General features: G+C 61.5%; 7 protein-coding genes across 13 annotated transcripts; 5 read left to right on the forward strand and 2 right to left on the reverse strand.

Annotated features, from left to right (window-relative positions):
- Positions 1 to 1905: 1905 nt before the first annotated feature.
- Positions 1906 to 11003, forward strand: NR1I3 (nuclear receptor subfamily 1 group I member 3). Of its 2 annotated transcripts, XM_006274472.4 has the most exons (9): positions 1906 to 2009; positions 3345 to 3540; positions 4889 to 5019; positions 6352 to 6521; positions 7635 to 7870; positions 8079 to 8224; positions 8766 to 8882; positions 9163 to 9268; positions 10106 to 11003. In XM_006274472.4, the coding sequence occupies exons 1-9, from the start codon at positions 1949 to 1951 to the stop codon at positions 10233 to 10235; spliced, it is 1293 nt and encodes a 430-aa protein (XP_006274534.2). In that variant the 5' UTR covers positions 1906 to 1948; the 3' UTR covers positions 10236 to 11003. The 2 variants fall into 2 exon arrangements, with proteins under 2 accessions (XP_006274534.2, XP_014457149.1); XM_014601663.3 differs by lacking the exon at positions 3345 to 3540 and having other exon boundaries at positions 1926 to 2009.
- A 2693-nt stretch (positions 11004 to 13696) lies between these two features.
- On the reverse strand, positions 13697 to 20379 carry TOMM40L (translocase of outer mitochondrial membrane 40 like). 2 transcript variants are annotated; one of them, XM_019479150.2, is made up of 9 exons: positions 20191 to 20377; positions 20025 to 20092; positions 19839 to 19931; positions 16726 to 16827; positions 16058 to 16163; positions 15400 to 15522; positions 14990 to 15066; positions 14812 to 14914; positions 13697 to 14263 (listed from the first exon to the last, which is right to left on the reverse strand). In XM_019479150.2, the coding sequence occupies exons 1-9, from the start codon at positions 20285 to 20287 to the stop codon at positions 14124 to 14126; spliced, it is 909 nt and encodes a 302-aa protein (XP_019334695.2). In that variant the 5' UTR covers positions 20288 to 20377; the 3' UTR covers positions 13697 to 14123. The 2 variants fall into 2 exon arrangements, with proteins under 2 accessions (XP_019334695.2, XP_059574783.1); XM_059718800.1 differs by lacking the exon at positions 15400 to 15522 and having other exon boundaries at positions 20191 to 20379.
- A 1189-nt stretch (positions 20380 to 21568) lies between these two features.
- On the forward strand, positions 21569 to 23443 carry LOC102573760 (apolipoprotein A-II). The gene is made up of 4 exons (XM_059718802.1): positions 21569 to 21672; positions 22170 to 22246; positions 22626 to 22767; positions 23219 to 23443. Exons 2-4 carry the CDS (start codon positions 22195 to 22197, stop codon positions 23334 to 23336), a joined length of 312 nt encoding a protein of 103 aa, XP_059574785.1. The 5' UTR covers positions 21569 to 21672; positions 22170 to 22194; the 3' UTR covers positions 23337 to 23443.
- Positions 23444 to 24418: 975 nt separating this feature from the next.
- Positions 24419 to 26516, forward strand: UFC1 (ubiquitin-fold modifier conjugating enzyme 1). Its single transcript, XM_006274462.4, has 6 exons — positions 24419 to 24571; positions 24718 to 24785; positions 24938 to 25001; positions 25510 to 25586; positions 26072 to 26162; positions 26251 to 26516. Exons 1-6 carry the CDS (start codon positions 24449 to 24451, stop codon positions 26320 to 26322), a joined length of 495 nt encoding a protein of 164 aa, XP_006274524.1. The 5' UTR covers positions 24419 to 24448; the 3' UTR covers positions 26323 to 26516.
- A 2396-nt stretch (positions 26517 to 28912) lies between these two features.
- Positions 28913 to 41903, forward strand: USP21 (ubiquitin specific peptidase 21). The gene is made up of 14 exons (XM_014596237.3): positions 28913 to 29090; positions 30210 to 30303; positions 31048 to 31864; positions 34112 to 34171; positions 35191 to 35314; positions 36075 to 36186; positions 36702 to 36839; positions 37534 to 37598; positions 37798 to 37901; positions 38213 to 38299; positions 38730 to 38808; positions 39326 to 39433; positions 40495 to 40609; positions 41435 to 41903. The coding sequence occupies exons 3-14, from the start codon at positions 31073 to 31075 to the stop codon at positions 41523 to 41525; spliced, it is 1875 nt and encodes a 624-aa protein (XP_014451723.1). The 5' UTR covers positions 28913 to 29090; positions 30210 to 30303; positions 31048 to 31072; the 3' UTR covers positions 41526 to 41903.
- Positions 41904 to 43291: 1388 nt separating this feature from the next.
- PPOX (protoporphyrinogen oxidase) lies at positions 43292 to 47739 on the forward strand. Its single transcript, XM_059719119.1, has 12 exons — positions 43292 to 43410; positions 43508 to 43642; positions 43752 to 43867; positions 43949 to 44081; positions 44285 to 44429; positions 44595 to 44785; positions 45173 to 45233; positions 45563 to 45681; positions 46032 to 46145; positions 46424 to 46573; positions 46652 to 46694; positions 46902 to 47739. The coding sequence occupies exons 1-12, from the start codon at positions 43324 to 43326 to the stop codon at positions 47036 to 47038; spliced, it is 1431 nt and encodes a 476-aa protein (XP_059575102.1). The 5' UTR covers positions 43292 to 43323; the 3' UTR covers positions 47039 to 47739.
- Positions 47654 to 57957, reverse strand: B4GALT3 (beta-1,4-galactosyltransferase 3). Of its 5 annotated transcripts, none has more exons than XM_014597813.3 (8): positions 57853 to 57956; positions 55441 to 55575; positions 54541 to 54841; positions 52193 to 52428; positions 51900 to 52090; positions 51507 to 51629; positions 49996 to 50100; positions 47654 to 49762 (listed from the first exon to the last, which is right to left on the reverse strand). In XM_014597813.3, exons 3-8 carry the CDS (start codon positions 54785 to 54787, stop codon positions 49090 to 49092), a joined length of 1575 nt encoding a protein of 524 aa, XP_014453299.1. In that variant the 5' UTR covers positions 54788 to 54841; positions 55441 to 55575; positions 57853 to 57956; the 3' UTR covers positions 47654 to 49089. The 5 variants fall into 5 exon arrangements, with proteins under 5 accessions (XP_014453299.1, XP_014453287.1, XP_019347942.1 ...); XM_014597801.3 differs by having other exon boundaries at positions 55423 to 55575; XM_019492397.2 differs by having other exon boundaries at positions 54541 to 54863; positions 55423 to 55575.
- Positions 57958 to 64757: the final 6800 nt, after the last annotated feature.

Raw genomic sequence — 64757 nt, forward strand, 5'->3', positions numbered from 1 at the left:
TGCTGGGTCAGGGCTCGGGGAGCTGGGTCAAGGCTGGGGGATCTAGCTCGGTCTGTGCTGCCTCCTCCTGGCAGAAATGCCCCCCATGCACCCCATCCGGGAGAGGAGCAGTCCAGCATCCCCCCACACTGTGCAGCCAGTGCCAGAAGCGCTGTGCAGACCCTGCCCCAGACCACCCGGCTGCAGCCTGATGAATGCTGCGATCCCCGGGCGACCGCAGCCGATTTCCTGCTAACGACACTTTGAAGAGGCTCATTAATCTGTGCGGCACGGCGCAGCGCCGGAGCCGTCACACTGGCCTCCCCCGCACGGCGGGCTGCGGCACGGCCTAGTGGCTGGAGCAGCATGTCTCTATTTTTCAAGACAGCCTGGCTCAGCCCTGCCCCCAGGCCCCTGGGACTCAAGGAAAGGCCACATTGCTGGATCTCTGCCATGGCAGGGAGCCACAGGCTGGCTTCACTCAGAAACAGCCTGTGCCATGCTGCAGCTTTGGCTGACAGATGCCTCCCCATGCCAATGCAGCATGATACATGGGAGCCACAGGGTGGGCACAGGCCATGTGGTTGCCCCAGGCTGGGCCCAGAACATCGTCCCCGCTGCACAGGGGAAACAGAGGCACAGAGGGTCCCCAGGGAGTCAGTGAGAAAGTCACAGGGCTAGGCAGTTCATTGTCCACTAGGCCCGGCACAGCCAGTGTGCAGGGAGGTGTTGCATTACAGCTCAGGAGGGCAGGTACAGGGGGGAACACAACAGGAGCGATGTGATGGGGGTTGTTCCCTGCAGCACATATGAGAATTGATACATTTCCCCTCTTTTTCTGTGTGACTGTGCATACAAGTGTGCCCTTGCCAGCATGCGTATGAGCTCCAGGATGTAGAGCATGTGTGTGCATGTGTGTGACTGTGCACCAGAGCATTCAGCGCATGTGCTTGGACATCCACATGCACACCATGCTGGGTAGGCATGCACTGGGGGATAGAGTATGCTTGTATGTGTGCACAGCACTGGTGCACAAGGTGTGTGCACAACTGTCTGTGGCAGGAAGGGTGTGTGTGTATGCCCGCACACATATGTGTGCTGACAAGGTTCTTTGGGTAGATGTGATATCTTTTATTAGACCAGCTACATTTGGTCTAACATATATGTGTGCTGGCACTGCGTATGTAGGCCGGGCCAGGATGGAGCATATGTGCGTGTTTGCACATGTGTGTGTGTGTGCTGGCCTTGCAGTCTGTTTAGACCAGGGGTGGGCAAAATGCAGCCCGGGGGCCGGATGCAGCCCACCAGGCCATTCTCTCTGGCCCACGGGGCCCCTAAAAAATGTAGAAAATTAATACTTCTCTGCCCTGGGCTGCCTTTCATGCGGCCCTCGATGGCTTGCCAAAACTCAGTAAGCGGCCCTTTGCCCAAAATAATTGCCCGCCCCGGTGTAGGCTGTGCCATGGCATAGTGTGTGTGCACATGCAGATGTATGTGTGTGCTGGCTCTGCAGTGTATGTAGACTGTGCAAGGGTATAGTGAGTGTGTGAATGTGGCAGGGTGTGTGTGTAGTGCATGCGCACGTATATGTATGTGTGTGCTGGGATTGCTATGCATCCAGGCAGCGGCAAGGTGAGGATGGCCAGGTAGGGAGTAAGTGGCTGTGCTGGGGCTGGGTCCCCCTCTCCCTAGCCAGTGCCTGCTCTCCGGGGCAGGTCGACCTCTGTCCTCTTCTCTGTGGGCAGCAGACCAGGAATAGCTCGCCTGGCCCAGGGGCTGCAGCCTGGCTCCACAGGGACTCGCCTGATCCTGCTGCTCCTCCGGCCTCTGGCCCCATCCAGAACACACCCTGTGGTGGCTCCCCTCCCCCCGCCCCCATGCCCCTGAACCCTCCCTGTGGCTTCAGCTTCTCCAGTGCAAAGTTCAGGTGCTACCAGCTCCCGTAAGCCAAGCCCAGGCGTCTGCGTGAATGCAGCAGGGAGGGAGCGGGGTCCGGCCGCCATGTGGGGTCCATCCCCCCCACAGTCCCGGTGAGCAGGCAGCGGGCATGGGTCGGGTGCAGGGGGCTACGGGGCTGGAGCCGACCCTGTGGGCACCGGAGCCAGGGCTGGGGCTAGGACTCAGGCTCCCTCTCCGGGGTCAGGACCCTGTGTCAGCACAGCGGAGCGCCAGCACCAGCAGCACTGCTTAGCCCAAGCCCCCTCCTCTCTCCTCCCAGCACCCCATAGCCTGTCTCATTCCCCCTTTGCTCTCCCAGCAGGTCCCTGCCAGGCGCCCCAGGCCTGGTCCTGCCCTGCTGCTTGTGTCGAGTGGATTTTGCCCCCCACCAAACTGGCTCGGCCTCCCTACACGGGGGCTGTCCCTGGGCCCAGCTCCTGGCTCAAGCCTCACATGCTGGGGAGAGCCTTGGCACCAGAAGATGGGGAAAGAGTTCCCACTGCCCGCAGCAGGATCAGCTATTCACAGGCGGGCGAAGGACCCTGTGGAGTTGGGGTGGGGGGCACAGCCCTGGGAAGGGTCAGGCCTCCTGGCACAGGCTGAGCACTGCACATGGAGCAGAGCTTTCTGGGTGGCAGGGAGCTCAACACATGGGACACAATCGCCATCATGCATGTACCTGTGGAATGGCACAGCCACGCGACAGTGACACACGTGTGCATGCGGCACCTGCAGAATCCACACGTGACTTGTGGGACCTCAGGAATATCTGGAGGGTCCTGGCTACGGCAGTCAGAGGCAGGACAGCAGCCCCAGGAGGCAGACCTGCTGGCTGGGGTCTCGGGCAGGTGGAGCTGCAGCACTCCTGCTACCGGCACTGGAGTGAGCTGGGTTGGAGCTGGCGTCCCAGGAGCCAGCAGACCTAGGGCTGGGGACCACAGCTCCTGGTTGTAGCCACTGCTGAGCCTCCCCTGTATCTTGGAGCTGGGGGCACTAATGCCCTCAGTGCTGTGGGGGCTGGACCCAGGGGCAATGGGGCCACTGCTCCAGCCTCCGGGCAGCAGGGCGCTGGGGGCAAGAGGCTGCTTTGTCCTCACAAGCCCATAGGGTCAAAGCTCCTCCTGTCTCAGGATGGTGGGTGGGTGTCTGTGGCCAGCTGGGCATCTGCTGGTCCCACCACATGGCCCTGCCCCTGCCAGCCCTTGGCAGGGGCCATTGACACCAGGCAGACAGATCTGCCAGCCCTGCCCCATCCTGCTCTCACTTGCTGCCTCTCTCCTGCCAGCTCCCGCAGAGCTAGGGGGAGCCAACCCACGGTATGTGTGCCTGGAGCTAGCTGAGCTGAGCTGTGGGGCACAGGGAGTGGGGCAAGGAGGCTGCAGGGGGCCTGAGCTGGAGTCTGAGTTTCTGTCCCCCCTGCCCAGCAGGCAAGGCCATGCCCAGCCCTTTGGATGGGGACAGCAGCCCCTGCAGCAGCAGCTCCTGCATGCTGAGCCTCGGGGCGGGCAAGTGGGAGCCGGAGGACCCGGAGGCTGAGCAGAAAGTCTGTGTCGTGTGTGGGGACCGGGCCACTGGCTTCCACTTTCATGCCATGACCTGTGAGGGCTGCAAGGGCTTCTTCAGGTGAGAGCAGGGGGGCCACGGCACCCACCCTGACCCCAGGGCCAGCCTGCAGGTGTACCAGGTCCAGTGCTGCCCACTGCTGCTGAAGCAGGGACAAGCACTGCCCAGGTGCCCCCCGGGCACCTGTCCTGCACAGCCAGCTGAGCTGGGTGTGTGCATGGAAAGTGGGGGCATGTGATGATGCACATGCATGTGTGGGTGTGCACAGTGAGGCACGTGAGTACACATGGGAAGGGGGGCATCTGCACATGCATGTTTCGATGCTCTGTGGTGCAGCTCCCCTATGGCTCAGTGTGAGGCTGGGGTTAGTGCATGTGTGCTGGGTCCAGCTCCCAGTGGCTGGGCCTCACTGCCCTGTGGGCCTGAGCTTCCAGACCAGCACTGTGGCCACCACCACCCTTGACTGCAGGCTCAGCTGAACCCAGCTTCCAGTGGACTGCAGCCCTCCCCTGCAGCTGGGCTGGTGCTAGCACTGGCGTGCCGCAGTGCTCAGCCCACTGCTGCTCTGGCCGATAGCTGGCAGGGTTATGTTGCACCATCCGTGGAGCTGCCAGGGCTGCTGGCTGCCCCCAGGGCAACACCCCGGGATGGAGTGGCGTCTGCAGAGCAACTCCTCCTAGACGGGGTGGAGATCCCAGACACAGCCCGACCCACCAGGACTTGCAGCTGGTGCCAACTGCGAGGGGAGTGCATGCTCAACCATCCCCTTCCTGCTTGCAGCCACTCCTGCCCCTTGCTGAGCAGGGCCCTTGAGCCCTAGGCCCCCTGTGTGCCCTGGGAGGACCTCAGCCCCTGGCCAGGGCAGTGAGTCAGTCAAGACAGGGTGTTCTAGAGGCTGTTGGGCACCCACACTGCATTATAGGAAGGATGTGGGGAGACTGCCTGACTGGGACCCAAACAGCCCCCCTGGAAGCAGCAGTCAGGCAGCCCTGCTCCAGCCCCCTGCATGGTGAAACGCTGCACCTGGACCAGCATCAGCCATGCCCGAGGTGCCCTGGGGCTGCCACCACTGTCCTTGCGCTGCCTCCTGCCTGGTGTACAGGCACAGGTATGCATGGCAGCTCCCATGTGCACGTGTGTGTGCACGCGTGTGCAAGTCATGCAAGTGCACATCTTCTGTTTCTTTAGTGCACGTGTGTGTCTGCACAATGGGGGTGTTGGGCTCCCCAGTGCACATATGTATGTGTGCAAGGTGGGAACCAGCTGCAGGAGAACTTAAAGATCCCCAGGTGTGAGTTGAGTGCAGGGCCACCCACCCATCTCTGAGCCCCGCACCCAGTGCTGCTGGGATCCCTCAGGGGCTGCATGGTGCCCAGTTCCAGATCCAGCCCTGCCCTCTCTCTTGCAGGCGATCGATGAGTAAGGGTGTCCACTTCACCTGTCCCTTCACCCGCAGCTGCACCATCACCAAGGCCAAGCGCCGGCAGTGCCAGGCCTGCCGCCTCCAGAAGTGCTTGGCCGCCGGCATGCGGAAAGACAGTAAGGCAGAGCCCCAAACCTGCCCTCCTGGGGCTGGACCTCACCCCCTCTTTCAACCCACACCCCACGGCGGGAGGCACTAGGCCCCGGTGCTGGTCTCAGCTGATGTGGGGGATGGCCAGGTATCGGACCAGGATGCCCCAGCATCACAGTGCATGTTGTGGCTATGCCTGGCCACCACCCTCTGGCCCTCAGCACCCCTGCTGGTGGGGGTGGGAGGAGGGTCTTGTGGCAGGAGGAGTAGCCCGGGTGCCCATGCACCCATGTCGGGGCGGCACTAGCCGGCTGGGGCTCCCCACAGTGCAGCCAAGGTCTCCAACTGGCAGGAAAAACAGACATCCTGGCAGCTCTGTAATGGCCTCCCAATAGACTGCATCTAGGCCTGGAGCCCAGCCCAGCCATGGCCTAGAGCCAGCAGGGGCTGGCACATGCCCAGCACCTGGGCCTGGGTTCCCCCACCCCCAGTTACGGAGGAGGTGGCAGTGTGAGGATGGAGAGCACAGGCTCCTTATATGGAGCAGCCCAGTGCTGACCCAGTGCTCCCAGCGAGGCGGGCCACAGTGCCAGGCAGCACTGGGGCCCCCAGCTCCAACACCTCTCCCTGGCACCACCTGTGCCCTGGAAACCCAGCACGCCAGGCCAGCTCCCACTCCTGCCCCCTGGAAATGCAGAGGGCCCAGAGGCCCTGCACCTCCCTGGGGACTCTTGGCACTGCCCATGTGCTGCCATGCAGCGGGCAGCCCCATGGCAGGATGTCAGCGCTGGGAAGAAAACCCAGGAGTCCTAGGCCCCAGCTCTAACCACTAGACCCACTTTCTGGCCTCAGGACTGACCAGGAGCTGGGACTCATACCAGCCAGCTGTGGGACACAGTAGGCCGAGGGGGTAGCGTGCAGGAGGCTGAGAACCAGAACGGCTGGGTTCAGATCCTGGCATTAGGATGTGGGGTACGGGGAGCATTGCGAGGGTTGGCAGGGAGTCAGGACACCTGAGCTTTCCTCCTGACGAGCCCAGATGTCCTGGTTCTTGGCCTTTCCTGTCCTACCCGTGAGACCCCACACGTCTCCTGGAGCTGGGACCACGTGCGAGATTTGGGTGATCCCCGGATTTCAGGAGACCTGGTGCAAGTTCCAGCTTGGTCACGGAGCTGGGACCAGACCCCAGGAGGCCCCTGCATGCCTCTGGGCAGAGCGGCTGCTCAAGCGTGGGTGGGCAGGGCGTCCTGCTGGGCATCTGGGCTTTGGGGGCTCCAGCTGATGAGGGCAGGGGTGCAGGGGTCATGGGGGCTGTGCCGGGGCTGCCCCCTCAGCCTGGGCTCTGGTCTGGCTGGCAGTGATCCTGTCGGAGGAGGCCCTGCAGGCGCGCCGGGCCCTGCGGTGGCAGCGGCGGCAGGAGCGGGAGCCGGCAGGGCTCACAGCAGAGCAGGAGCAGCTCATTGCTATCCTCATCGAGGCGCACACCTGCAACTTTGACTCCAGCTTCTCCCAGTTTCAGCACTACCAGGTGGGCCCCCCCACAAGGAATCAGCAATGAGGGGGCAGGCAGGCCAGAGTGTCTGCTGGGCAGTGATTGGCTGCCAGTGTCACACACCCAGATCTCTGCTCCCTAATTGCACAAGCGCTGCCTGGTGTGACATGTGCTGCACAATGTGAAGTCGATGCCAGCGCAGCCCCATGACTTTCCCTGTCCCTGCCTGCCCTGACTTCCCCTCCGCCCTTGACACCACAGACACCTCCCTGCCCCACATCCACTGGCTCCTGTCCTGTGCTCTGCTGCTGCGCCCCAGGGGCTCACTGCCCCCATTTTACAGGTAGGGAAACCAAGGCACCAGCCAGGAAGGGCCTTGCCCACTGTTGCCAGACCAGTTCCTGGCAGAGCCAGGAATACAGCCCATGAGTCCCAGAGCCAGGCTTCACCGCAGGCATCGCTGCCCACACCAGGCCCCTTGCCCCAAGCCGGAGTGAGGCTGCCCCAAGCCAGGCCATGCTGTGTGCTCACAAGCCTTGGCTCACCCCGGGCTGTCTCCCACTGAGGCTCTGTGCTCAAGGACGCTGTTCTCTGAGGCTGCTTGGCCACCCCTCATAGCCAGAGCCACGCTGCGCCATCCATGCCAGCTCCCCCCACCCATGCCTCTTGCAGGTGCCTCTTTTTACCCATTGCGGGGAGCCAGAAGGTGGCTGCCTGGGCTCAGTCCTGCCCAGCCCAAGCCAGTCCCTCAGGAAGGGGCACTGAGGGGAAGGGGATAGAGAATTGTGCCCCCTGAGCCCTGGGGCCGATCCCCACAGGGCCAGAAGTGGCAGCTCCATATCATGAGCCAGGGCTGGGATGCTGTGTGTCTGCATGTCTGGCACCTGTCTTGAGGGAGGTCTCCCCCCAGGTCAGCCAAGGAGGAGGACTCCCCACCACACTCCAGACCAGAGGCATGTGGCTAGTGGCTGCAGTACTGTCCCATTCGGGTTGCAGGGCTCTTGCGTGCATGAGCATGGTGGGCTCATCTGCACCCCTAGGCAATGTGCTTGTGGCGGCACACACAAAGGTGCCTTGCTCCAGCCCAGAGCCAGCTGCCCAAAGCTGCCTGTAGCACCAGGGCTTGAACTTGAGTCTCTCCCTTGCCAGCCTGCCGTGCGGTTGTACATCCACAGCCCGAGCCCTCGCAGCACCCCAGAGCCAGGGGCTCCTCACCATGCGCAGGGGCTGCCCGCTATGGAGAATGGGGCCACGCTGCCATCCCTGGAGAGTCTGTCGGATGACGTGCTGCCCGATGTCTTCTCCATGCTGCCCCACTACGCTGACCTCAGCACCTTCATGATCCAGCAAGTGATCAAATTTGCCAAGGCGATCCCGGCCTTCAGGTCAGCACAGGCCCTGCACCACCCGACCGCTTGGCCACAGCCAGAGCATGGTGCCTGGCTCAGTTCTCCCATGCCCCTGTCCCCCGCTCCACCCAGGCCTTTCCTCCACTCTGCCACCTCCAGGGGCCCTGATGTCCCCAACCCCACTTGGAGCAGCCACCTGCCTTGGCCCCTTCATGCTCCATCCCCGTCTCTCTCTTCTGGGCAGGAATCTGCCGATCTACGACCAGATCTCACTGCTCAAAGATGCCACCTTAGACATCTGCCAGATCCAGTTCAACACCGTCTTCAATGAGAAGGACAAGGCCTGGGAGTGCGGACACCACTGCTACACCATCCAGGACGGGGCCCTGGGTGAGCCGGGCACCCCCAAGGTGGGAAGAGATGGGGCTGGGCAGCATGGACACTGCGGGGTTCTCCTCCCACCCACGGCGGTGCCAGAGACCTGGGTCAGGCCAGTGAACATGGAGAGCCCTGCTGTCTCCTGCTCTGGCAGAAGCCCCCAGTCCCCGTCAACTGGGCCCTGATACAGTGATGGGCCTGTCCAGGGGCATGGACACAGGATGGGCAGGGAGACCCTGGGCAGGAACCACCTCCCAGGGGTGGAGGCAGTGCGTAGCGATGGGCCTTTCACCTGGCATGGGGCTCAGCCCAGCAGGTCCCTGCACTGCTGCATACGTGCTGTCAGTGGGATTTGGTTCACAGTGAGACCTGTGTTGGTCGATGCCCTTGCCCCCTCTCCTAGAACAGGTGCTGCACTTGCCCCTTGCCACTCAGCTCCACGGGACCCCTGCTCGGAGCATGCAGCCTCTGTCACCCTGGGGGCATGGGGGGCCTAGGCACACCCAGAGCCCCTGGATGCTGCAGCCCCATCACCCGCCACCTCTGCCCCCAGCCGGGTTCCAGCAGATCTACCTGGAGCCACTGCTCAAGTTTCACATCAGCCTGAAGAAACTGAAACTCCACGAGGCAGAGTACGTGCTGCTGCAGGCCATGGTCCTGTTCTCGCCTGGTGAGAGGTCTCATTTCCCCTCCCTCCCTCCCTCCATAGCCTGGCCCAGGTGGGACAAGGAGCTGAGCACCCCACTCAGCCCTGCTGCCTCCCACTACCCCATGTGGCTATGGGCTCAGGCGTGGGCCGCCATGGGGGGTGTTTTCACGGCCACCCACCCCCCTGTGCCCTCCTGCTGCTGGCATTAGCACCCTAGCTCCAGGGCTTGGTCCCTGCCCCAGAGCACGGGGCTCCCCAGCCCTATCCTGGCCCTTACAGAGGTGCGGTCCTCTGCTTCCAGACCACACCAGTGTCACGCAGCACGACTTCATCGACCAGGTCCAGGAGAAAGTGGCCCTCACCCTGAAGAGCTACATTGACCACCGGCACCCGCTGCCCGAGGGCCGGTGAGTTGGGGCTGCCCTGGGGCTCACCCACGATCACCCTTGCTCCCGGGGTCCAGACATCAGCGGCATGTGGCTGACGAGGCCGCAGGGCATGTGCCTCCAGGGTGGTTGGACTGACACCCTGTCACTGCCTGGGGCAGGGATGGTGCGGGGGACTTGCCCTGCAGCTCCTCACCCCGTCAGGCCCAGCCAGCTCCCAATCCAGGGATGGCCGCTCAGCAGGGGGATTTCTGGCCCCACCAGGAAGTGTTAGCCTTACACCCCTACTGGGAAGCAGCCATGTCCAATGGGCAGAGCTGGGCAGCTGGAAGCCAAGACCACTGCGCTCCACTCTCAGTGGGGAGTAGCATCTAGTGGGGAGAGCTGGCAGGCTTGGAGCCTGGGCTCGGGTGTGCGGCACCATGGGGGTGGGAGTCGTGAGAGTGGGATCTGCCCTGATTGCTCTTGTCCCACTGTCCTGGGCAGCCCCCACTCCTTCCTGTGCTGCAGCTTGCCCCTCTGCCCCCGCCCAGGCCCGGGGTGGCTGGAGCAGAGGGTGCTCAGGCCTGCTTCATGCTCCCAGGGCCACAGGAGAGCTGGAATCCACACATGCGGCACCAACACCTGGCAGGCATCGCTCTGGCCCTGCCTGCCCAGGGGGCACCCCCTGGCCAATGGGGCAGGGGCCGCTGGGCACCTGCGTGCCCCCCAGGAGCACACGTCACTGCATCCTGCATGGAGGGGAGCTCTGCTGCACAGGCCAGACAGATGGGTGGGGAGGCTGGGCAGTGCCTGGGGTCCTTGCCTGGGAGCAGCAGGGGCTGTGGCAGGGCAAGCTCACCCCAGGCCTTTCCCCAGGTTCCTCTATGCCAAGCTGCTGCTGCTGCTGACAGAGCTGCGGTCCCTGAAGGCAGAGCTCACGCGGCAGATCCTGCACATACAAGACCTGTCATCCATGACACCGCTGCTCTCCGAGATCATCAGCTAGAGCCAGGGCTGGGACCAGCTGTTGACCTCCATCCACCCAGCCGGGACCCTGGGGGCAGGATCCCCCACTGTGACTTCCAGGACCACACGCTTCCCCCAGGAGCTCGCTGGGGCACAGCCAGGACCCTGAAGCGCTGAGTCTCATCACCCAGCCAACTGCATTCCCTGAGCTCTGCAGTGCCCTCCTGGCCACTCTGCCAATCCCACACCCCTGGCTGGCAGGGGAAATACTATGACCAAGGTGGTTTTCCTACTGGGAGGGGAAAACCACTTTCTTGGCAGGGGGTAGTACCTTGACCGAGGTAAGGCATAGTCTCCCACTTCCCACTCCCAGTGGGAAGATCCTGGCTATACACTAACCTTATGGGAGACTGCTCCCTAGCTTACTCCTGCGGCCATATGACTGAGGGCGAGCGAAACTCAGGGGCATCTGAGCCCCAAGCCTCCAGGCTTGGGCCAGCACATAGGATACCCTTGAAAGGATTTGGAAGCATCTGAAGCCTCAGGCAGGGGTGGTGGATGCTTGCCGGTAGTAGGGCTACATTTGGTTCTTGAATGACTCACGGATCTGGAATTGATTTGGCTGATTTGACTTGGAACACAAAAAGTTTTCCTTAAAAAAAAAAATCCCACCCTTGGCTCAGTCCCTGGGGACTAAGCCAAACTAGGGACGTGGCCTCAGGGGGTACAGCCAGCCCGTGACTGGGCAAGACCCCCTCTGCCCTGCCCACCCTGGTGGGGCCTGAGGCACAGCCTGTGCCAGGAGTGGGAGGCACAGCCTGAGGCACAGCCTGTGCCAGGAGTGCCTAGGGCACTGTGCAGGACTCACCGGTCAGCTGCTGCAGGGACAGGGGCAGCAGGCTTCCTTGTCCTGTCTGTCACTGTTGCATTTTAGGAGCAAAATAAAGTCCCATTTATTTTTGCATTTTCTGCCTGCATCTGGCTGGCCTCAGCCTGGCCCTGCCCATCCCTAGAGCCCCCGCAGCCTGGCCCTGCCTGCCCCTAGAGCCCCCCAGCCTAGCCCTGCCCATCCCTGGCTCTTTCATGTCAGGCCTTGTCTATCCCTACCCCCCCCTTTCCCACCCCCTGTACCTTCATCCCAGTCCTGCCCATCCCTATGCCGCCCTGGCCTGACCTTGTCCACCCTTCCCCTTCTATCCCAGCCCAGGTGCACTACACCTGCTGCAGGGCATGGGCAAGCAGCAAGCCTGGGGGTAGGGGCAGGATACCCCCCCCAGGAACCTGCCTCACCCCCTCACCCAAGGCTGGTAGTCATCACCCCATGCTGAGGCAGGATACCCCCCAACCCCTGCCAGAGCTGCACGGCTGGGAACGGCCTGGGGCCACCTCAGGGCATCCATGCCTCTGCCCTACTGCCTGTCCCCCTCCCCACCCCACATCCCACCCCCAGAACCTCCGTCTGCCTTCCCAACTACTCCATACCCCAAGCCATGTCCAGGGAGGGCAAGGGGCAAAGCACTTCCTTGGAGGGTCCCTGGGCATCACATTGCCCCACAGGGAGTGTGGAGGCAGAGGAAGGGAGCCTATGCTGCAGGGGTGCAGCCGCACAATGGACAAGGACAGTTGTGTGGTGGCACGGCTGCTCATGTCTACAGCTGTGTGCACATCAGGCACTAGCCCCAGGGGAGTTGTGCCATGGCCCACAGGGGCTAGGCTCCCAGGTCCAGGCAGCTCCTGTGCAGGATCCACCGGTTCAGCCCTGTGGGCCAAACAAGACCCCCACTGGGAGCTGGCACCCTGCCCAGAAACAGGCATGTCCCTGGGGCCTGTGGAGAACACAGGAGATGGCACACATGAGAGCCGAGCCATGGCAGGGGGTGACAGCACAGCCTGAAGCCAAGGAAAGAACATAGCAGGTGCATCAGTAATAGCACGTGTGAGCATGCAGAGCAGCTGCGGGGTGTAGCATGGCCAGGAGCTGCACAGTGCCTGCATATGTCATTTCGCAACCAGCTGTGGGGAGCAGCCCTCAGGCAGTAGCAGGTCCATGCTTCCTGCAGCTCCACAGGGCTGAGAACAGAGATGACATGTGCCCTGACAGGCCTAGGCCTGGCCCCACCTTGTCATGGTTCCTGCTGTGGTCCACAGGGGTAAAGTCCCAGCACCAGGTGACATCATGGACCTACAGTGGCATCTGTACACAAGTTGGAGGCATGGATGTGCATGCATACATTACAGGTGCACATACACCTGCACGTACAGAAGTCTATGTGACATACATGTGTACAAACTGCGCATACACACCCACACACATCAGCCGTGAGTAAACATGCATGTGATAGCAATGGAGCACGTGTTCTTGATGCAGTTTGTGGGCACCAAAATCTGTGTGCAGGTGCGAACAGGAGTTTATATGCACATGTACAAAAGTATGCGCTCCCAAATACAAATATACATGAACATGCATGCATCAGTACCCATGTACAAGGATGGACATGTGGGAGTGCTTGGACACATGCATATCCATGTCTGTACAAATGAGCATGTCTGCAAACATGTACGAGTACAAAAGGGTATGTGCATGTGCTAGCATATGTACTAGGTGCTAAACATGCCAACTGCGCAAGCATACATGGATTTATATGTATGTGGGCAAGTGTGGATAACCAGGCATGCTTTTTCATGTATGGTTGGGGATGTTGGAATGCATGTGTGGATGCAGCCTGGTGCATGCTCACAAGAGGGGTGGCGTGCATGCTAGTATACAAGCAGGTTTATGAGTGCACAGGGCCCTTCCTTGGACAGGTGCACGCCTCCAGCTCCCGAGACAGTACTCCCTGCACAACAGTGCTGCAGGTGAGGGGAGAGGCCAAATTACCAAATTCTGTGCCTGCCCCAGGCTCATACCTGGAATCTGCCCCCACAGACCTGCAAGGAGCCAACAGTCCCCCACGCTGCTGCCCACAGGCCAGGAGGGATTCCCTTTCCTTCCTGCCCCTGTGGGGACAGGGCTGGGTGCAGGGAGCGGGGATGGGGAACAGCTGTGTGCCTGCTGCCCCACACCCTGCCAGACACACAAGGAAAGGGCCCCCAGCCTCCCACACCTGCAGAATGCTGTGAACACACCACCAGCCAGCCCCTTGGGCACGGCTCACCTACAGCATGGAAACATGAGTGCGTGGCCAGATGCCCTCAGTGCAAAAGGAATGAAAAGGGAGTACAGCAGAGCCAGCCAATGACCGCAGAACAGGCCCCAAGCTGGGAGCCCCTGGCAGGGCTAGCACAGCACATCTGGGTCTCCATACTGCTCACCACTGAGGAGCCTCTTTTAAAGCTGACTGAGAGCTTCTGCCATTATCCGGGAAGAATGGCTGCACTTCCCTTGCTGGGTTCCTGGATGCAGCCCTGCCAGCGGCTGCCCCACCACCAGGCCCAGAGGCAGCCAGAGCTCCCCATGCACCCGAGGCAGCCAGACAGCCTGCCCCCACCAACACTAGCCCCCAGCAGCCCAAGTGCTTTAATGGGGTTCCAAGCCATCGTACAGCAAAAACATCACACCCAGCAGCAGCCCCTATACCGCCTACTCCCACCACCACTGCGCGGTCCCGTGGCACTCACTGCGCTGGGCTGGGCAACCCCAGCACAGCCTATGTCCACACCCACACTGTGGTCACAGAGATCTGGGCTGACTGCAGAAAGAGTGACTCCCCCAAGCAGCACCAGGTGTCAGATGTCTCTTGGACCCCAGAAGCAGCTGCCATGAAGGCAGTAGGTCACTCCATGGGGCAGTACATCTCATGGCACAAAGGCTCCCTGAGACAGGAAGGCAGTGGGAGGCTGCCAGTCCTCAGTCTGTGGCATGCAGACCCAGCCAGGACCTGCTCCTGCTGTAGCATCACAGCAGTCAGAGCCCAGGGGCACGGCTCTATCAGCCCACGATGATGCTGAAGCCGCAGTGGAAGCGGTTCTTCCAGTGGTTGAGGAAGGCGCCCAGGGCCAGGGTGACAGGCAGGGGTGGCAGCTTCTTCTCCAGGACACCCCCCACGCACCAGTTGCTGTCCACGAGACCTGCAAGAGGGATGAGGGACCATAAGTCTGAGAGCCAGCAGGGCTATGCCCCCACCCCAACTGCTGCCAGATGCACAGCACACACTGAACATGGGAGCTGCCATGCATCACAAGGAGTGCTGCTTGCTCCCATGTTGCTACATGCCAGCTGTGTGCCCCTGTCCAGCCTCAGACTGCACTCCCAATGTGCCCAGAGCAGGCAGGGTGCTTCTGGAGGCCTGGAGCTTCCTCATGTGCAACGTGGTAAACATGCCAGGGGAGAGAAGGGGCTAACAGTCTTCTTGAGCAGATGGGACAGGGAACGAGCCGAGAACGCCTTCCAAACCAAAGTGGAGTCATGAACAGAAGACAAGGCATAGCACCGTTGCCAGGCTCTGGGCCTAGACTCCCAGCACCAGGGGTCGGGTCTGGCCCTCAGGCAATGCCACTGCCTATGGCATGGGATGCATTGCTCAAGGAGAGGCAGACTCCTACAGCTCTAAGATGGGAGGAAGGGATGTGCAGCAAGGCTGGTACCCTCCAGAAGGCCGGTGCTCCAGGGCTCTCACCTCTGAAGATGACATTGGCTTGGGTTAAGTTGAGCTGGTAGCCGAAGGCAAAAGTGGTGTCCTGCAGCCGAGTGTTGGCTTCAAACTCCACCCCAACCTGCACCTGGAGGGGGAAGCAGGGGTGAGACATGAGGGCTGGGGACCCCAGCACCCCAGGACAGGGGCAGGCATAACTCACCTGCTCATTGGCTTTGTGGTAGTAGCTGGCATGGGCACCGCCACAGCCAATGTTCAGTGTTGCCACCCATTTGGGAGCTGCAACGAGACAGATGGAGGGGACGGGAAGCTGGCAAGGGTAGGAGGGCACAAGGCGAGAAGGGGCAGTGCCAGGGCCCCTTGACCTTTCATACTACAGAGAGCTCATGAAGGAGGTGACATGAGGGACACTGCAGGGAGGCTCTGTAGGCTCCACCTATTGGTGTCCCAAGCCCAACCCACAGCCCTGCTGCCCCAGCCCCTCCACAACCTCTGTCCCTGCAAAGCCTCCTGTTCTTAGGGTGCTTAAGTGGGGCTCCCAGAAGGGCTCTTGCAGGGCATTTGGGGTGCTGGGAGTGACCATCCCAGCTGCCTGGTGCAGTGCCCGCATACCCGTGTACTTCCCTGCCAGGGTGACAATGGCGCCCTCCTCGCCCGGGCGTCGGTGATACACCATCTCTCCTCCCAGAACCAGACGCGAGGTCACGCTCTGCAGGAAGTGCGCCACCAGGATGACTGCAGGCAGGAAATGCTGTCAGCTGCCCTGCTGTGACAGCCGGGCACTGCCCCTCTGGCACCAATGCACGTTGCCCATGGTACTACCCCAGCATGCAGCTGGGCAAAGCAAGGCACAAGCAGGGAAGGGCCCATGAACCAGCGCAGAACCCAGGAATTCTGGCTCCTAGCTCCTACCCAGCTCCAGACACTGGCCTGTGCTTCTCTCCCCATCTTGCATGGGGTTTTACAAGACAAGCAGCAGAGATCCCACAACTGCTTAGGCCCTAGCATCAGCCCCAGGGCATCCCCTGCCAAGGGATGTGCATCCAGGAGAAGCAATGGTCTCAGGAAGGAGGCAGGTCCCTTCCGCTGCCTGGGGTGACCCCTCCTCTGCCACAGGCTCCCACAGGAGTGCAGAAGCCCAGACCAGCAGGCAGCAAGTGTTTGAAACAGAAGTGAGATGGGGCCTGCAGGGGAGGGTGCCAGAGTTGGGCCCTCCTGCAGCTGCTGGGGGCTGGGAGCACAACTGGCCAGTGGGGGTGCTGGGCCTCACCTGACTCACTGATCACATCAGGGTTGCCCAGCGTCAGGGTGGCCGTGCAGTCATCCCCGCGGTATTCCCCATCAAACTGCCACGTCATAAACTTGGACTGCTGTGTCTGGAGCCAGAGACAGGGTCGGCAGGGCCCGGTGTCATACCTACCACCCCACCCCCAGCAATGGCAATGGCCCAGCCTCCACCTAGACAGCGCCCTCCTCCTAATCTGTCCCACCACCCAGCACAGCCACCTGGGCCCTGGCTTCAGCCTGGACCACAATTTTGTGACCTGCTGGTGCCATCTAGCGACCAGGAAGGGCATGGGCAGGGTCTGAGAGAGGAAACACTTGCTCTGCCCTGGGTTGAAAAGGGTGTGGGGAGGGAAAATCCCGCCTGAACCCTGAGGGAGGGGCAGGGATCTCTCCTCTGCCCGGAGGGAAGTTAAGGCACAGCCCCTACCCGCCAGCCCTGCTCAAGAGGAACCTTCTGCTCCAGGTCTCCCCTCTGGTGCCTGCCTCAGCCTTCCAACACAGAGGATGAAAAGCCACCGTGGGTGGGTGTGGGGATGAGTAGGGCAGGCCTTGGCAGCACATAAGCTGCAGTAATGCCTGGGGCTTCATCTAGGGCATCAGCACTTCCCATGAACTAGTGCAGCCGACCCTTCCCCTGGGGCCAGGTCTCACCTGGAAGATGGCCTTGGTCCGGATGCGCTCCGTCAGCAGGTGCAGCACCTGCGCATGGAGGCTTCCACAGTTGTCGATGTCGCCGACGAGTGTGGGGAAGACCTGGGGGCCAGGGCACGGTGCTGGGAGAAGCCGAGAGGGTAGGGGGCCAAGCTCCCCTGGGGAGCAGCTCCAGCTGGACCCAGGACAGGACCAGCATGGCTGCCCACCTCTTCACCCTTAACTTGCTCTCTGCAGGCACCACGAGGAGTGCAGGGGCTACCACAGCCTGGCCAGGGCATCAAACCTGGGAGAGCCCAGCAAGGACAGGCACAAAGCCTCCCCAGCCAGGCCGCCCTGGGGTAATGAGGTTACACGGCCCCAGCCCAGCTCCAACTGCTGCAGCCTCTTCCCCTCCCCACTCCCACAGGAGCACTCCCACCTTCCACCCCCTGTACATAAGAACATCTGAACTGCCATTTACTGGGTCAGACCATAGGTCTGTCTTGACCACAATCCTGTCTCACAGCAGCAGACAGCTGATGCTGAAAGGGAGAGAGAACAGGATCTGACCAGGGTTTTCTTCCACTGCTCCTCTTGCAGTCTCCAGGCTTTAAAGTCTGGGAAGGTCTGATTCAGAGGCCGTGCCCCTCACTCCTGTGTTCAATAGCTGTGTTCAATAGCTACTGATGTCCCTTTCCTCCAAGAATGTATCCCGACCTTTTTTGAATTTGGTTAAACACTCAGCGTCCAACACCTCTGGCGGCCACGAGTTCCACACTTTAATCCCATGCTGTGTAATCACATGCTCCCTATCCCCCACTATACAGAAAGGCAACCAAAATGACCAGGGACCTGGAGCAGCTGTCATACCAGAAGGGACTAAAATGGCTTTTAGCACCCTTTTAACTAATATGAGTAAGACTCTTTCATTTGGAAAGGAGAAGGCTGAGGGGGGATACAACAGAGAATTATAACATTATGAAGGGTGTGCACCAAGTGACCAGGGAACGGTTGTTCACCAAGTCCTGGAATACTAGAACTAAGGGGCACCTGCTGAAATCTGTAGGTGACAGGTTTAAAAACTAACAGAAGAAAGTCTTTTTTGTTTAGGCAACATTGTCATTAACTCATGGAATTCATTGCCACAGGAGGTGCTGGAGGCAGGGAGCGTGGCCAGGGTCAGAAAGGGACTGATACCTTCACGGATGGTATCTATTCATGGCTATTAAACAGAATGATTGGAGATGTTTCCTTTGGCATCTCTGAACCTATTAAACTGGATGCCAGGAAGGACATTCAGTCAGAGATAGATCACTCTAGAGAGATCTGGTTCAATGCTCTCTCTCCATAGCATTGATTTCTGCCACTATTGGAGACGAAGCACTGGGCTAGATGGCCCTGACCCAGTCTGGCACTTATGTTCTTATGTTCCAAGTGTATTTGCACACACTTAGGGCAAATGAACCTGAAAGCACAGCTTTGGCCTGGCACAAACCGACAGGTCAGGACCCACCCCAGCTGCACCAACCCAGCACAGAGCCCCCTCCAGCCCTGGCAGCCAAAGGGAATACCGAGAGGAGGGGCATGCTCCTCTCACCCCTTACCCTCACCCCAGGAACCCTCAGCACACCCACAGGCAGAGGCCCTGGCCAACAGTGCCAGGCACTAGGGCTGCGCGAAGCTTCGGATGCCGATTCGATTCGGAGAAGATTTGGCTTGATTCGGCGGCTGAGTCTCCGAATCGAATCAGGAGACCAATAAAAAGGTCCAAATCGATTTGAAGTTCTCTGAACCAATCTGGAAAAGATTTGGAGATTCAGGCAGTCTCTGCTTGCCGCCGCAGGAAGCTGGACCCAGACTCCATGCCGGTAAGTGGGGGGCGGGGGAGGCTGGAGAAGCGGGGAGGGGACCATGGGGGACCCCCACCAGGCTCCATCCCTTGCCTGCTCCCTAGCTCCGCTCAACCCCCGCCTGCTCTCCCAGCCTTGTCAGTGGCTGCCTCACCCAGCCCCAGCTGTTAAAAAAAGCCTGGCATTCACCAGCTGCTGGAGCAGCGGTCAGAGCTTTTGGTGGATCATAGCAGAGCCCCCAACACATCACAGGGCAGTGGGGCGCAGCAAAGATCACCCCCCTCCCCCACTTGGCAGGAACCAGTGAGTACAAGGCTTTTTTTTAAAAAAAAAAAAGACAGCCAGGAGCTGGGCAGGGCAGGGCAGGGCAGGGCAGCCATGGGGGCCGTCGTGGCAGAGCCCCTCCATGCAGCACGGGGCAGCAGGGATTGCCCCTCTCCCACCGCCTGGCAGCAGCTGGTGAATGCTGGGCTTTTTTTTTTTTTTCTTTTCTCAAAAGAGCCAGGAGGCTGGGGTCAGACGGGGCAGCCATGGGCAGGGCCAGGGGAGCAGGCAGAGGACGGGGCCCGTTTAATTCAGAGATTCTGCAGCGACCGAATCTCTGAATCAGATTCAGCGGAATCGATTTGGGACAGCGATTCGAATCACCAAATCAGATTGCTGTCCCAGGAATCAGCCTAATCCGAAGTGAATACTAGCCACTTCGCACAGGCCTACCAGGCACGGACCACCAGTGCCACTGCAGGAGCCTGGGGTTTAGCTGGGGGTGTCCTGCTGCTGGGGCTCCAAGCCCAGGGGGGGCGTGGGGCTGGCTGCCAGGCTTCCCCAAGGGAACAGGGGCTCTCCAGGGGGCGGCGGGAAGGCCGTCACAGCACAGGCGCTCCCACAACACAGGCAACACAAGTGTCTGTCAGCAGGACGCCTCTCGCTGCCAGGGGCACGGACTGGGTTTCATCTGAATGACCGCGGTGCTCAGGGCCGATGCCGGGGGCGGGGAAGGGGCGGCCTGCAACCAGCAGCAGCGCTGGGCACCAACCCGCAGAGCTGCCGAATCCTGGGGTCCCAGAGCAGTGAGACTGGAAGAAGGAGCTCCAGCCGTCACGTCGAGTCCGGCCCCCACCCGAGGCAAGACCAGCCCTGTCCGAACCACCCCCTGCCGCCCATCACCCAAACCGTCCACCCTGCTGCAGCACAGCCTGGCCTCCACAACCTGCCTCGGGCAACGCCCGCGTCCCGCGCCCACAAGCGAGTCCTGCCCTCCCACCGCGCGCGGGTGCTCACCTCGGTGGTGCTGAGCTGCTGGTCCCCCACGTAGGTGGTGTTGAAGCGGTAGCTGGAAGGGCCGAGCGTGCTCATGTGCACGGCGTGGCTGACCTGGGGGGCGCGGGGAGTCAGGCTGCGCCGCCGGGGGGGCGGGCAGGGCAGAGGGGCAGCCCCGCTCCCTCGGCCCCCCGCCCCCCCGCGCACCTGGAAGTGGCTGCTCAGGGCCTTGTTGACGACCAGCTTCACCCCCTCGGTCTGCGGCGGGAAGACCTCTGCAAGCACAGCGGGGCGGGGGAGGTCAGCGCGGCCGGGGCGGCGTGGGGGGGTCAGGCTTCCCCGGCCCGGCCCGGCCCGGCCCGGCCCGGCGCACCCTTGCAGCGCCGGTGCAGCTCGTCGAAGCTGCCCGGGTTGGCGAGCGGCTCCCCACGGCGCAGAGCCCGGCCCCGCGGCGGCAGCACGTTGCCCATCGCCGCCGACCCCGACCCCAGCAGCGCTATGGCAACGCGCGGGCCGGGGCGGCGGCCGCTGCAGCCATGGGCGCGGCCATCTTGAGCCCGGGCAGCGCCCGCGCCGGAAGTGACGTCACAGCGGCCGCACCGCCATGTTGGGAAAGGGCAGAGCTGGACGGGGCTTCGCTGTCTCTACGTGTCCGAGCCGCTGCAGGGCGGGGGTCGGCGATAAGCGCTGCCCTTTGCCGCCCCTCCGCCCGCCGGCTCGCCCTGGAGCCGGACATGTCCGGCCTGGGGCAGAGTCCAGCAGCCCTAGGCCTGCCACAGCCCCTCTGGGGTGAGGACGAGGCCAAGCAGGGCTGCGAGGGGTCACTCCCGCCAGCCCCAGCTCCGCCTGCCCGGCCTTCGCGCCCCCAGCACCGGGCACGGTTGGCAGTGTCCTGCGTACAGCCCGCGCCCTGCGCCCGGCTCTGCTCCCCAAACCTCAGGAAGGAGCGCGAGGACCCACGAAGTGATTTGGGGATGAGGTCGGGCTCTGTCCCCTGAAGCGCCCCGTCATGCCGGCTCCGGGGAGGGGAAGCACGGTGGACGCGCGGCCCGAGATGGGCCTGGCCGAGCCCCCGTCTCCCGCGCCAGCCGCCCTGCGCTCCCCTGTACGGAGCCCAAGGTGTCCAGCCGGTGCCCCAGAGAGGTGCCAGCCCTGCTGCCAGCACCCCTTCTCTCCCCCTCCCAGTGTTTTGCTGTCAGTCGCCCGGGACCGTAAAGCAAGTGGTGTCTGTGGCGATTTCCCCTTAGAAAGTGCCTGGTCCTGTGCTGCCCTGTCCTTCCCTGGGTTGGAGCGCGGCAAAGCAGGCGCCGCCACCCCAGGAGCCCTGGCGCGCGCACAGTGGCTGCTCGCCATCTCCTCTGCCAGGCAGCAGGAGCTCTGGGTTTCTCAGGCGCTGCCAGCACCCTGGGGACATCTCGGGGCTCTCCTGTCGTTCCTTCAACACCCCTTTAGCTAATGACAGGCTAAAGTAGCTGTAAGCCCCTTCCTTCCCGAGCCCTGCCCCAGCCCCATGCCCCGTCTGGACAGGTGCCTGGGGTAGCCTAGACTTGTCTGTGCCTGAGGGGCCGGTCTCAGCCCACTCTGGAAACAGCGTGCCCTGCAGTAGCCCTAGCTCACCTGACCTGTGCCTCCTGACCCCTCACCATGGCACCCGCTGCCCCAGTACGACCCTTGCCCCGGCCTGTTTACCTGGGATTTGAGCAGCTCGGCATCAGCACATTCCCTTCCCTGGGGAGGCAGCAAGGCCAGAGGGCAGGGACCAATGAGTAGATCCAGGGCTGAGCAGGGATATAAACCCTGCGTCCCCCAGGCTGGGGCATGCTGCTGCCCTGACCCTGTTCAGCTGAGCCCTCAGGTGAGCTTGGGGCAGGCCTGCGCTTGCAGAGTGGGGGGATGGGGGTGGCTTGGGGCCCTGCCTCCAGGAGATGCAGCGCTTGGGGTTTCCCCCCAGTGGGTGCAGAACCTGCTGCCTCCTTGTGCTGGGGAGCTTGGCAGAGCCCCTGCTCCTTGCACTCTGCCGTCCCCCCTAAACCACCCCAACGTGACCAGGGACAGCATAGAACCAGCCCGGGGTTGCAGGGACCTGGCTGTTGCCTGGGGGACACTTAGGGCACGTCTGCCTTCCAGGGGCACCAGGTGCCTTTGCTTCCCTGGCAGGGTTGAGCCCCACTGTCCGCAGCAGGGACAGGAGGAGGTACGTGGCCCCTGTGCCCCTGGCGGGGAATGAACCCCGCTTCCTCCTGCACACTGCCACCGAGCCCAGGGCTCCTCAGCAAGCCCTTGCTTGATTGGAGCCGGGGTGGCCCCCCAAGGGTCCCCCTCAGCTCTCAGTCACAGGCCTCTTCCCTGAAGGTCCCGGAGTGCAGAGCTTGCCAGAATGAAGGTGCTTGCTATGGCCATGCTGCTGCTTTGCTTGAGCCACCTGGAAGGTAAGAACCTGCCTGGGAGAAGCGTCCTCCTCTCCCTCCCCCTCAGCAGGGGCTGCCCCTGGCCCCAGGGCCTGACCTCACCTAGGCAGATCCCTGCACCCCAGCCCACAGCTCCCCCATGCCTCTTGGAGCCTGCCAGGAGCTGACACACTTTGCCAAGCAATCCTGCATCTGTGGAGGGAGGAGTTTAGTAGGAAGAGCAAAAAGCAGATCAGGACTCCTGGGTCCCCACCAAGCTCTGGGAGGGGCTTTGGCTTAGCAAAGTGGGACAGGAGCTGGAGCAGTCCTGGCACTGCATCCCAGGGGTGGCAGAGTCGGCTGGAGCCCCCCAGCCCCAGCACTTGCGTGAGGCAGGGCCCATGCATCTTGTGCTGTCCAGGTGCTGTGGTGAGGCGGGAAGCGGAGGCTCCAGCTCCCAACTTGCTGGAGCTCTACACCCACTACATCCAGAGGCTCTCGGACGTCCTGACCAAGGAGCTGCCAGAGAAGATGAAAGCTGAAGAGATCAAGACCCAAGCCAAGTACAAGCCGCAAGGCAGAATGGGAGTGGGCAGGGATGTCTGTGGGGGCCTGAGGAAGGGCAGAGAGGCTGGGCAGAGCCTGCAGGGCTGGGGTCGGGGAGGGGGGCACGCTCACCATGGAGGAGCCCTGAGGCTGAAAGCCGGGCACGTGATGGCACAGGACTGGGCACCAGTGCAAGAACGCACTAGCACCAGCTGCCCCAGGGCCTGGAACTGCCCTCATGCCAGAAGCCAGGCAGGGCAGGGGCAGTGGAAAGGGCCAAGCACCTGGAGCAGAGCTCCCCAGACTGCAGCTGGGGGCCTGCCCAGGCCCTGTTGGCCAAAGGCAGTGAGCTCCAAAGCAGACGTGTCCCCTTGCACTGCCTCAGGGGGCCCCAAACCTGGGGACAGGGAGGGAGCCCAGCCCAGTCCTGTGTCCCAGGCCCTCAGGAGCTTGATGTCTTTCCCCCAGGGTTTATCTGGAGCAGGCGAATGAGCAGTTTGCCCCCATTGCCAAGCAGCTGCACAACAACCTGGTGGAGCTCTTCACCCAGCTAGTGGAAACCGGCAAGAAGGCCGCAGAGCAGTGAGCGAGACCCCCAAGCAGCATCTCCTGGGCTCCTGTGGAGGAGAGGGGCTGGGCTAGCGCTGTACTGGGGCTGCCGTCCCAGGAACAATAAATCTGGAGATGCCTCTCGCAGTGCCTCATTGCAGCTGGGGGTGGGGGGTGCCTGTGCCCTGGGGAGGTGTATGCAGAGGGGGATGGAGCTCTGCAGCCCGGCAGGCCCTGGGCTTGGGGCCAGTTCGCTGGGCTGTCGGTGGCCCTTGCTGGGAGCGCTGGCCCTGCTCCATGGGAGCGCCATGGGTGTGGTGGAGGCAAAGCAGATCTCCCAGAGCTCAGCACCAGTGAGCGCCACCACTTCTCTGCCTCTGGGGAGCCCAGCTGGGCCCATCCCTGGGGAGCGCAGCGTGAATCCCACCCACCCACCTGCCCTGGAGCGTGACATAGGACCCCTGCGCTGGGCACCCAGACCCCCCCACGTGAGCCCTGGGCGTCTCCCGCTGCCCCTCCCACCAAGAGCACGACACAACCCCTGCCCCTTGGGCACCCCCGGTGACCCCCAGGCCCATGTGGGGGAGGAGCGCTGCCCCCGTGCCTACCCTGTGCTGAGGGGCTGGACCACGGGCCAGCCCAGCCCCCCTGGGACCACTGAACTGGGGCGGCTCCGCACCTCCTGCGAGTGCCCTCGGGCCGAGCCCATTGCCGAGGCTGGCAGAGCGAGGTGGGGTCCCTGCTCCGATCGCACCTACGGCAGCGTCCACACTGATGGGCACAGGGCTGGGGAAGGGCCCAGAGCTGCGGCCAGGAGCTGAGGGCAGAAACCTGGCCTGGCCACTCTTGCCCGCAGAGGGCCCACGTCGTTGGGGCAGACGAGCATGCGGTGGGCCAGGGGTGGCTCGTCCTCGCCCTGCTGAGCCTAGGGCCCAAGGACACACAGACGGGCTGATGCTATTTGCAGCCAGAGGCCCGCCCCATCGTGGCCCTGAACAAAGATGGCAGCTTTGGCTTCACGGCGCGAACGCTACTTCCTCCCCCCCCAGCGCTCTTGCCCTCAATAAACATGGCGGCTTGGCTTCCACCCGAGCCCGTTTGGTTGTTGGGCTTGACGCCACTTCCGGCCTCCGCCATCCCTCGTCCAAGATGGCGGACGAGGCGACCCGGCGGGTGGTGGCTGAGCTGCCGCTGCTCAAGACGAACGCGGGGCCGCGGGACAAGGAGCTGTGGGTGCCGCGGCTGAAGGAGGAGTACCAGGCGCTCATCAAGGTGGGGCCCGCCCGCTTCCGGGGGGCGCGGGGCAGTGGCGGGGTGTGTGCCCTCACGAAAGGCGCCGGGCGGAAACCACTTCCGGTGAGCGTGGGGTGGGCTCTTACGGTGCAGAGCAGTGACCCCCCCGCCCCTCCCGCCCCCAGTACGTGGAGAACAACAAGAGCGCGGACAACGACTGGTTCCGGCTGGAGTCCAACAAGGAGGGCACCAGGTAGGGGACCCGCTGGCCGCAGGGCCCTGGCTCCGCGCCCGGCCCTCGCTGGGCTGCCAGGGCCGCGGGGTGGGTGTTGCAGGCCGTGCCCAGGCCCCTGGTGCCTGGTGGGCTGGAGGGAGTGTCCTGCCCTCTCCTCCGCTCTTTTGCAGGTGGTTCGGGAAGTGCTGGTACGTCCACGACTTGCTCAAGTACGAGTTTGCCGTTGAATTTGACGTGAGTCCCCGTGCCGGCCCCGTCGGGGGAGCGGGTCCCCCGTCCCCTCCGCGTGGCACCGGGGGTGGGTCTCTGCTCGGGTCCCCGTTACCCCGAGAGGTTCTGGCTCCGCTCCCGGCACGGGCAACCCCCTGGGACCGGGGGTGAGAGGCTGAAGAGGGGGATGTGCTGCCAGCCAGGAGCCAGCAGGGAGTCTGGGAAGGAAGTGCCAGCTAGGAGCCGCCTGGAGAGGGGGCCAGGGTGCAGGTGAGGCCAGCAAGCATCACGGGCCACCAAAGGCTCCAGCTTGATGGCAACAGATCCGCCCTTCCTGCTAGCCCCACCAAAGCTCCCCTCTCTGGGCAAGCAACCCTGACCCGAGGACGTTAGCTGGTAGGAGAGCAGGGCAAAGGGTGCAGGAGAGGGGGAAGCAGCTGCTGGGTGCTCTTGGCATCTCCCTGTGCTCATGTACAGGCTTAGGGCAGGGCCCTGGGTGTGGGGGTCACTGATGGCGTCTGTCTCTGTGCAGATTCCTGTCACGTATCCATCTACTGCCCCTGAAATCGCCATTCCAGAGCTGGATGGGAAGACGGCCAAGATGTACAGGTCAGGCACCCCTCTCATTTTTTTTTTTCCCCCTCAACCCACCTTGGCCTGAGCTCCTGGGGTCAGGCCTGTCTTTACATCCTCCTTCCACCCATCGATCTATACAGGCTGACAGGAGAGGGGGAGGGTCACTTCATCTGCTAGCAAAATGCAGCCGGGCCTGAGGTGAAGCACGGTAGCTGTGGATCCGAACGCAGCAAAGCTGATGCACAGTTCAGGCTGGGAAGCCAAAGCGATGCCCTGGCTGAGGGAGGCCACGCAGGGTCCTAGGGAGGCAGAAGGTGATTTCCTCACACTAGGCAGAGGCTGAGATTACAGGGGGGCAGGGCCCTAATGGCAGCTCCTCAGCATGTCCCACAGCCCCTGTGTCAGACCTGGAGCTGTGCAGCACCACTGCAGGTTCCCCATCCTGCTGGGAGGGGTCTGCCCCATGCTGTGTGCTGAGGGCTGGCTGCTCCCTCACGCTTCTGTCTTGTCTCCTGCAGGGGAGGTAAGATCTGCCTAACTGACCACTTCAAGCCCTTGTGGGCCAGGAACGTGCCCAAGTTTGGGCTGGCTCATCTCATGGCCCTGGGGGTGAGTTGCTGTTGCCAGGGCAGGGGTGGGAGGGAGAGGGGACTCCATGTGAGTTGTGTTCACACCTTTTGTGCTCTCTGCTTTGCAGCTGGGCCCATGGCTGGCAGTGGAAATCCCAGACCTGATTGCCAAGGGACTAATTGAGCACAAGGAGAAGTGACCAACCTTCAGCCCTCGCAGGCACCAGCCCAGCATGGGCACAGGCAGCTCCACACCCCACGGAGTTGAGACACCTGCTGCACTGGGACACCTGGCTCCTGCTCTGGATCCTCTGTGTGATCTGTGCCCTGTGTAGGGGTGGAAGCTGCCCGCAGCTCACCCACAGCCCCAATAAAACAGTAACTGCAGCACCAACTTGCCTGGCGCCTGCCTTGCCCGGGGGCTCAGGTTGGGGCAGAGGCTGTGCTGTGAGGCTGCCTCTTGACACGCTTGCCCAGGTCTGCCTTGGCAGGATGAGGGCTGCTTAGCTGTGCTGTGGGGATCCTATTGGGGGCTCTGTGGTCTGCCTGCCTGAGCACATCTTGAGTCTGCTCTCTCGGTCCTCATTGCAGGGCTTCTGGATGCCTGGCCTCGGCGTATCCCTTAGCTCTGCTTCCTGGCCCAGACTCCCCAGAAAGAGCAGCTGTCCTGCAGTGAGGGACAGCTGGCAGGATCTGGAGCTGGGATGCTCCTCTGTGGGGGTCCTGTTGACCCTTTTCTCCTCCTGGTGTGGGTCAGTCTTCTTGCTGGGGCCCCAACTGGACAGGCACTGACAACTCTGACACTGCTGTGTCCTCACTGTGCCCCTTAGTGCTGGCAGCCCCTCCCCCAGTCCCTTTGGTTCCTGTAGGGCCATATATGGCCACTGCTCTCCCTGGTGTCCCCACCTGCAGGGCCACGCACAGCCACGGGCAACAAAGAGGCCCTAGGTGGGCCTGGGGAGGAGGTCTCTGAGCCATGTTTCAGCTCAGACCCTGAGCTGACATCCCATGTCTGTAGCCTCCCCAGTGGCCAGGCCCCATCTCTGCACCTCATACTGCTTGGTGGTGTGAGGTACCTGCCTTCTAGGCTCAGTCCTCTCTGGTTCAGCCCAGGTGCTGGCTGGGTGGGTGTGTCACCTTAGCTTTCCATTGCTTGCCCCCCGCACACCCTTGTGACCTGTGGGGAGCAGATGCTTTCTGCCTCCCACAGTCTTGTTGCTTTTGCTGCCAAAGTGCTGTGTCCTACAGCCCCGGCCTGTGTCTTCTTGCCCCTCCTCCTGTAGTCCTGCCCTGCTGCAGGGAGGGAGCCTTCCCTGCAGTTCCCACTGACCAGAGCAGTGCCCACTGCCCCTCTGCCCAGGCCTTTCTCCCACCGCCCCTGCTGTTGTCTGTTGCTGTTGTCTGGCCTATTAAGGCCTGGAGGTTTTATTGAGGGGATACTGCCACTTGCTGCTGAGTGGGAGGCCTGTTCCCCTGCTTTCCCAGGACCCAGCAGCCTTGAGCATGGGGGTGACCCTCAGTGCTTTGTTCTTTCTGACAGACTCTCACCTGCTGGACCTAGAGCTCCTTGGTGCGGTGCTGGCCTGGGTTGTATGTTGGTTAGTCTGCCTCAGTCCTGCCCAGCTCTCACTCATGTGCTGTGGGGCTGATCGATGGTTCCTGCAGCATCTAGCACACATGGCTGCTCCTGGACCCAGCTCCCTCACCCCAGGCAAAGGGCACAACTAGACCCAGCAGGGCCTCATGCAGCTTCATGTTCGCCAAGTGGCCAGTAGACCAAGCCCCAGGGCAAGGCCACCAACCCCTCAGTTCTCAGGGGGGCTTTGTCAGGCAGCAGCTACCTCTGCACAGTGGCCTCCAGATCTGCCAAGGGGCTGAGGACAGGCTACGCTCAGCTCTTCGCGTTGGGGCCTGGGCCTGGCTGAGGGGGAGCTTGGAGAGCATCATGCCTGCAGCAAGTCCCTGGGGCCCAGGCTAGACCCCTGGGGCCCAGGCTAGACTCCTGGTGCATCGCTGGGGGTGGCTTCCCACCTCTGCTGGGGTCAGCCAGGTGTCCACAGGGCTCCTGCGGGGACAGCTCCCCCACTCCAGCGGTGCTGGCAGGGTCCTTGCAGAGCAGACGTGCCCACGGGTGAAGGTGTGGGAGCTGCTGTGGGATATGAAGGGAGCCTGATGGCTAGCCAGGACCCCCTGGCCGGACACAGGCTGGGGACGCAGCGGGAACCAGCAGCCTCTAGCTGCACTGGTCCTGGCAGGGGTTCAGCAAGCAGATCTCCCCTCCGTTGTATGCCCGCCCGCAGTGGAAGCTGGACCCTTTCCTTGAAGGTGCGGAGGAGCAGCCGCGGCGCGAAGCAGCGCGAACGCAACAGGCGCGAGACGCTGCAAGAGCGTGCGGCCGGGCGCGTTGTGCCCGCGGGTCTCAGAGCTCGGCCAAGGGGTCGCATTGCTGTTTTTAAAATGAACATTGCAAAGCGCGTCCCTTCGCCCCTCGCCGGCTTCCGTCCCGGGTGTGCGGGGGAGGCTCCTGCAGCCCAGCGGGGGAAGCACGTGCAGGAGCGCAGCCTGAATGATCCTTCGCGTTCACGCGCTAGCGCCGGGCCCGTCTGCGACGTCAGAGCCCGGAAGGCCGCTCCCTGCATCTCCGGTGCGCGCTCCCCGCCCCAGGGAGCCCGGCTACACCGGGCACGATTCCCATGGCAACCTGCGCTGTCACTCGTGTTGGTGGGGCGGGCGCGGTCACGGCCCCTTTAAGAGGCGGAGGAGGACGCCTCTCTGCCTCCATGGCGACGGCGGTGCGTCACAGGAGCAGGGCGGTGCGGGAGGGTGGCGCTCGGCAAGGCAAGCTTGTGGGCGGGCGGCGCATGCGCCCCCCGCCGGGTGAAGCCCCGGCCGCCGGGCAGCGGCGGGGAGAGACAAAGATGGCGGCTCCTGCGGCAAGAGTTGTTGTTGCCATGGCGTCCTGCCGGAGGTAGGGCCGCGGGGGGGGGGGGCCGTGCCCTGCTGCCCCCGGCGCGGGGCGGGAGACCCCTGCTGCTCCCCCCCTCCCAGCCCCCAGCGCCCCGCCATACTGCCCCTCTGCGCTGTACGGGCCTGCAGGGGTGCGGGTGCCCCCCCGTGCCTGTCCCCGGCCCGGTCCCCGCGCGCGAGGCTGGCGGCGGCGGTGGCACTCGGGTTGCGGTGGTTCCCGCGCCCCCGGCGGTGCGCCAGGAGCCGTGCGCGGCGGGGCAGGGCGGCGCTGGGCCACACGACTGTCTCGACCCCGGCGCCGGACGCTTTGTGACCGGGTCTCCGCGCCGCGCGGGGCTCGGGCCGCCCGTCGCAGGCCGGGCCTGGCGCTGCCAGGCGCGGGGGGCAAGGCGGGTCGGCCGCCTGCCCTCGGCTGTGGAGCCCGGCGCTGGCCGAGGGGAGCAACCTGCCGTCGCCCGCAGCGGCTCCCCGCATCGCCTCGCTAACGTGCGGCCGCAGCGTACGAGCGCGCCGGGCTGGGCGTGCGGAGCGGAGCCTCGGGGAGTCGGCGGCGGGCAGGCCGGGCTGCCCGCGGCGTGGGAGGGGCTGGCGACACCGGGCCGTTCGCCCTTGGCTGCTTTGCCCTGAGTGCCGAGGCCCCGCTGGCTCGAGGCGGCTCCCCGGGTCGCTCTTGAAGAGCGAGATCTCTTGCCCGGCCCTGGAGCTTGCGGGTAAGGGCCTGAGCAAGCGGAGCACGGAGGTGGGTGGACGGCAGATCCTGCCCGAGCCGGGCCCAGGCCCCGCTGGCTCCAAGAGCAGCGCATGCTGTGGTGGTGCCGGGGGGCGGCGGGGTCTGCGCCTGGCTCTGTACGGAGGGCTCCTAGACCTCTGGTCCAGGCACCGTGGGCGGCCGTGCCCAGCCAGTCGGGCAGGGTCTGTTTGGGAGTGAAGCGAGGCAAGATCCCCCTTCCCTTCTGCTGGTGACGCGGGGCATGCTGAGCTGTGGCTCATGTCCCTAGATGCCCTTTGGGCTGGGCTGCCCTTCTGCTGAGCTGTGGGCAGCCCAGAGGATGCTGGCAGCTCCAGTGCGGTAGGATCCTGCCGTGCACCCCGTAACTGGATCCTCTGGTTTGTGTCCCAGGGCCCCCGCCAGTGGGAATCTCCAGCTGGGCAGCCGCCTCCACGGGGCATGAGCCAGGTGCCGGCGGGGAAGAGACGCTCGCAGCTCATGAGAGGTACGTTCACTGTACTGCCTCCAAGCGATGACCCACCTTCCCGTACCACCTCCGGGTTGCAGGCAGCACCAGAGACTGCGGAGAAGGGGGCTGGTTCCCTGCACGGACAGGCAGTTGGGTGACCTTGAATCTAGTGACAGGCTTTCTGGTCTGCATCTGCAATGGGAGGTACTTTGGCCTCCATCGTGGCTGCCTGGCTGCATGCAAGGTTGTCCAGTGTGGGGGTTCCTGTTCTCCCTAACCACACACCTTGTGCTTTCGGTTGAAATGAGCAGCTTCTGGCCTTCCCCAACCTGCTGCTGGGAGGTGGCGTTGGCTGCCCTGTTGCAATGTAGATGTATTTGCATGGAAAGCCCCTGGGGCTCTTCAGTGGGAAGGAGGCCACAAGATTAGCCTGAGTCTGGGTCCCAAGCAGCAGCAGTGGGCTGGCTTTTGGCACGATGAGCCTTGGCACTTGATTTTCAGAACTGGCCTGCAAGTGAGCTGCGCCTGGCCCGGGGTTGGGGAAAGGCAACATCAGCACATCGCTGTCCTGCTGGGATGCAGGGGCCCAGAACAGGGAAAGGACTTGCTGTTGGTCACACAAGCTGTCCTTGCTGCAACACAGTAATCTTGGCTCCTGGCGCTCAGTGGCTTCCATTGTTCGCAGGGACCCTGGTGTTCTGTCTCTCAAGAGATCAGTCTTGTTCAAGTGATGCTGCTTTAAGTCTTCTGTGCTGAGCTTTCTTCTCCCCTTCCCACCAGGGTTCTCCTCTCCGTGGTCTCCGCGATGCCCCAAGCCTCCGAACACCGGATCGGCCGCGGCAGGGAGCAACCCGTTGTTACAGCCCAGCCTAAGGCTACCACCAAGCTTCCCACTGGACACCGGGCCCTGAGCCAGGAGCGCCACAGTTCTGTCCTGGCAGCCCCGTCTGTCACCAATGGGCTCTCTCCTGTTCCCAAACTTCGCCTCTTGCCTTCCCGGCCCAACCCACTAGATGATCGGGGAAAGAAGCTGGAGCTTGACAGGGGTCGGGCCTCAAAGCGTGGTGACGCTCTGCGTGGCTCAGCATCTAGGCGAGGGCCACTGAAGGCAGATCATGGAGTCAAGGTGCCCAGCTCTCCACAGCCTGGCACCATGTCGGGCAGTGCCTCTTTCTCCTTGCCATCAGGGGCATCACTGGCAGGGCGGGACTCTGAGCGCAGGAGAAGCAACCTCCTGCGCTCCAAATCCATTAGCATTGGGGACCTGAGCCAGGCAGGGGGGCGTGGGGAGGAGGTGAGCACCATGCTGAGCCGGCTGGAGCTGAGAGACCACAGCCCATCCTGCAGCCACAAGCTGGGACTTGGGGTTGTGGCCCTGAAGAGGAGCTCCTCACTCAGGAGGGTCAACGTGTCCCCAGGACTGGATGGGAGGCCCATGGCCACGCTGCTCTCAGTCCGTCCAGAAGGCTGCCTGAGGACTCACACCACTGACCCCCAGACCTCGGAATATGCTCGTCCCCAGGACCACTCCATGTCTGGGAGCCCGCTCCAGGGCAAAGCCCCAACTGCAGGCAGGCCTGAGGAAAAGGTGTTTGCTGTAAGAGCTCTTGATCTGTGCTGGGCCTGGTGGGTGGGTCTCTGCATCGCCAGCCTACCGCTCTGCCCCTGGCTTGTTGGGGCAAGCAGGGGGCCTGGTGACCACTGCTGCTTGAGCGCTAGCTATGTCTGCCACTGTGGGAGAAGCCATGGCCTTGGGGTAGCGGCAGCAGTCTGCAGCCAGCTCAGGCACTTGAGAAGGAGAAGAGGGACTGCTTTCAGCTCACCCAGCCCTCAACCCCGCTAGGGGAGTCTCGACTGGATACTGCTCACTGAGCTGGGCTCTCTGCATGTCGCCTCATTCCCATGAGTGTCAGAGCCCCAAGCTTGAGCCTCCTGGGTGCTGTGATTCTGCCTCGTGCCTGCCAAGCAGCTGAGATTGAAGCCAGCGCTGTGGGCTTTGCCAGGCCTGCTGTCCCTCTGGGCACTCAGCCTCCACGCTGCGGTGGGCGGCAGAGCTTCTGTGCTCAACATTGCTGCCAGCACAGTACGCGAAGCAGAGCAGTCCTTGCCCGCTTGGGCCCTGGAGCTGGGGGAGGGGCACAGGGCAGCCAGAGCTGCCATGGGAAAGTCCCTTGTCCACCTGCAGCCCCTGCCTGTCTCAGCAGCAGCCCCTCCTTTGCAATGTACCCAGCACTGCCACTTCTGCCACCAGTCCTGTGCTGCTGTACAACAATGAGGTCCCCTCAGGCAGGAGATGGCAGGGCTCTTGGAGATGGCAGGGCACTGCAGCGTCTCTGTTGTCTGCCCCAGGAACTGCACCACCCTGGAAGGGCCATGGACGCCTGGTGGGGAGGTCAGCTGTAGAGAGCAAGCCTGAGAGCGTGGGTGGGATCAGGATGCCCTGGCTGAGATCTGAAGCAGCCAAAACCCTGGTCAGGATTGCGCCCCAGGATAGGTCTGGCTCAAAGGGGCCCTAACAGTGAGGCCCTGACCCTTTGACAGTGTGCCCTCATGCCTGAGCTCCGATCTGCCGGCTCTGGCCTGCCCCCACCACACCTTTCCTCCATCCTGCCACCACTCTGTCCTCTTACCAACGCAGCCTCCCCAGTGTTTGTACCTGGTGCCTACTGGAGGTGTTGCCACGCCTCTCCTCTGGGAGATCTCTGCTGACTGTGTCCCAACCCTGTTCTGGCCTGTGGTAGTAGGTGGGAGAGCTGGGCATGAGGAAGCCGGGGCCCCCCAGTCAGTCGGGCATACTCTAGTGGTGGCTACAGGGCAGGCGGGGGCAGGTGCACCCCCTCTTTGGGGTGCTTTGCCAGCAACTGCTGTAGTGCGCGTGGATGTATTTGCTGCCTCTGTTCTGTGGTTCTTCAAACACCCCTGTCCCCAGAGTAGCTCTCCTTGCTAATTAATCCCAGCGAGATGAGCTGAGAGCAGGGCCTGGAATAGCCAAGGGAAATCGGCTCAGCTAATGAGCTGATGGCTTAGTAAGGCGGGGTGAGGGGAACCCTGGTCCTGCATCAGGTGCCGCAGAGTCAGTGAGCTTACTCCAGCTGCCTGCTCCGCTGTGCTGCATGAACCATGCCGGGACTGCAGGGTGCCACCCTGGTGGAGCTGCCACGGAAGCTGCACCAGACCCTGGCCACCAAGCGGGAGCTGCAGGGCAAGGGGGCTGACATCTCGGAGTCTGTGGTGCACACAGCAGTGATGGGACTGCTGCTCATGACCAGCGAGGTAATGCAACTGGGGGCAGCAGGGTGCCCCTCTCTTGACCCCTGGCTTCTGGGGTGGGCTGCATCAGGGACCCAGCCCCAAGGCTCACAGCAGCAGCCTGGCTCTTGGCACTCTTCTATCAAGCTTTCACTCTGCAGACTCGCTTTGGAGTCCTATTTTGCCTGGTTGTCAAGGGGCTGAAGTTACACGCCTCAGATTGACAGCCTGCTGGGGCAGCAGGAAGGTGCTAGTGTGAGGGAGATGAAGGTCTGTGAGAAAGGGCTGGAGAGGAATGAGTGGGATAGCCCTGGTGAATGGGGGTGGGCTGGGACTGCTGCGGGGTTTGCAGATAGTGCAGCAGGGTGTGGGCAGGTGGAAGGGGCTGGGATGGCTGCCTGGGTGTGTAGGTGGCAGTCTCTGGGGGACTGTTGCTGAAGTAGAGCTGGGCTGGGCTGGTGGGGTTTGTGCATCTGTTTCCTGCTACTAGGAGCCATCCGCATTGGTGTCATGGCCCAGGTCTTCCCTGCCGGCACCTGCAGTTGCAGCATCTGTACTCCTGGGTGTTCAGGGCTTATTTCTTGTTTTTCCTCAGACTCATCACACACTCCTCTTGGGCTCTGGGCACATCGGACTCCGAAATCTGGGCAACACAGTAAGTGCCCAGTGAGCGCTGGCCAGAGCCTGTTTCTGAATGGCATCTGGGGATAGCACTCGGTGCCTGGGGAGGAGCAGGTGCTGCAGAGGAAAGTCCGAGGGGCCTGAAGCCCCACCCTTTGCAAGATTGCTGAACTGGGCCATGTCCTGCGGACTAGGGCTGTGGCCCTCTTGGAGGCCACCCCTCTGGCCGCTGATCTGGGGCATGTCCATCATGTGCAGACTGCTGGCATGAGCTCTAAGCCCAATTAGCCTGGAGCTGGGAGCTGTGTCAGAGGGCAGGCAAGGCCAGGCCATTTGGTGCCATTGGGGCTGTCCTGCTCCTGCCCAGTGCAAGTATGGGTTTCTGTACGAGGTTGCCATCTGCCCTGGGTCCTGTGTGGCTCTTGCACCCTGACAGGGATGGGCCACACAGCCGTATGAGGAGTCCATCTAGTGCAGGGGTGGGCAAAATGTGGCCTGGGGGCTGGATGTGGCCCACCAGGTCATTCTGTCTGGCCCATAGGGCCCCTAAAAAAATGTAAAAAATTAATATTCATCTGCCCTGGACTGCCTGTCATGCAGCCCTTGATGGCTTGCCAAAACTCAATAAGCGGCCCTCTGCCCAAAATAATTGCCCGCCCCGATCTAGTGCATAGTTCCTTCACGTGGTGTGGCAGCCCCCTTGGGTATCCCACTGGGGCCCCCTCAAAGCAGCTGCTGGCCAGGTCTCTGCAGTGATCTGGGCCCTTTGGAAGGGTTAGGATCAGCCAGGCTTCAGGGGTGCCCCTCTGCCTGTTGTCACCCAGGTGAAAAGCTTTGGCCTGCATCCCCATGCCTGTTACTGGGTGCAGGGCAGGATGGGTGGCAATCTGTCTGGGGGCCCCTGCCCAAGAACATGGTCTGCTCTGGAACTTGATGGACCTCCAGACTCTCCCCTGTGGGCTGGGGTTCTTCTGGGTGTCCAGATGCTGCCTCCCAAGGGCTGGGAGTTGTTCCAAGCTCATAGCCTTCTGATGCTTGTGGTGCTGTCTGCAGTGCTTCATGAATGCTGTGCTCCAGTGCCTGAGCAGCACCAAGCCCCTGCGTGACTACTGCCTGCGCAAGGAGTTCCACCAGGAACAGCCCAGTGCTTCGCGGGCCCAGCAGGAGCTCACCGAAGGTAGGCAAGTGGGTAGAGAGGAGCTGTGTGTACCAGTTAGCTCCTGCCCGGTGGGTCTCAGCACACTGCTCCTGGCATCTCACAGCAAGCAGGGGGCAGTCTGGTCCATGAAGAAACTAATCTCACCTACTGACCAACTTTGCATAAACACCTCCCTTTCCTGGCTTAGCCAGAGGGGCCCAGACCTGGATGTGGCACTGCACAGCCCTTTGTGGAAGGGCAGTGGGGATGGGACTTGCTGCCCAGGCGTGGACTATGCCTGCCTCATGCTGGGTTATCCATAGCCCCATCTGCAGAGGGGAGTGAGCTAGGAGCTGAGGGAGGCTGTGATCCAAGGGCACGTACTCTGGAAGCAGGCAGGCATGGGGCAGCACCCGAGGGCACTCACTTGAACAGTGTCAGAAGAGAACCCAGGTGTCCTGTTCCCTGCCCCCCTTGCCTTCTTCCTGTGCTCTGCCTGCTGTCCTGTTTTGTGAGGAGGGAGTAGTACCCCTGTAGCTGCTATGTCCCCTCAGCTGCAGTAATTTGCAGGGGCGGGGCAGTTTTGGTTCCCTTTTGGGAGAGAGGGTCTTTCTGGGTGTTCCCCAACTTTGTCCACCCCCAGACCAGGCCTGGGGAAATTGACCTCTGCCAAGTCTCACAAAAGGAAGCCAAGACTTCTGTCCACTGCACCCTGCCCAGCTGCTGCATGTGGTGGGGGCTGTGGGGAAGTGGTGGAGGGTTTGATGTGCTATTGTGAGCTATGGATTCCCTTTTCCAGCATTTGCAGATGTCATCACTGCCCTGTGGCATCCTGACTCCACTGAGGCTGTGAACCCTGGGCGCTTCAAAGCCATCTTCCAGAAATACGTCCCATCCTTCACAGGCTATAGGTGAGCCCCCACACCCTGCCCCTGCCCCAGGGAAGTGCTGTGTCGGAGAACATGAGTGCAGTCCCTGTAGCCACAGTGGCAGCTGGCACACCAATCCCACAGAGAGAGCCATCTGGCCAGGCATCACTGGGCACACTCTGGTTCTTAGCCATGGTTTTGGGAGCGTAGCAGAAGGGAGCTCCTCTAGAGGGACTCCCCTGGAGCTGACTCAGCCCAAAATAGGGTAAGTGAGTGGGGACTGGCAGAGGCTGGACCCACAGAAACAGCAGCTGTGGGACAACTCTGCAGAAGTCTGGCTGCCAAGCTCCACAGCCTGATGCTCCAGTGCTGGGAGCCTGGTGGGGGAACCTGGTGGGAGGTGGCGGGGATGGAGTGGGGAAGCCAAAGTCAGAGAAGAAGATGGGGGAGGTGCCAAGGGGAAGGAGACCCTGGGTGTAGAAAGTAGGTGCTGCAGCCCCTAGTTGTGGAGGGTTCTGGGTGTAAGGAGAGGCCTCACGTGCTGTCCCTGTCTGCAGCCAGCAGGACGCTCAGGAGTTCCTGAAGTTTTTCATGGACCGGCTGCATGTGGAGATCAATAGGAAGGGGCGCAGGACCCCCAGCATCCTCGCAGATGCCAAACGGACCTCGGTGCTGGAGGACTTGGATGCCCTGAGGTGAGCTGGGCTCAGTCTTCGACCCCAGAGAGGTATAGGGAGGTGCTGGTGCTAGTGCCCAGAGGCAGCAGGCTTGCCCCTCTCAAGACTTATCACTGCCTTGCCTGCATGGGATAGGCCAGGCTGTTACTGGGGGCACTGGGGCAGCATGGCTGGGAGGGCTGCAGCCAGGGTAGTGGGGTGAGGGCATGCTGGGAGCACTTGTGCTCTGACTCCAACTGGAGGTGGTGCAGCGTAAACCAGGCCCAGGCACTGCAGCCTGGGCTCTAAGGTGGGCAGTTACTTGGTGGGTACTTTATGCAGGTGGGGCTGGGCCTCCACTCTTCTGGAAGGGTGAGTAGCTCTCACTGTGCCTGGCACCAGAGTGGTTTAGACAGGCCCCTGAGGACATGAATTCTTGCACAGGCAGATGCCTCTGCAGGACTTGGTGCAGTTGAAGGGTCACATGGAGCCTTTCCTGAGGGCACTGGGGCAGCTCTCGTCCTGGGCACCAGCACTGGACAACCAGGCAGTCTGGACTGTCTCCCAGCAGGGTGGGGGTTCCTGGAGCACGTTCATCCCCCTGAGGGCTGGTGGCCACAGCAGGGGTGCCTTGCAGTGTAGGAAGGGCTGCTTATGCCAGGGGCTCCTACCAGCCTCTCCCTGGCATGCCTGCCCTCTGCTAGCTGCAGCGATCCTCTCCCTCCCCTCCTAGCGATGACGAACGAGCCAACCAGATGTGGAAGCGCTACCTGGAGAAAGAAGACAGTAAGATTGTGGGTGAGCTGAGTGCATCTGCCCTCCCCTGACCTGTTGCTCTGGCTGCATGGGCACAGTCTCTGCCCCCTCCATCCCTTCCTTTGACCCTGCAGCAGTGGGCCCTGAAGGGGCAGTTTGTGGTTCCATCGGCTATTGGGGCACTGCTTGGTGCCAGGCAAAGGTGGGGCAGATGTACTCATACTGTCCCTGTTCCTTGCAGACCTCTTTGTTGGCCAGTTGAAAAGCTGCCTCAAGTGCCAGGCCTGTGGCTACCGCTCCACCACCTTTGAAGTCTTCTGTGACCTCTCCCTGCCCATCCCAAAGGTAGGGTTGTGGGGCAGGGTGGCGTGCACATCCTGCCGGGGTCCCCTCTGTGCTGGACAGATGGTGTTCCCTGCTGCTGGCCTTGCAGCTTTGGGGTTGCCTCCTTGTACTGCCCTCACCCGTAGCACATGCCTGCAGCTGTCTCCAGGTTGCTCCTGGGGCTCTGTCCTGCAGAGCAAGCCCCATGCTGCTCCCCCTCCCTACCTCCTGTATGCCCCTTTGGCTGGGCAGGGAGCATAGTTGTACCAGGAACCTGCTGGCATTCCTAGGCCTCTCAGGCTGGGCTGAGCCTCTCCCTTCTCTCTCTGTAGAAAGGCTTTGCTGGTGGGAAGGTCTCTCTCCATGACTGTTTCAGCCTCTTCACCAAGGAGGAGGAGCTGGATTCAGAGAATGCGCCGGTAAGGGGGGGGCTGGAGCTTCACAGGTACTATCTGGGGCCGTGGGTGGGACAGCCTCCTGATTCCACAGGGTGCTAGGCCCATCCTGAGTGGGTGGGGCACTGGGGCCTGGCCCCATCACTGCTGCTCTTTGGATGCTGGGACCCAGACAGCACCCTCCTGGGAGATGCATGGGATTGGTGACCAGGGAACAGCAACTAGGGGAATTATGGGGTCTGAGGTAGAGGGGCCTGGGGACAGCAACTAGGGGAACTGTGGGGCCTGGGGTAGAGGGACCAGCAAAGCCAAGGCTGATGCAGGCATGTGGGGTCAGCCGGGACAGGCTGTGGCTGGCACAGGCATCTGGGGCAGAAGTACTCTGGGTCCTGCTACCTGGGCTCACTTCACACCTGGCACCCACTGACCAGGGCCATCTCGTGTCTCGGGGCAGGTCTGCGACAAGTGCCGGCAGAGGACAAGAAGCACAAAGAAGCTCACCATCCAGCGCTTTCCCCGCATCCTGGTGTTGCGTATCCTTTGCTCGGCCACAGTGCTTCTGCCACAAGAGCAGACTGGGGGGGGGCTGCCCCACCCCCTGTCAAAGACACTCCAGCTGCAGCCCCTGCCTCACTACTGCTGCTCTGGGCTGTGGGTGTCAGGATTGGCCTGATCCTTTCCATGATCAATGCCGGCTCTGCAAACTGGAGGGACATGCCTGGCCAATGCCTTCTTGCCAGGCTGGGCTTCCCAAAGGATGCCTGGGACTGGGTCAGAGGGGAGGGCTGGCCCCACATGCCTGTGCTCCTCTCCCAGCTTGCAGGATGTGACACCTTAGCAGTCAGAATGCAACCTGCTTATCTGCTCTCTGCCCTGAGCCTCACCTCACTCAGCTTGGGACTGGGAGCTCTTAAGCATGGGTGCCCCTGGCACTGGTGCTGCCAGTGTGGAGAGTTTCTTGCTCACCCCAAGCTGTTTAGCCTGATACCCGCCCTGTGCTGCTGCTTGGTGCCCTCAGCTGTTACCCCCCTTGACCTGTGCCCTGCCCAGACCTGAATAGGTTCTCTACTACCCGCTATTCCATAAAGAAGTGCTCGGTCTTTGTGGAGTTCCCTCTCCAGCAGCTCAACCTGAAGGAGTTTGCTAGTGAGAAGGCAGGTGAGCATCTGGGCCACCCTGGCTGCTGTGCCTGCTGTCCTGTGCAGCGTGGTGGCTGGCTGGGAGCAGAGCCTGGGTCCTATAACATAGGCTGCCCTTTATCCGAGCACGGTGCTTTGTTGCAACCCAAGATCCCTGTGGGGAGGTCCTGGCTCCGTTGAAGCTTCCTGTGTCTATGCTGTGAGTCCAGGCAGCTGACAGCGCTAGGGCACTCACTGAGGCTGTGGAGGCCAGGGTTCCACTCCACTGCCTAATTCTAATCTAGCCCTTGGGCCTGTGAATGCCAGTACTGGTAGTAGATGCCCCAGCAGTGTGGCTCCTGCACCCTGGTGTGACAGAGTTTAGGTCTGTTCCACATGAGAATGGGAACAGCGTCCAGGCCTGGATGCTTTTTGTCAGGCAGTGCTGTTGTTTCTAGCCTGGTCCCCCCAGTGCAGGGGCAAATGTTCTCAGAGCAGCAAGCTTGCCCTTGCCACCTTGGACTCTTGGAGCTTGGGCACTTCTTGGGATTCAGGCAACAGGGAGGGGAGAGGCCTGATGGGGCAGTCACATTGGCCTCCTGCTCACAGGAGCCAGGGCCTCAGCAGCAGCTTCACCAGGGCCTGGGGTCACAGCCAGGTGCTTGTCCCCTAGGTCAGCCCTCCAGCAGGGCAGCTGGGGGCTGGCATCTGTGATCTTCACTGTGCCAGGGAGAGCGGGTATCAAACACCACTGGAGCAAGGGAGTGGGGAGGTCGGGGTGCACTGGCATGGGGGCAGTTGGGGAGGGTGGGTGAAAGGCTTGGGGCTGAGGACAGCTTGGCAGCAGGAGTAACAGGAGGGGCTGTGATGTGTTCTGCCACTGCACTGGTGTTGGCCATCCAGCAGCAGTGACCACAATGCAGCAGCTGCCAGGGCATGCTTGGACAGGTCACTGCCTGGTGTATCCAGCCGGAGTGGCCTGTTGCGAGGTGGTGCTGCAAGCCGTTGTCAGGGTGGGCCAGCATGGCTGGGTGTGCAAAGCACCATAGCAACATAGCCAAGTGTGCTGACTGCTGCGATGGATTCTCATCTCTGTTGCAGGGAGCCCTGTATACAGCCTGTATGCGCTGTGCAATCACTCGGGCAGCGTGCACTATGGGCACTACACCGCCTTCTGCAGGGACCAGTCTGGCTGGCGGGTGTACAATGATTCCCGGTACGTGTGGGGCTGGGCACGAGGACGGGGCAGGCAGGAGAGATGTTTGGGGCTGGGTGATAGTGTCCCATGTGTTTACAGTGTGAGGGATCCCAGGTTGTGGTCCAGCCAGTGGGTGCTGCTAGCCTGCTGGGGGGGCCTCGTCTGCCTGCTAGCAGGTGGCAAACCCTGGTGGCCCAAGCTCCACACAGCTGGAGGCAGTGTCCCCTGGGGGCACTGTGGGCAAGTGCCCTGATGACTGTCGATAGCAACAAGGAGAGGCTGCTGAGGCCCAGCCAATGGCGCCATGTCAGGCTGCCTCTGTCTAGGCTTTGCTGTGGGACCAGCCCCTGCCCTGCCCTGCCCTGCCCTGCCCTGCCCGGGGGAGGTGCCTTGGGGACCTCTTATTTGGCAGTGCCTGGTGATACTATGCAGAGCCCAACGCAGGCTCCGGGATGCTGCCTGTTGCAGTCCTGCCCCCTGCTAGGCTTGTTGGGCCCACGGGACAGGGTCCCTTGCCACATGGCTCTGCAGAGCAAGCGCACCATGGAGATGCAGCAGTGCTCATTAGCTGTTGTCCCTGGGGCCAAGCATATCCTCCTGGGGCAGGCACACAGCTAGCAAGCGCCTGCCTCCCTATGGGTCCCTCCTGCCGCCCTGGGCTGCTCTGTGCCACAGTGACCTGTTGCCTGGAGAGAGGCAGCTGAGAATAGAGCTGTTCCCGCCTAAGTGGCTTAGCTTAGCATGCTATTCCTGGCCCGTGCCCTTGGCCAGGCCCGTGCAGGGTCAGACCAGGCTGTCCTCACAGCTAAGCTGGCGCGGTGCTAACATGACCTGTCCTTGCAGGGTGACCCCAATCAGTGAGAACCAGGTACAGTCCAGCGAGGGCTACGTGCTCTTCTATGAGCTGGACGACCCACACTGGAAGAAACAATGAAGTGTTGGACCCAAATCCTCTTACCTCAGATCCTGGAGTGGGCTCAGCACAGGGTCCCCATCCTTCCCCCTCCTCAGCTTCATCCACCTCCACCTAGGGCCACCGTCCCAGAGGCTGTGCAGGAGGGGAGGGGGTCCTCAAGTGGCTGTGGAGGTGCCTACATGCGCCCAGTGGGCCGTGGAGGTGGGGGCATGCCCATGTGCTGGACACGGGGAGAGGGCTCCGCACCCTGGCTGGAGGGGTGAGCTGGTGGTGCCCCCAGCAGAGTGGGACTGTGCTGCTGTTTTAATGAGTGGCTTTGTACATACGGTGCGTGTGTAAATAGCCCCTGGGCCGCCAGGCTGCTGCCTTTTGTAAATAAATTTACTAAGAAAATAAGCACTAGGCTGATCGTGAGAGGGGAAAAGGGGGGACGGTGGTCTGGGAGACTCCACTGGGGCCCGGACCTAAATGTGGAGTGTGATCTGGGAGCAGGCCTCCTGCCCTGGAAGAAGGAGCTCGAGGGGTCGTGCAGCAGGGCAGGGGTGCACTGGGGGCATCCAGCCCTCGCAGTCAGGCTTGGGGTGGTGGCTCCTGTTGGCACGACTGCCCCGGTATCCTGTCATCAAGCTGAGATGGTTTTGCCCTGGTTGAATTGGCATTCAACCCTTCCCTTGAAGCCGCCTGTCTCTACGAGCAGGGCTCCACGTCCCGGGGCCGTGAAGAATGGGCAAAGGGAGAGGGTTGCCGACCCTCTCAGATTGCTTTCAAGTCACCAGGAGATCGACGCCGACCGTGGTAGACGCTCAGGCAATCTGGGAGATGTTAATAGGATATTTTAAGAAAATGTAATTAATATTATGTCATGTTGGGGGGATGGGGGGGGACTCATTTCCTGGAATAGCTTTAGTCAGAGTCAACCACCCGAGTGTGGGCTCAGACCCACGGCCAGCCCTGGGGGCCAGGATTGCCAGTCTCGCCTGGAAGGGGCTGCACTGGTGCGCTGGGCTGAGCACCCCCGAGCCGGGCCCGTGGCCCTGGGCCGGACATCTGGTCCCTGCTGGGGCTGGGCCCTCCGCCTGGCTGCTTGTACTGGCGTAGGAGCAGCAAAGCGGCCGTGCCTGGGAGAGCCAGGGCCCGGGTCTCTCAGGCGGGTCCGTGCTCCGCGCCTCCGGCCGATCCCCGTCGGGCCGCGGGGCGCCCCTGCGCTCAGCTCGGGGCGGGACGGCGGCGGCCACGCGGCGGGCCCCGGACTTCACCCCACCCAGCGGCCCTGCCGCACCGCCGGCAGCCCGGCCCGGGCAGCCGCAGGGCCTGCGCCGCCTCTGCGCCCCGGGACGCTGCGCTGCGCTGCGCTGCGGCACCCCCGCGCCACCCCGGCCCCGGGCACTGCTGCAGGCCGACCGCGGCCGAGCCCTCGCCGGCTCCTCTGCCCGGGCCCCACGCAGCGCGGCGGGGGCGCGGCCAGGGCCGGGCCTGCAGACGCTGTAGCCGGGGGAGCCCCGCCCCGTGAGGCTCACTGCCCCGCCCCCGCGGCCCACAGCCCCGCCCCCGCACAACACCGCCCCGTCCCTACAGCCCCGCCCCCGCGGCTCAAAGCCCCGCCCCGCGCGGCTCACTGCCCCGCCCACGCACAACACCGCCCCGCCCCCGCGGCTCAAAGCCCCGCCCCATCAGCCCCGCCCCTGGCGCACAGCTTTGCTGAAGCCCGCCCACTCCCGTAGCCCCGCCCACCCGCTCTGCTCACATTGGTTGGGCCGGAGGCAGCCCCGCCCCCGCGGCGCCGCGCGGCCCAGCGCCCGTGGCGGTGGCGGCGGCGATGGCGCGGACCGTGGCGGTTCTCGGCGGCGGCATCAGCGGCCTCAGCGCCTGCTACCACCTGGCGCGCGCCGCCCGCGCCCCCCGGGTCAGTGCGGGCCGGGCCGGGCCGGGCCGGGCCGGGCCGGGGGCTGATCCGCCCCGCCCGCCCACCCGGCCGCCCGCCCTGACCGTGCCCCCCGCAGGTGGTGCTGCTGGAGCGCGGCGGCCGCGTCGGGGGCTGGATCCGCTCCACGCGCGCCCGGGACGGCGCCGTCTTCGAGCACGGGCCCCGCGGCCTCCGCCCCGCCGGACCCCGGGGCGCCAGCGCGCTGCGCCTGGTACGGCCCGACCCCCGCCCCGGCCCCGGCCCCGGCCCCGGCCTGTCCTGTCCTGTCCTGTCCTGTCCTCCCGCCCTCACCAACCCGTTCGCCCGCCCTTCCCCCGCAGGTCTCGGAGCTGGGGCTCGACGCCGACGTCCTGGCGGTGCCCGGAGACCATACGGCCTCGCGCCACCGCTTCCTCTTCGTGCGCGGGGCCCTGCACCCCCTGCCCGCCAGCCTCGGGTAGGTGTGCCCGGCCCCGCTCCCCTGCGCCTCGGGTACGTGTCCCCCGGCCCGTGACTCAAGGCCGCCATCCCGGCGCAGGGGGCTTGTACGCACCGTGCCACCCTTCAGCCGCCCGCTGCTCTGGAGCCTGCTGCGGGACCTGGTGGTGCCGCGGGGCCGCGGGCCGGACGAGAGCGTGCACGCCTTCGCCAGCCGCCGCTTCAGCGCGGAGGTAGGTGCAGGGGGGGGAGGGCCCGCTTATCTCCCCTGCACAGAGCTGGCGCCGCCCTGCCCGGCTGCCGGCTGCGGGGGCCGGGTGGGTCAGGGCGCTGGCATTGGTGCCTCCCTGGGCCCTCGGCTCGGTCAGTGCCGGCCGCAGGGGGCTGCTCCGCTGGTGCAGGCGGTGCCCGGGCAATAGCTACCCTTGTACCGCAGCTGGCCGACGTGGCCATAGACAGCCTGTGCCGCGGGGTGTTTGCTGGGGACTGCCGGGCGCTGAGCCTGCGCTCCTGCTTCCCGGCGCTGTTTGAGGCTGAGCAGAGGCACCGCTCCGTCCTCCTGGGCATGGCCTTGGGGGCAGGTGAGACCCTACCCGGCGTGGGCATGGGGGGCTGCTCTGGCTGGGGGCTCTGTCCTGGCCCTGGGAGACGGGAGGGCTGCAGGAACCACTGGGCAGAGCAGGCCTGATGGGGCTCCTGGGTGCCTGGCAGCCAGGCACTGGCACATGGACTCTCACCTCCCTCAGGGAAGGGCCCAGCCCTGGATTCAGCTTTGATCCGCAGGGCCCGCGCCGAGCGCTGGAGCCAGTGGTCGCTGCGCGGCGGCATGGAGACGCTGCCCGAGGCCCTGTTGGACTTCATGCGTAGCCGTGACGTGGAGCTGCACTGCCACGCGGCCCCGAAGCGCCTGCAGCTGACGGCCGACCAGCGCTGGCAGGTAGGAGGGAGCAGTGGTGCCCAGGACATCCCACCTGCACCCTGGATGGGATATCACAGAGCGGGGGAGGCCTGGGCCTTTGAACCTGGACCTGCAGAGCCTGCTCGCCCCGCAGCACTGCCCAGCCAAGCGCTAGGCCTGGCTGTCACGGGCTAGAGCCGGACAGCGGAGGCAGGTGGCTTGAAGCCAGGATTCCTGGGTTGTTAGCCCCACTCTGGGAGGGGAATGGGCTACATAAGGGGTGGGGACCGGGTTGTATTTGAACACCTGCCAGTCCCCGTGGTACCTTGCTTTTGCTCAGGCCCTTCCCCACCAGGGCAGATGTCTCTGGGAAAGGGTGTTGGGATCCCCAGGTTCCTCTGCTCTGACTGCCCCTTTCCTGCCTAGATCATCCTGGAGGACGGCAGCATCGTGGCGGACCACGTGATCAGTGCCATCCCGGCTGGAGGTGGGGGGGCTATGCTGGGGTCACCCCAATCCCATGGGGTCTGGAGCAGAGAGAGCTGGGTGCCCAGGTTTCCTACTGTGAAACCCCACCCGGCCTTCAGCCTGTCTGGAGCCGAGCGTGCGTTCATGATGGGAGCAGGGAGCCAGGACTCATGAGTTTTCTCCCAGGCTGCGGCAGGAGCGAGACCTCACCTGGGGCTGGGGAGGGCTTCTCGGCAGCTGGGGAAGAGCAAGGTTTAGAGGTTCTCCCGGCAGGATCAGGGACTGGGGCTGATGTAAGTGGAGGGGCTCAGAGCCCGGGCCAGTCCTGGACAACTTTTCTGCTTGCAGCTCTGGCCGACCTGCTCCCAGATGAGGCCGAGCCACTGGCTCAGGCGCTGCGCGGCATCCAGGCAGTGTCAGTGGGGGTGGTGAACCTGCAGTATGATGATGCCACGCTGCCCGTCACGGTGAGATGTGGCCCTGCCCAACCCAACCCTGGCATAGTGCAGAGCTATCCCAGCATTGTATCCCATGGGCTGAGCGGAAAGGCCCCAGCCCTCGTAGCATCCCCTGCAGGCATGCGCTGTGCCTGTCACCTGGGCCTCATGTCAGGAGTGGTCTGCATCCCGGCCCACCCTGTACTGGGGCTCCCAGGTGCTTCTGGGGGAGGAGGTGGTTGTCTGGGAGGGGCTGGCAGCCGGCCCATGTGTGAGCATGAACACTGGAGAAGGCTGAGCCCTTGGGGTGGGACGGGACCACAGGCAGGGGCATTTTTGTTGGCTGTGGGGTGATGGCCATCCCTTTGTCTCTGATTTAGGGGTTCGGGCACCTGGTGCCCTCCTTTGAGAACAGCTCCCTGCTGGGCATTGTCTATGACTCGGTGGCCTTTCCAGAGCAGAACGGTGCCAAGGGCAATTCCATCCGGCTCACGGTGAGTGCCAGCTCCACCTGAGGAGCATGCCAGGGGCTGCTGGGATCTGCCCGCACCCTGGAACCTGCAGGTGGCTCAGGCCCCAGTGATGGCACGTTGGCTGCTGCGCCTCTGCCCCATGGCCTTGCGCTGTCCGGCCGGGACAGGCTCTTGTCTGCACCATGCCAGGTGTCCTGGCCCAGGGGCCTGGTGCTCTGTGTCCTTCCCTAGGGCTGGGTGGGTGGCGTGGGGCCTGGCTCCTCCTAGGAGGGTTGTGCTGTGCTGTGCTGTGCTGGCAGGTGATGCTAGGAGGCGCGTGGTTCACCCAGAGCTTCGGGGACCCAGAGACCGTGCTGCCAGCCACGCTGCTGCACCAGGCCCAGGAGGCAGTAAGGACGCAGCTGGGCGTGTTGACTACACCTTCCCACTCCATCGTCATGGTGCACAAGGTAGGGGTGAGTGGGCAGGGGCAGGGCAGGGCCCCACTGGCGGGGCCTGCATTCAGTTCTGGTCTGCTTTATCCACAGGCCTGCCTCCCCCAGTACACACTTGGCCACTGCCAGAGGATAGGTAAGGCTGAGCTGTGCTGTTCCTCCTGCTCCATGCTCTCCCCTGGGCAGGGGTGGAGTGCTGAAGCCAGGCTGGGAGGTGGGAAAGGGGTGGGCACATGCACACCTGCAGCCAAGCCCTCTGCTCATGGCTGTGCACCTACTGAGGCCAGGCAGGGAGCAGGCACTGTCTCCTGCCAGGTGCTCAGGCCCTCCTATCTCCTGGCAGAAACCATCACCCAGTACCTACAGCAGGAGGGGCTGCCACTGAGCCTGGTCGGGGCCTCCTACGAGGGTGTCTCCGTGATCGACTGCCTCTACAGTGCCAAGATGGCTGTGGCCAGGCTCCTAGGCCAGGCCTGCTGATTGGCATGTGCTGCCTCAGGCCCTGGAGGCAGGCTCCTGCATGCCAGTCTCTGCAGGGGGTGGGGCACACAAGCACACACCCATGTTGGGCAGACAGTCTGTGAGGGATTTGTGGCTCTGCTGCCTCAGGGCTGGTAGCAGCAGCACCTAGGCTCAGAGGAGCAGAGGGCAGGTCCAGGCAGCCCTGCAAGCAGTGAGGGCAGAGTGCCAGGAGCACAAAGGCCTACAGCCCCTTCTCCTTCCCCACTGTACTGGAAGTGAGCAGGCCCCAGAGCCTTGGCTCTCCCCCTCTCAGGACAAACAGCCCCTCATTGCTGTTGCACCACTCCTGGGCCTCCCTGCTGCATAAGTCCTGTGCTGGTTTGAGCCTGGTTCCTGCTGCTCAAGTAACTGAACCAGCCACAGACTGCTGCCACATAGTGAGCAACTGCCCCTGCCAAGGGAGCACAGGGCCAGGCCGCGAGCAGCTGAGGCTCCAGGTCTGCACCTCGCTCCTGCAGGACGAGCCCCCATTCCCTGGGGTGAACAGCCCACTGCCCCTTCCCCTCCATGGTGAGCCATTGGTTGTGCCCCTCCCTACAAGTGGCCCAGGGTTGCAGAGCAGGGGCAGGCTGCTGCAAGACAAAGTTTTTATTGAAAAACCCTAACAAACCCCCAGTGCTGCTGCAGCCGATTGTTCATAAATAAAATAAATAGTCGCACGCGGGGCCTGGGACTGGATGCGAGCGGCTATGGGGGGGACCGGGTCCAATGTAACAGCACCCACAAGTGTGGGGCCCGGAGGCAGGCACAGGCTGGGAGCAGCGCGAGGCGCTGGCTCTGCTCACTGGGAAGCACCAGCTTTAGGGCTTCTGGAGGAAAGCTACTACTGCCCCAGCCCAGCTCCCATGTCAAGGACTGGTTGACCTCATGCAGGCCCAGGGGGACCAGCACACACTTAATTCTGCCCCCTAGAGGTGGTTACCTGTGGCAAGAGGAACCTCCCCACCCCTGCAAGTGCCCAGGTAGCTCTGGCCAGCTCCATGCATGCACTGGGCCTGTGGCTCCAGGACAAGACTGGCACTGCCCTGTGCTGCAGAACTGCTTGGAACAGATGCTATGCAAGGCAGACACCTGCCCTGATGAGGGGTGCTCCCCTCCCCTGGGGGCAGGCTGTTCTGTGGCTGGCCCTGCAGTAGGGGTGCAGGCAGGACTCCAGGCAGCAGGGGTAGGGTCTCTTGCCAGGCAGCCCTGACCCATATGGCACTTGCCCCAGCAGGCACCATGGGAGGAGAGGCAGGCAGAGCAGACAGCAGGCTATGAGGAGCAGCACAAGGCTTGGGGTTCTGGCTCCAATGTTAGGTCAGCCCAGCCCCAGCTACAGCACTGCAAGGCAGCAGGTGCTGAGCTGAAGGGAAAGTGGGAGTCAGGGCAGGGAGGTCAACTCTAAGGCAGGGGCAATCCTATCCTCTACTGTTGCCTGCTACAGCTGCTCTGCAGCAGCTTGGGCACAGCATGGCTCATGACCCAGCTGCTGGGCAGAGCTTGCTCTGCTGCAGCTCTCCCCAGACCTGCGTTGGGATGCTGGAAGAGCAGATTCCCACAGGGACACCCACCACTGACCTACCTCCCCCGCACCCCACTTGTGTACCTAGACAGGGTACTACCTCGGGGCATCTTGGGACAGCACAACCCTCAGTTGTGAGATCGGGCTTCCCAGACAGGGCCCAGCCTTGCGCAGTCAGGTTGGCAGGGGAAGGTTCCCATCAGAGGGATCACAGCCAGCACACAAGCCTGGGCAACCCTGGTGCAGGAAGGCCCAGGCCTGGGGGCCAGAACAGCAGGGTCACAGCTGGAGGCCTTGGTCCAGTCCTGTGGCCTGCTGGCACCTGCAATGCTGGCTCCCTGCTGCTGGCCCAGGGAAGAGCCCCAAGCAGCCAGCCTTGAGGGCTGACTTAGGCCCAGGGATAGCACCCAGGTGGGGCTACCAAGACTCCCCAGAGGAGCCAGCTGAGGGAGCAAGTCCCTGAAAACACAGCTCCCACCTGCCAGCACACATGGGCAGCTACTGCCTAGCGTGCATTGGGCAATATCGTCTGATTGTCCCCCTGGCTCCGGGGAGCCTGGAGGATCCTGGCTGGCACCAGGTCCAGGGGCATTCTACCCCTGTCTGTCTCTGGGTGACTGTCCCCTAAGTCCAGCTTCCCTTTCCCTTTCCCAGAGGCCTCTGGGCCATGCAGGGGCAGGTTGGGTCTGCGCTGAGCAGCCTTGCCAAGGGCAGGGGCTCCTTCTCCCTGCTGAGGCCTAGGGTTGTCTGCAACTCCCCCTCTGGCCTGTGCCTGGCTGCCATTCTGTAGAGCCCCCTCCTTGCCTCCAAGTTGGCCTGCAGCAGCTCCAGGCTCCTGGCTCTGTGTCTCAGGAGCTAGGGGTACCCTCTGGCTGGCACCTGTCCCCACCCCCTTGCGCACAGGGGTCAGCCGTTCCCCCCAGCCTGCTGTGGCCCGGGGCAGCGTGCGCAACATCTCCTGCCTGAACTCGTGGTTCGAGCTGCTCTTGTGCTTCTGCCTGTCGAAGCCAGGCTGTGGTCCAGGCCCCTTGCGGCCCTTGAGGGGCCGCGGGTTGACCCCGATGTCCACAGTGATGTTGGTGTAGAGGGGCTGCAGCTCCTTGGCCAGCAGCATGTAGCTGAGCGAGTTCATGCCATCCTGTGTCCACATGTGCTGTGTCCGGATCAGCAGGTCAAATCTGTAGGGAGGCTGGAGTTGACACAGGGGATCTGCCCCCTGTGATCCCCCCCAGGCACCTCCCTGCTGCCAGCCCCCAGGCAGTCCCCCTCCATCTCTGAGCAGTCCAGCACCAGAGGCCCCTCCCAGCACCACGTGCAGCAGTGCTGAGGGGGCCCTGTGCCCATGGGCGGAGCAGTGGTGCCACACACTGGAGCCTGAGCTTAAGGCCCACAAGTCCTGTGCCCCACTCACCTGTGGGGATTCTCCTCATTGCCCTTGTCTCCCTTGTGTTTCACCATCTTGTAGTGGCCAATGGAGACGGGTGGACGCGAGATCTTCATGCCGGCCAGACGCACCCTGTGGGGAGCATGCACCTCAGTGTGGCACCAGGGAGCAGGTGCCAGTGCTCACCGAGCTCCAGCACCCCCACGGCCCTAGCCACTCGCTGCATCCTCCCAGGCTGCCAGGACATCCAAAGGCCTCAACTTCCCCCAGGCAGCCCCTGCTGGAACTACAGCCCAACATGTGTGTTCCACCAAGGCCAAAGGCAGCACCCCTGCTGCCACGTGCTGGTCCAAGGCAGCCCTCTCCAGCCCAGTGGGATGGGAAGAGAAAGGACCAAGCAGGGCCCACATGGGTGCCTGCTGCAGACTTCCCCACACTTAGTGTCAGGGGCAGGTTCTAGCCATTACATCCTGGAGCCACCAGCACCTGCTCTGGCAGCCAGCTGTGCCAGGGCCTGTGGCCACAGGGAGGAGCAAGAGGAAGTCAGTGAACTGCCTCCAACCACAGCTGCCATGGCCCAGCACCATGGTATCAGGCAGCAGCTGCTTAGCATGGAACCAGAGGCAGCTGGCCAGGACAGCACCCAGATACAGCCAGAACACTGCCCCTCCCCTGTGACAGTGTGCCCCCTCCCTGCCTGCTGGTACTGTACACCTACAACCTGACTGTGACCTACCTTCACGCAGCTGGGAAGGGCCCTGTGTGAGAAAGATGCATGCAAAAAGTCCCGAGAGCGAGGAGTGGAGAGAAGAGAGACACGGTGAGGGGGCAGAGAGGAGATGCAGTCAGACCCTGGCAGGGAGGGGACAGGGGAATGGAATAACTCTAGATATATGTGCTGCTGCAGGAATCCAGGCCTTCGGGATACCCCGAGCACTGTCACTGTGCCCAGCAACCAGGAAACCACACCTTGACAGGGCCTGCTCCCCTAGGAGCCAGGTGTGCCATGCAGCCCCTTCTCCCCAGTATTAGGACAGAGCCTGCAGCCCTGCTGGCTCCCTCTACCCATCCCTGGAAGCTGTGGCAGGCAGAACTGAATGCTGCTCACTCAGGTGCAGCCAGTCAGCCCAGCCCAGAGCCATGGACAGCATCACAAGAACAGTAAGACCCCAGGAGTCCTGGCAGCTGGGCAAAGCTGCTGGGATTTCCTGCAGAGGCTCCTTCTTCCCTCCCCTTCTGCAGGTCAAGTGTTTCCTCAGGCCCTGAGCTGTGCTGCACCCACACTCCAGGCCAAGAGCTCGTGGTGGCTGTGGGGAGGCCCTTAGCATGGGGGCAGTTTAGATTATGGTCATCTGGGATAGCCTGGACAGGGCTGATTCTCCCTCAGGTTGGGGGTTGGACTAGATGTGACCTCTGCAGCTCCCCTCCAGTCCCACCTCTCCATGACTCTATGGCACTGACCCCAGCAAGCTGGGCGGCGGAGCAAGGCTGCGGACATGCAGGAAAGGCCTGGCAGGCAGGGACATGCAGGCACTCACCGAGTGGCAATGTCGTCGTCCTCCCCGCCCCAGCCCCAGTACTCGTTGGGGAAGCCGTTGATCTTCATGTACTGGTCCGGGGTCAGGGCTGACACCCCACCAAAGTACTGGGGGTATGGGAGGCTGCAAGGAGAGGAAGGGGCCGCTCAGACTCTGCAGCCAATGGCCCTAGGGCCCCCAGTGAGCCAGTTCAGAGCCACTCTCCCAGGGCCAGTTGGCAGAACCTGTTCCCCAGGCAGTCACAAGCTAACCCCAGCACCCTCCACACTGCAGGAGCATCCAGGAGACTAGTATTGGCAGGGCCAAGAGCCCAGCAAAGCCAGTATGGCAGGCCACCAGCCCCACATGGCATTACTGTTCCCCCTGGTCCCCCCAGCCCCTGCCCCTACGCACCTGTAGCCAAACTTGTTCATGGCGACAGAGACGTGCTTGGGGCTCCAGAGGTCGCAGGTGTAGAGGTTGTGGTCATTCTCAGGGATGAGGTCCACGTCATGCAGGAAGAGGCAGTCCCACTCTTCGTCCTTCAGGGCCTCCTTCACCCCCACATTCAGCAGCTTGGCCCGGTTGAAAGTGGAATTTCCAGCCTGCAGAAAAACAGGCAGAGAGGGCAGGGAGTACAGGGGCACAGGAGTGCTGCCAGGGTGCAGAGGCTGCCCCCACCACGGTTGCGAGCAGAGGCAGCCTACCTGGTGGATGACGTAGATGCCATAGTGCAGCTGCTGGCGCTGCAGGAAGGGGTGTAGGTAGTACAGCAGGTGGCCCAGATGCATCTCCCGGTTGCGGTGTGGGACAATGATGGCCGTGTGGGACCGTGGCTCGCAGGTCAGGGGCCGGTACCGCCCCCCTACACTCACCGCAGGGTTCTTTGCCTGGATCTGCTCCAGGGTTGGTACCTGGCTGAAGCTCACGGTCAGGGGGCCAACTGCATGGGGACAAAGGCTGGTCTTGGCATCCTGAGCAGAGCTCAGCCTGCCTCCACACCACACCCCTATGGGGCCTCAGCACCTGCATTCACCCTGCCCAGAACACTCCCTCCCCCCCCACACACACACACACACACAGCACCAGCGTGCTTACATGCTGGACTGCCAAGCAGCACTGGCTGTGCTGACCATGCTCCAAATTGCAAGCAGCCCTTACCCACAGCAGGGGCCCCAAGACCATGACCAGGTGGCCCCGAATTCAACATGGCCCTGGACTGAGCCAGACTCATCCTTGCTTGGAAGCCTGTCGCAGCTGCACCAGCTCTGCCCCCACTGGGTACCCAGGGCCCATGAAAGAGCAGAACACTGCTGCACCAGGGGGCTCATCATGCAGCGGGGGCTGCAGGAAGAGCAGGCCTGGTAGCCAGCCAACAGAGCCTCAGCTGCATGAGGGCTGGCTAGGCGGCTGCTCCCAGGGGCGGGGGAGTCTGCCCTTTGCTCACCCAGCAGCAACGGCTGCCCAGGGACAGTCAGCGGTTTCAGCCCTGGAGCGACTAGGGACTGAGTCAGCGGCACCAGGGGATCATTTACAGCAATAGGAGCCAGAGCCCTGCCTGTGCCCTTGCAAGGACAAATGCCTTGCCTGCCCATGCAGGGACATGAACCCCAAGGCATCCGTACCTGCACCGTGCCTCCATGCCTGCCTCAGCACAGGGGACGATCCACGTGCCAGCCACACCCAACTGGCCCCTGCTAGCCTGCCCTGCTGCTCTCCCTATCCTGGCTAAGCCAATGATATGGAGGTAACACAGGTTTCACAGGTACCCACCACAGAGAGCCTGATGTACACCCACCTACCCACAAGAGGATCGACCCTGGGTTGCCTCCCTGCACACATGTCCAAGCAAGTCTCATATGCTCCCAGTCTTGTTCACACCTTGGGGGCACATGGAACCTGTGCTAGAGCCACCCTCACAGCTCCATGCACTCGCCTTAGCAGCTCTGGACTTGTGGGCCAATGCCGCTGAGCCCTGCTTGCTGCAGGAGGGGATGGAGTGCTGGCACAGGACCTGCTTCAAGGGGGTCCCATCAGAAGGGCAGTGATGCCTGACACTACAAGCTCAACAGCCACATGGCTGCCAAACACGGCCAGGGGCACACTCTAGAACAGGGGTGGGCAATTATTTGGGCTGGAGGGCCACACTTGAGTTCTGGTGATCTGTTGAGGGCTGCACACACAAACATATGCACACACATGCGCATGCACGCTCCATACAGCTGAGCCAAGGCTGGTGCCAGAGCAGCAACAGGAGCAGAAGCATAAGCCTGCCTGGGGCATTACCACACCTGGCCTGCCCCGCCATAGCCAGCCACATCTGTGGCTGTGGGGGCAGGGAATGGAACCTGGCCGCAGGCCTCTGTGCTTTCCCACCCTGCCATCAGGGCTCCTGGCGTAGGTACACTCCCCTCTTCCTTCCCCTCTGCCATGGCTCCCAGGAGCCCTGCTGGCAAGGGAGGATGGGACAGCACAGAGGTCTGTGGCTAAGCTCCATCCCACAGCGGCAGAGGTAGGCAGGAGGGGCTGCTTCTGCCAAGCATCCCGTGATGCAAGCAGAAGCTGGAGCCGGATCCGTCACCTGCACCACCTGCCAGGAGAGGCCAGAGCCTGACTGTGTCTTGTCCAGGACCTGCCACATGGTGCTGCCACCCACCTGCAGGCTGGAAAAAAGATCAACTGGCAGGCTAGATCCAGCCTGTGGACCGTGTTTTGCCCACCCCTGCTCTAGATGTTGTTTGGTCTGGGGTGAGTGTTCTTCTGAGCATGCCCCAAGGGCAGGACAGCACCCACCAATGGCACAGGAGAGCACAGAAGGTAAAGTGGCTCCCAGGTAGCACTGACCAGTCTCCCAGCAAGTCCTGCTCCCAGGCTGCACCCTCAGGATGCCCCCGAACCTTGCTGCACCAGCTAGCCTTGGCTGAGCGGCCAATTCTGTGAACTCTGCTCATGTCTGTTGGAACAGCCACTAACCCGATCAAGAGCCAGCTGGGTCCATGCATGATGAGCCACCTAGAGAGTAAGGCAGCATAGTCCTTCCCACAGCCCCACTTACTGAGGTAGGGCGAGCGCTCTGGGCAGTAGGGCAGGGGTCCTGGTGGGGTGCCACGTGGGGGCAGCAGGCGGCTCAGGTTGGTGTACACGTCACGAGTGCGGGAGTAGTCGAAGACGGGGATGGACTCGCGCCCAAAGATGGAGGTCAAGTTCCGGAAACCGCCCAGCGAGAAGTAGGCCATGAAGGCAAACTGGAATCCTATGAGTAGGGCCAGGGTGCATGGCCGGTCCAGCAGTCGGCGGATCATGGTGCCGGGAGACAGCGCCACTTCTCAGGGAGGGGCGACAGGGTCTAGCTGATGCTGTGGAGACACCCGGGTAGGACTGAGATGCAAACTGGGCACAATGCCCTTCTGACTGCTTGCTAATGTTGGCCTCCAGCCCTGGCCCCCCAGGACTGCACGCAGCAGGGGTGCAAACTTCTCAGCCCCAGGCCTCCCCCTGCACTCGGGAGATCCGGTTGCGTAGAGGAAGAGGCTGGTGCAGGCCTGGCCCCTTAAAGGGGGCCCTGGTCCTGCTGGACTAACCTGGGCATCCTGGCTGTGCCCTAAACTCCCCTTTCCCCCTTCCCTCTCTCCCCCACCCACCCCGCCCCAGCCAAGTGCAGTGGGCATGTGGCACATCCCCCTTCCTCCCCAGCTGCAGACACAGGACTGGCACAGCAGCTCAGGGAAGAAGGGCATGTGGCCCCATGAAGCAATGTGGCCAAAGCTGGCAGCACAAGGAACCCTACAGCCAGAGACCCAAGGCCCTACAGACTCCGCTTTCCCCCATGGACCCACAGTACATATGGGGGTGGAACTGGGCGAGGACAATCCCCATTCGCTGGAACTGGGAGGGAGGGAGGAGAGGGATCACGTGCAAGACAGGCAGTCACTCTCACCTAAGGACTCAGACTTGCCTCTTCCCGTGCTCCGACAAGTCGATGCTTGGTCTTGACTGGTGGCAAGGAGCTCTTTGGTCCTTGCGTGGGGCTGGATGCATCGCTGCAGTGACGTGGACACGCGGCCTGCCCAGCGCCTTCAGGCAGGGGATGCTGAGGGGGAGACAGAGCAGGTCAAGCCCACAGGATAACTTGGGCAAGGGTGGGGGGCAGCATGAAGACAGTTCTGGCTACAGCAGGAGCATTGCTACCCCTTCCCCCTGTTCGAGCGCATCCAAGCTTCACAGAGCACTGGCACCAGGGCAGCGCCTGGGCCTGGGCATCCTTGTGAACCTGTCACTCTCCTCCCAGTGGATTGTTTCTAGCACCCCTCCAAAGAAGTAGATCTCCCAAGACCATGTACCTCCTGGCACCAGCCAACAGGGAGCTTCCATCTGCTCTCCCTTGCCTGCTGCTTCTGAGGCCTAATCAGCAAGACGCACTTGCACTGCCCAGTCACCAGGGAAGGGCTGCGAACCGCTCACTGAGCCAGGCACGCACAGGCAGACGCAGCCTCCATTCAGCCGAGGGGTGTTTTTCAGGATGACGGGCTCCTCCGAAGCCCTGCCACATGCCTCCCCTCTGTGCGGAGCTCCCTACCCTTGCGAATAGCAGAACCCTCTGAGGTGGAAGGTGCAGCAGCCAGCCCATGCACGCACGCTGCAGGACAGCCCAGGGCTAAGAGGGGCAGAGGGCAGACAGCAGGGGCGTATGCGCCCACTCTTGGAAAGTGGGGCAAATGTTTCACAGGGCCAGCCAAAACCCCCCTGCTGTGCACCACAGCTGCGGTGCGTGGAATTTGGGAGCGCTCAGGGGTGTGCGTCAGCAGCAGCGAAGGCAGTTTCAGCTGAACTGCTAAGCAGTTCTTCTGTCTAACTCCCTGGGCTCTGCAGTGCTCTCTGAGACCCAGGCAAAGGGCAGCCACTTCAGGAAATGCTAAAAACAGAAGTGCCCTTGGAGGTCACAGAGTCCAAAGAAACCTGGCTGAGGGAGGCACCTAGTCCAACCCCCTGCTCCAGGCAGGGCCAGCACCATCTGAACCAGACGGAGGATTGTCCAATCTGCACTTAGTGACCGAGCTTTCGTCACCAGTCCGGGCACCTGCCCCAGCGCAGAACCATCTTCAGGGGGAGAAAGTCCTTCCTCGTATCCAACCTTGGCCTGCCCGGCTGCAGTCACTTCTCCTCCAGCCCTCGTGGACACAAAGCAGGGAACCGTTGCCCTGGTCAAACAAACCCGGTCTGTGTTTGAAGACTTATCAGACTCCCCATGGGATAAAACACGTCATATTGTTCTACCTGGCATTTAACTCTGGCCGTGCCCGCTTGTTTGAGCACACCGGGAAAGGGCGTTTTGTGCCCGACACTTGGCTAACGTCTCTCCCAGCTGTAGTTAGTCCAGTAAAAGATGTACCTAAATGTATCTTGCTTCTATCCGATCCCCCCACCCAGTCTTCTCTCGTCTAGACTGAGCCAAGTGTTTGCAACCTGTCCTCAGACGTCACGTTGTCTAGACCCGTGCTCTCCTCTGATTGCTTCCCCATTTGTCCATGGACACCAGCACCGAGCAGAATCGCTGCCCCGGGCTCGCACGCGACGCTCCCATTCATGACCCCGGGGCGCGGGCGCTTTTCTATGCGGTATCGGACGTTGTTGGCTCACGTTCGGCTCGTGACGTACTGTTGCTCTGGTCCTTGCCCGTGGCCCGCCCGGCCAGTCCCTCGCTGCTTCGCGTTGGTGCGTTTAATCACTCCGACGCAAGGGCAGGTCTGCGCTCGTCCTTGTTGACTTACTCCACTTTGCAAACATATCGAGGTCGTGGCGGCTCCAGCATCTGCCCCCGTCTTAATATCAACCCGCCCGCGCGATTAATCCCGTCTCCCAAGTTGTTCGTGACGACCTCGAGCCGGGCCGGACCGCGCACAGACTCGTCGGGACCTGCATGGGTCAGGTCCCCCCAATTTGACGCTCGCCGTCTGGCCGGTAGCGCGCCCGCGCCGGTGCCAGCTCCTCTACACTGTGTCTCCTTTGCTCGCCAACACAACTGTCGCGCCAGCCTGGCTGGTCAAGGCACGTCCGTCCCCCCCTGCACCCACACCCACACGGCTCCCCTCGCCCCGCGAGCGCCCGGGCGGGCGAGTGCAGTGCCGGCTCTTCCTGGTGCTCAGAAACCAGGGGTCTGCCCCGTCCCGTCCCGTCCCGCTCGCCCGGCCCCGCAGGCGTCCCCCGCCCCCGGGGGCCTCTGCCCTGCCCTGCCCCCAGCACCGGGGCAGCCGCCTCAGCGCGGGGGGAGGCTGCGGGGCCGCCACCAGCCTCCCCGGGGCCGCAGGGAGCTCCCGGGCCCGGGCCCGCTCCCCGCTGCGCGCCCGGCCCCGGCCCCTTTGCCCGGTACCTGCGGCGCCCTCGGCCGCGCCCGCGCCCCCCGCTGCCGCCGCTGCCACCATCTTGGGGAGGGCGGGCCGGCCCACAAGCACCTCCCGTCACCGGGGGGAGGGGGAGGTTGCCCGGCAACGGGCGGAGCGGGGCGGGGATTGGAGGGGGTTGCCCGGCAACGGGCGGGGCGGGATGGAGGGCTGCCCGGCAACGGGGGAGAGGGGGCGGGCCCAGGCGCAGGCCGGCGGTCGCTTGTCTCGCGCCCCGCGGCCACGGGGGTTTCCAGCCCCGCGCCTGGGCCTCGCTCCTGGGGTGAAAGGCGGCGGCTCGCAACGCGAAACCAAAACGTCGCACCCCACTCCACCCTCAGGCGCAGGGAGGATGAGATAAACGGGGTTGGTTCCTCCACCCAAACCCCACCCGTGTTTTCACCGAAAACCACCCAGAATGATGCCCCCCCCCCCCCCTTCCCCAGCACTCCTCTGGCGGCGCGGCGCGGCGCGGCGCGGCGCGGGAAGGACGTGGCCGGGCGCTGCGAGGGCGCTTGGCCGCTCTCCCCTCAGGAGCCTTGGGCGCCGGGCTCGGGGCGTCCCGTCTGCTTCCTCCAAGTCAAAGGCGGAGGGAGGGTTGCAGCGGGAGACGGGCGCCGCGCCTGCCCGTCGCGCTGGCTCCGGCGTCGGTGCCGTCGGAAAGTCAGCGCGGCGCCGATTAGGAAAGGCGGTGAGCGCCGCGCGTTGCACCGCGACACGGCTCACGGCCAGGGAGCCAAGAGCGCCGAGATCGTGGCAGCGCGAGAAACGCACGGTCGTTGAAGTCGTGCCCACGTTTCCGTCTCGATAAGAGTGAAAAAACCCTAAAAAGTCCAGCGGATGCACGGGCACGTGCGTCTTGCAGCTTGCCAGCGGCTAGAAACCCCCGGGGCGCCTTGAAGGGGGCGACCGAGGCGACGTGGCTGCTGCCATTCACAACTGACTCACGGCCAGGGTGCCGCGGGATCCTTCGGAGGGTGCTAGCGGGCGCCAAGCGCCGTCAGGCCTGCAAACACGGTGCCCGAGATACCCCCGCAGATTTCCAAGAGGGTCCATAGTGCTCCCGACGCTCACCCCTGCTGGGGCCCTTCTGAGCCCCAGAATTGCTCCAGTATTTTTCTGTAGTCAAAAAACGAGAGAAAACGAAGACCTGGCATTTTCGGGGGGGGGAAGGCTTGAGTCTAAAAAAGTGGAGAACCATTTGCTGAAGAAAAAAATAGGCCTTGTCCAACATTTTCCAGTCTCTAACAGTTTCTTTCCCTCCTGGCCCACCCACCTCTTTTTAACAGCGCTAAAGCAGACCGAGGTGTGGAATGGCTTGTTCCTGGCTGTCCGTGGATGGCAGGGAAAGGTGCTTGTTTTGAAACGGTACCACATTTAAGGATGAGTCACGACTGGGTATTAAGCGTCCCTATTCTGTGTCAGCCTGAGCGATGGGTACGCAGAGGGCCTGATGGCAGAGGTACATTCAGCACCACAGAAATGTCCAATGTGCTGCTTGCTAATGCCCCAGGGCACCCTGCAGCTGGAGGGTGGTCCTTTATTTCCCTCTGGGAGCTAGACCAGTTGAAGGTTCATGAATCAGCTACCAGTGCTCAAATGTATGGCTTTGTAGGTCTGATGAATGGTGTGGGGCCGCATCGCACATTGGGACCAGTCTGCTGGCCCGAACTAGCATGGGGTTGGTCCACGGGTGCAATCCGGTGTGTCGGCCCAGCCCTGCGTGCTGTGCCTGGCTTTAGAGCAGCCCCATGCTCCAGCACACGGGGCCGTGTCATCCAGCCCCAGGAGGTTTCTCAGGGGTCCAGAAATGTGGCGGTGGAGGAGCAGTGGCGTCCAGAACTGTGCCAATGAACAGTGCCACTGCTCCATTGCCCCCACATTTCTGCACTCTTGGGGAGCCCCCTGGGCCAGGTGTTGAGCACCATTGATTGTTGAGCACCAGCACTGGGCTGGAAGTTGAGCACCATTGATCTAAGGCCCTGATTCTCAACCAGGGTGCAGGGATGCTGAGGCGTACTTTGAAGGGTGCTGCTGGGGTTTGAGGAGAGAAATGAATAAGCACAGGCTTAGGCGTGTTCCTGCCTGGCTGCTCCCCCGCCTGCACAGCCTGGCTCTGTGCATGGAGATAAGCACTGTAAAAAACATGTTCATTTTTTCAGTGGTGTGCTGCTCAATTCACAAAGCAATGGAAGGGTGTCTCAAGCGTAGTGAGCAGTGCCTCAAGTCTAGCATGGTTGAGAACTATTGGTTTAACGCACTGATTCTTAACCAGGGCACCCTGAACCCTGGTGTGCCGTGAGATCCTTTTAATGGTGCCATACTGTATGAGTCCTGCCAGGAGAGGGGCAAGGACTGCTGGAAACTTCCTCTCTGCTGAAGCATCCAAAGCCTTTGGTTTGTATTCAAGCAGCACCAGTGGCGTGAGAGAGACAGAGAGACACGTAGTCGCAGTGTGGGTTGTAATCTGGCTTCCTCCCAGGGCTTGTCCAACCTGTATTGCAGTACAGCCTGTCTAGTGGGCGTGGAGGACCAGCACTGTGATCACATCTATCTTTCTTTACAAAGAACAAGATTAGATTGCAACACATTGTACATGTTAATAATGAACTATAGCTCTTCAAACTATTTACTGTGCTGAACCAACCAGCCACTATATACACTTAAAACTACAAATGGATGCTTAAAGGTCAGTCCTACATGGCACAAAGGTCTTCCTGACCTTGTTTTACCCTCTCTAGAGCTCTCCTGTAGAAAAGTTCACGTTCATGCTCTTCCCCGTCCCTTTCATGGTTGATCCTCTATATGTTGAGGTGGGAGATATTGAAGATGAACCTATTTCTCTGGAGGTCTTTTGGAGTCCCCACTAAGTCTAGGAGTGTTTGCTGTATTATTGAAAAGGTCCAGAAAAAAATGCAAGCTTTTGAGCCAAACTCTGTCCCTTGACAGCAGCTCTGGTAGAGGTTTTGCTCTCTGTCAAATACTGAAATTTCTTTGCTGCTGAAGTTTTAATTCAGCATCTCATTTCTTAAATGCCTGTAAGCTGGGCCATTTAGGGTTAAGCTGCATCAGTGCCACAGAGCTAATGGCATCCTAAGTCATTGTCCCATGAGCATTTCAGATGGAGAGAGTCCTAGTGCCAGAGGTGTAGATTGATATATCAGGAATGCCAGATATGGCTCTCTGGATTTACACAGGAGCTGTTTCAGAGTCTGTACTGCTCTCTCAGCTTCTCCATTGCTCTGAGGATAGTGAGGATGGCTAGTGAGATGCTGAACATCAAAGTTTTCTGCAAACAGTGGGAATACCTCTGAGGCAAACTGAGATCCATTGTCTGATATAAGGATCTCAGGAATGCCATGCCTTGCAAATACAGACTTCAGTGTTTGGATGACTTGTGCCAGAGGTCTGTGTAAGTAAAGCAAAGTCAGTAAATCTGGAAAAATAACTACAATCATGCGTGTGTGTCCCTTCCAGAAAAATGAATCATTTGCTACCTGCTGCCAAGATCTAGCTGGTATCTTTGTGGAAAGGACTGGCTCTGGTGACAGTTGTTTGTCTTTGATGCATTCCTCACAACTTTCTACTAAAATCTGAATTTGCTTACTCAGCCTGGGCCGCCAAATAGATTGCCGTGCTCTTGCCCTGCGTTTGTTTATACCCTGGGTCCTTCATGGATCTTCAGTAGTGTTTCTTCCTGAAGCACCTGAAAGATCACAATGCATCTTCTTTTCAGGGGAAGAGCACTGGCTATGTAGAGGTCATTGCAGTCCTGCCAACATGGTTGCAGGTCTGTTTGAAGTTGCGTCCTGTGGCCTCATCCATTTTGATAGAAATAAACTAGTTTCTAGCAAGTGTCATCCTGTTGATTCTCATTTCTGATTTGCTCCAGTCTAGGAACACATGCTGGCAAAACTGTCAGATCACGGTCAGTATATAGATTAATACATTTTTCCAAAGTTATTTCTGTTTCTGCTGATGGCTGCCTAACTGGTGCTCTGGCTAAAGTGTCTGTTGCTACAAGCAGATTCCCTAGTTAATGTTTGATAATGAAAGAAAATCACATTAGACATAGTTAAAATCTCTGAATTCTGGGTGGAAGGTCATCCAAGGCTTTGGATCTGTAAAACATCTTAATATAAAATGCTTCCGGCATCTTTCTGGCTCTGTTTGAATGAAGACACATCTGCTGTGACTCCCATGGGGTAATTTACAGAATACTATGCTAAAACAGTTGTCGATGCCAGTAGTTCATAGATTCATAGACGTTTGGGTCAGAAGGGACCTTGGTAGATCATCGAGTCCAACCCCCTGCTCTGGGCAGGAAAGAGCACAGGGGTCAGATGACCTCCAGCCAGGTACGTGTCCACCCTCCTCTTAAAGACGCCCAAGGTAGGGGAGAGCACCACCTCCTTTGGAAGCCCATTCCAGATTCTGGCAATCTTTACCATAAAGAAGTTCTTCCTGATGTCTAACCTACATCTGCTCTCCCTCAGTTTGTGGCCGTTGTTCCTAGTTACTCCTGGGGGTGACCTGGTAAACAGAGCATCTCCTGGCGGGACATCTGTTACTAATCGCCCTAGTTTCTCCTGTAGGGGGGTCCTATGCTACCCCACACCTTTTTACTCCCTATATACATGAAGAAGGCCTTTTTGTTGTCTTTAATTTTTGTTGCCAGCCTAAGATCCATGTCTGCTTTGGCCTTTCTGACTGCCTCCCTGCAAGTGTGGGCCAAGTAGATATACTTTTGCCCCTAGACTTTCCTGGATTTCCCTGTTCAGCCAGGTGGGTTTCTTGGCCCTTTTGCCCCCTTTCCTTCATAACGGGATTGTCTCCTTCTGCAACCAAAGGATTGCTCCCTTTAGGAGTGACCACCCTTCCTGGACTCCCTCTCACCAATGCTCCTGTTCTTCAGTGCCTCACTAACTTAATCTCCTGAGCACACTGAGTTCTTTGATTGCATTGAATCCCTCTTGTGTATTCCCCCAGACCCATATACTGCATCTATTAAAATTCGAACCTGGTTGGCCATACCCAGCAATCATTTTATGGCAGTAATGTCTTGGTAAGGCACACAATACCTTTAATTTGTCTGGGTCTGGCTGAATTAGAATCATAGAAGATGAGGGTTGGAAAGCAGGACCATCCCCAACTAGATCATTCCAGTGAGGGCTTTGTCTAGCCAGGTCTTAAAAACCTCCAAGGATGGAGATTGCACCACCTCTCTGGGTAACCTGTTCCAGTGCTTCACCACCCTCCTGGTGAGAAAGTTTTTCCTCATATCCAACCTCAACTCCCCTTGCTGCAACTTGAGCCCATTACTCCTTGTTCTGTCATCTGCTCCCACTAAGAACAGTCCAGCTCCATCCTCTTTGGAGCCACCCTGCAGGGAGTTGAAGACTGCTATCAAATTTTCTCTCAGTCTTCTCTTCTGCAGACTAAATAAGCCCAGTTCCCCCAGCTTCTGCTCACAAGTCATGTGCCTCAGCCCCTGAACAATTTTCACTGCCCTCCACTGGACTCTCTCCAACTTGTCCTTTCTGTAGTGGGGGGCCCAACATTGGACACAGGACTCCAGTTGGGGCCTTGCCAGTGCCAAATTGAGGGGAATAATCACTTCCCAAGATCTTCTGGCAACATCTCTACCTGTGCAGCCTAGTATGCAGTTAGCCTTCTTGCCAGCAAGAGCACACTGCTGACTCATATCCATTTTCTTGTCTGCTGTCACCCCCATGTCTTTTTTCTGCAGAGCTGCTGCTTAGCCAGTTGGTCCCAAGTCTGTTCCGGTGCATGGGATTGTTCTGTCCTAAGTGCAGGACTTTGCACTAGTCCTTGTTGAACCTCATGAGATTCCTTTTGGTTCAGTCCTCCAATTTATCTAGGTCACTGTGAGTCCTAGCCCTATCCTCCGGTGTATCTACTACTCCCGGCTTGTTGAGGGTACAATCCATCCCATTTTCGTTAATGAAGATATTGAACAAAATCAGCCCCAGGACTAACCCCTGTGATAGTCCACTTGGTACTGGCTGGTATTCCATTCTATTTTTGCTAATGATATATGCAGCGAATTTGATTTCTTCCTTCCCAAATTCACATTTCCCATTCAAAGTGAGACCAGATTGTTGGAAATGTTGCAAAACAGCATGTAGACATCCATTGTGTTCCTGTTTATTTGTTCCATATCTCAATGTCATCTGCAGGCAAAGGATGTCAGGCAGCCCCATCACAATCTGGGGGGAGGAGATTGTGGAGTGGGGGAGAGAGAGGGAAACGTTTATTCATTTTTGGAAATGCTCTAGTGCTGATGATATACCAAAAGGAAGCTGGTTGAAACAACACATCCTGAACAGTGTAATTAATGTAGTTAACTGTCTAGATGCCTTAATGAGGGATTTGCCAAAATCCTGCAGTGGCATCTAATTTTGAAAACACTTCAGCCTCTGACAACTGCTCCAATGTAGGAAGTGCGTGTCTTTCTCTGCGTGTTTTTGTTTAAATTGAGTAAGGTCCACACAAATGTGAATTTTCCCATTGGGTTTCAGCACTACAACTATTCCTGCACACCAGTCTGTGGGTTCATCTATAACCCCCATTACTTTTATCCTCTTTAATTCTTCCTTGACTTTCTGTTGCAAAGGAATGGGGATGCTCCAAGGAGCTGTTAGAACAAATGGAGCTGGTGGTGACTTCCTTCACACATGTCCTTTTCTAACTGCCTTAACGTTCACATGTTCAACCTGTGCTGGCACCTTGCTATGGGCGGCCTCATTGGCTCAACCTGTGCACGGTCTCTGTCTCCATTAGGACATGGAGGGCATCTGTTGGGTGGAAGCATTGTCCCCAAGGTCCTTGTGGAAGGCGAACATGAGGGTCTCCTTGGTGCGTTCCATCTGAG

Source organism: Alligator mississippiensis, chromosome 15 (assembly GCF_030867095.1).
Source record: "Alligator mississippiensis isolate rAllMis1 chromosome 15, rAllMis1, whole genome shotgun sequence".
In the NCBI taxonomy this organism is placed as follows: Eukaryota; Metazoa; Chordata; order Crocodylia; family Alligatoridae; genus Alligator; species Alligator mississippiensis.

Coding starts and splice junctions, on each gene's coding strand:
- NR1I3 (XM_006274472.4), top strand. CDS start 1,949: ATGCAGCAGGGAGGGAGCGGGGTCCGGCCGCCATGTGGGGTCCATCCC. Junction 5,020..6,351: donor CGCCGGCATGCGGAAAGACA/GTAAGGCAGAGC, acceptor TCTGGCTGGCAG/TGATCCTGTCGGAGGAGGCC. Junction 7,871..8,078: donor AAGGCGATCCCGGCCTTCAG/GTCAGCACAGGC, acceptor TCTTCTGGGCAG/GAATCTGCCGATCTACGACC.
- TOMM40L (XM_019479150.2), bottom strand. CDS start 20,287: ATGGGCAACGTGCTGCCGCCGCGGGGCCGGGCTCTGCGCCGTGGGGAG. Junction 19,932..20,024: donor CCCTGAGCAGCCACTTCCAG/GTGCGCGGGGGG, acceptor CGCGCCCCCCAG/GTCAGCCACGCCGTGCACAT. Junction 15,523..16,057: donor TGATGTGATCAGTGAGTCAG/GTGAGGCCCAGC, acceptor TCCTGCCTGCAG/TCATCCTGGTGGCGCACTTC.
- LOC102573760 (XM_059718802.1), top strand. CDS start 22,195: ATGAAGGTGCTTGCTATGGCCATGCTGCTGCTTTGCTTGAGCCACCTG. Junction 22,247..22,625: donor TTGCTTGAGCCACCTGGAAG/GTAAGAACCTGC, acceptor TGTGCTGTCCAG/GTGCTGTGGTGAGGCGGGAA. Junction 22,768..23,218: donor GAGATCAAGACCCAAGCCAA/GTACAAGCCGCA, acceptor TCTTTCCCCCAG/GGTTTATCTGGAGCAGGCGA.
- UFC1 (XM_006274462.4), top strand. CDS start 24,449: ATGGCGGACGAGGCGACCCGGCGGGTGGTGGCTGAGCTGCCGCTGCTC. Junction 24,572..24,717: donor AGTACCAGGCGCTCATCAAG/GTGGGGCCCGCC, acceptor TCCCGCCCCCAG/TACGTGGAGAACAACAAGAG. Junction 25,002..25,509: donor AGTTTGCCGTTGAATTTGAC/GTGAGTCCCCGT, acceptor GTCTCTGTGCAG/ATTCCTGTCACGTATCCATC.
- USP21 (XM_014596237.3), top strand. CDS start 31,073: ATGCCCCAAGCCTCCGAACACCGGATCGGCCGCGGCAGGGAGCAACCC. Junction 35,315..36,074: donor CCAGCAGGAGCTCACCGAAG/GTAGGCAAGTGG, acceptor TCCCTTTTCCAG/CATTTGCAGATGTCATCACT. Junction 38,809..39,325: donor TCCCCGCATCCTGGTGTTGC/GTATCCTTTGCT, acceptor TGCCCTGCCCAG/ACCTGAATAGGTTCTCTACT.
- PPOX (XM_059719119.1), top strand. CDS start 43,324: ATGGCGCGGACCGTGGCGGTTCTCGGCGGCGGCATCAGCGGCCTCAGC. Junction 43,643..43,751: donor GCGCCAGCGCGCTGCGCCTG/GTACGGCCCGAC, acceptor CTTCCCCCGCAG/GTCTCGGAGCTGGGGCTCGA. Junction 44,786..45,172: donor CGGCCGACCAGCGCTGGCAG/GTAGGAGGGAGC, acceptor TTTCCTGCCTAG/ATCATCCTGGAGGACGGCAG.
- B4GALT3 (XM_014597813.3), bottom strand. CDS start 54,787: ATGATCCGCCGACTGCTGGACCGGCCATGCACCCTGGCCCTACTCATA. Junction 50,101..51,506: donor GACGACGACATTGCCACTCG/GTGAGTGCCTGC, acceptor TGCTCCCCACAG/GGTGCGTCTGGCCGGCATGA. Junction 49,763..49,995: donor AATGAGGAGAATCCCCACAG/GTGAGTGGGGCA, acceptor GCCTCCCTACAG/ATTTGACCTGCTGATCCGGA.